The sequence below is a fragment of the Triticum aestivum genome, chromosome 3D (assembly GCF_018294505.1).
Source record: "Triticum aestivum cultivar Chinese Spring chromosome 3D, IWGSC CS RefSeq v2.1, whole genome shotgun sequence".
Classification (NCBI taxonomy): Eukaryota; Viridiplantae; Streptophyta; class Magnoliopsida; order Poales; family Poaceae; genus Triticum; species Triticum aestivum.
The window spans coordinates 598,010,375-598,082,463 of NC_057802.1; the positions used below are offsets into that span (position 1 = coordinate 598,010,375).

At 44.5% G+C, this 72,089-nt stretch overlaps 3 protein-coding genes and 1 long non-coding RNA gene across 4 annotated transcripts; 3 read left to right on the forward strand and 1 right to left on the reverse strand.

The window, feature by feature from the left end:
- The first annotated feature begins 25,980 nt into the window (after nt 1-25,980).
- On the forward strand, nt 25,981-27,021 carry LOC123075787 (protein BOBBER 1). Its single transcript, XM_044498306.1, has 2 exons — nt 25,981-26,403; nt 26,504-27,021. Exons 1-2 carry the CDS (start codon nt 26,101-26,103, stop codon nt 26,843-26,845), a joined length of 645 nt encoding a protein of 214 aa, XP_044354241.1. The 5' UTR covers nt 25,981-26,100; the 3' UTR covers nt 26,846-27,021.
- A 1,571-nt stretch (nt 27,022-28,592) lies between these two features.
- LOC123075789 (SKP1-like protein 1) lies at nt 28,593-29,342 on the reverse strand. The gene has a single exon (XM_044498310.1). The coding sequence runs from the start codon at nt 29,268-29,270 to the stop codon at nt 28,752-28,754; it is 519 nt and encodes a 172-aa protein (XP_044354245.1). The 5' UTR covers nt 29,271-29,342; the 3' UTR covers nt 28,593-28,751.
- Nucleotides 29,343-32,330: 2,988 nt separating this feature from the next.
- On the forward strand, nt 32,331-35,067 carry LOC123076635 (uncharacterized). Its single transcript, XM_044498782.1, has 4 exons — nt 32,331-32,360; nt 32,664-33,040; nt 33,711-34,056; nt 34,139-35,067. The coding sequence occupies exons 1-4, from the start codon at nt 32,331-32,333 to the stop codon at nt 34,604-34,606; spliced, it is 1,221 nt and encodes a 406-aa protein (XP_044354717.1). The 3' UTR covers nt 34,607-35,067.
- Nucleotides 35,068-65,156: 30,089 nt separating this feature from the next.
- LOC123075790 (uncharacterized) lies at nt 65,157-68,085 on the forward strand. Its single transcript, XR_006436204.1, has 5 exons — nt 65,157-65,500; nt 65,747-65,814; nt 66,421-66,500; nt 66,612-67,136; nt 67,248-68,085. It is a non-coding gene; the product is annotated as an uncharacterized lncRNA (long non-coding RNA).
- The last annotated feature ends 4,004 nt before the right edge of the window (nt 68,086-72,089 follow it).

Consider the following 72,089-nt stretch of genomic DNA (forward strand, 5'->3'; position numbering starts at 1 on the left):
TCATCCACATAGATTAGGTGCAAATCGGGATGCAATGTTCCATCTCCTGTAAAAGGATTAGCTAGCAGTTTCTCTACCATACCCGAAGGAATTTCAAAGTAACCATTTTCAGTAGGTTCAGTAGGCTGCGGGGTAGCTAATTGTGGTTCCGGACGAGGTGAAGATACCGCGAACAACCCCTCAAAGGATTGTTTTCCATAGTAACAAGTGACAGTAAATTTCAGCACATATATAAATTTTTCCTTACCGATTTCACTTACCAAAGGCGCTTCACTCCCCGGCAACGGCACCAGAAAAGAGTCTTGATGACCCACAAGTGTAGGGGATCTATCGTAGTCCTTTCGATAAGTAAGAGTGTCGAACCCAACGAGGAGCAGAAGGAAATGACAAGCGGTTTTCAGTAAGGTATTCTCTGCAAGCACTGAAATTATAGGTAACAGATAGTTTTGTGATAAGGTAATTTGTAACGGGTAACAAGTAACAAGTGTAAATAAAGTGCAGCAAGATGGCCCAATCCTTTTTGTAGCAAAGGACAAGCCTGGACAAACTCTTATATGAAGGAAAACGCTCCCGAGGACACATGGGAATTATCATCAAGCTAGTTTTCATCACGCTCATATGATTCGCGTTCGGTACTTTGATAATTTGATATGTGGGTGGACCGGTGCATGGGTGCTGTCCTTACTTGGACAAGCATCCCACTTATGATTAACTCCTATTGCAAGCATCCTCAACTACAAAAGAAGTATTAAGGTAAACCTAACCATAGCATGAAACATATGGATCCAAATCAGCCCCTTACGAAGCAACACATAAACTAGGGTTTAAGCTTCTGTCACTCTAGCAACCCATCATCTACTTATTACTTCCCAATGCCTTCATATAGGCCCAAACAATGGTGAAGTGTCATGTAGTCGAGGTTCACATGACACCACTAGAGGAGAGACAACATACATCTCATCAAAATATCGAATGAATACCAAATTCACATGACTACTTATATCAAGACTTCTCCCATGTCCTCAGGAACAAACGTAACTACTCACAAATCATATTCATGTTCATAATCAGAGGGGTATTAATATGCATAAAGGATCTGAACATATGATCTTCCACCAAGTAAACCAACTAGCATCAACTACAAGGAGTAATCAACACTACTAGCAACCTACAGGTACCAATCTGAGGTTTGGAGACAAAGATTGGATACAAGCGATGAACTAGGGTTTGAGAGGAGATGGTGCTGGTGAAGATGTTGATGGAGATTGACCCCCTCCCATGAGAGGATCGTTGGTGATGACGATGGTGATGATTTCCCCCTCCCGGAGGGAAGTTTCCCCAGAAGAAGAGCTCCGCCAGAGCCCTAGATTGGTTTCGCCATGGTTCCGCCTCGTGGCGGCGGTGTTTCGTCCGGAAAGCTTGCTTTTGATTTTTTTCCAGGGTAGAAGACACCATATAGCCAAAGATGGGCACCGGAGGCCTGCCAGAGGGCCCACGAGGCAGGGGGCGTGCCCAGGGGGTAGGGCACGCCCCCACCCTCATGGCCAGGGTGTGGGCCCCCTCTGGTATTTTCTTCACTCGGTATTTTTTATTAATTCCCAAAATGACTTCCATGGAGTTTTAGGACTTTTGGAGTTGTGCAGAATAGGTCTCTAATATTTACTCCTTTTCCATCCCAGAATTCTAGCTGCCGGCATTCTCCCCCTTCATGTGAACCTTGTAAAATAAGAGAGAATAGCATAAGTGTTGTGACATAATGTGTTATAACAGCCCATAATGCAATAAATATCGATATAAAAGCATGATGCAAAATGGACGTATCAATGCTGTGGAGAGTTATATGTTGTTCAATTTGAACTATGTATGTACTTTGGTTTTAATGTGATGATGAACTTCTATTAATTTGGTCACTTATCTATCCATGTGAATCTGTAATGGTTTTTGACACACATATTTATATACTAGTACATATGCCCGTGCGTTGCAACGGGCAAAAAATTGAGAAAATCTTCTTCACGAAAGAAATTTAAGGAAAATGAACAAATTTGATGGATATTTTAACAAACCGGAAAGTATTCGTTCATACTTGAATGTTTTTTATTAAACCCGGATGCTTTTCGTATAGAACGGCACAAACTAATTATATTTGGATATATTTGAACTAAACCGTACTCTAAACCTAGTCCAAATGACCGCCAACACACGTTCTTCCATTTCCGGCTGGCCATGAGCATTGGAACTGAAGCTCCGGCTATGTCTTCGTAGTCTCCGCCTCCACAACTTGCAAGCGGCTAATTGGCTTAGGAGGGAGCGAAATGGGCGGTGGTCTTCCTGGGGCCCGAGCACCGGCGAGCTCCCATGCTCTAGTCTTCTTCGCTGCCGGCAGCGCCTGTGGACGCGCCGGCTTCATGGTCGTGGCAGCGAGGCGCGAGCGTGGCAGAGTTGGGAATGTCGTCCTCGTCCTCGCTCTTGCCATAGACTTCGTTGGCCACCTCGTGGATCTCCTTGAAGGCCGCATCTATCTCCGTCTGACGCTGGCGGTACCGCCGACGATTGTGGTGGATTTCACAAGCGGTGCGATATGAGTCGACCAGCACCTCCTACTCCACCTGGTCCACGTTTGGCGCGATATAGCTGTGCCAGCGGTGAGTTGCTCCATTGCGTGTTGGTGCTTGTCGAGAAGGCGGAGGTTGTACTCCTGGTCGGCTTGCGCCTGTCAGAACAAGGCCTCCCGCTCGGCCAACACCATTTCGGTGTATTGAGCACGTGCCTAGCACATGGTGATGCTGACATGGACCGGCGAGGAGGGTGTCAGCGACTCATCATCAATTGCGTCTTCCTTTGGGACGTCCGCAGCTCCGACCTCCTTATGCTTGCCGGCAACAATAGTGGCATCTCCGTCTTCTGCTTGGACAAGACGTTGTGCCAAATGGATTTGGAACTCGAGGAGGCCATGAAGAATGTGGTGCGGCGAGGAGGAGGATGGATGCAGCTATAGCCGGGGATGGAGTTTAAATAGTCAATGAATGGCAGGAGAAGCGCCGAGGTGGTTAGTGGCAGAGTAGGTTCCTCGGCAACCGCGCATGTTTAACTTAGGGAGGCTGAATGACAGCCTGTCATTTGAACGCGGAAGAGTCACGTGCATTGGGAAACGATACGGGCGACGCTCACGACCGGCGCCGCTTCAATGCTAGAATGCCAGTGAGAGGTCGCGTCGGCATGAATATGGCACCGGTGCTCTGGAGCGGCGCTGGCCATTTCAGGTGGGATGGGGTATGGGCAAGGGAAGGGGTTTTTGGGTGGGCCATTGTTAGATAGAATCGAGCATGACAGCAGTCCGGACGCTCGCAAAACTCTCCAGGTTGTTTTCATATTGTTGGAAAAAGTAAGTTCAGACCGGTTGGCGGACCAATACAGTCAAAACACGTCCAGACCTTACGGCCTGGACGGTTGCAGACGTTGTTAAAAATGCCCTTGCATATTGTTTGAGACTTTAGTAATTCATTTAAAGTATTTTATAAAATACTCCCTTCGTTCCCAAATTTAAGTTTATTTAGAGATTACAACAAATGACTACATACGAAGCAAAATGAGTGAATCTACACATTAAAATATGTCTACATACATCTGTATGTTGTAGTCCATTTGAGATGTTTAGAAACATTTATATTTAGAAACGAAGGGTATGATAAGATTTGAATTCAAATGATTTTTGTTATGTAGTTTTTTTTAATTTGGAAGATATTTTGTTGTGCTGCGAGCCGGCTCTCCGGCAGATCTGGTCTCGTGCGTCCTCATGTCGGGTCAGAATTTTCTGAAATTCATGATTTGTTCATTTGTTCCCTTCCCTCCGGCCCCTGGCTCGCTCCACCTCCTCCCGTGTTGGGGACACAACATCCCGTATAGCATCGGTGCAACTCATCCCTTTTCTTAAAAACTCTCGAGGCGGCTTGCAGATTTAAAATCAATGATGTATATAAACTGGTTCATCAGGAGGTAAGGGGGCGAGCTGGGATTATTAAAGAAGCAGCCGTTCTCTATGAAATGTGCCTTCGATGCTACTGATTAGGGAGGTCGATCCGGCCCACTGGCAATTTGTTTTGGGCCGGCACCGCAGGACGGGTACGAGCCAGATTGTCCTATGGACGGCCAACTTTTTTTAGTACCACCTCGGATAAGCACGATACAAAATAAGTTTTTTTGTAAAGAAATATAAAAACTGAAAGCGTAAATTCACAGGAAGAAGCGTATTGTGACGGTGAACCTGACAAAGTCAATCCATGCTTTATTATTAGGCAAAGATAACGCACGCAGATGAACCGGCAATGGATGTACGGTGACAGACACACCTCCGAGTACATTAAGGGCCTGTATAATTTTGTCGAATGGCTGAGGCAAACAAGCAGAATGGTTTTATGTGTTGTCCATGCCCTAACCCTCTCAAGTTTTTAGCACATGCTATATGGGTGAAATGATGATACCATGCCAACTTTCAACCTTTTCAAAGTTCATTTCAAATGCTTTTGAATTTCAGGGTCCTATAGCTCAAAAAAATCAGTAAATGCATGAAAAATAACAAATAAAGTCAGAAAGGGTTGAAAATTGATGATGTGGCTTCGAATGGTGCATTTTGAACACACAAAAAGTCTGGAGTTCAAATAAGTTCAAAAAAATGAAATCCCTTTGTAACAGATGAGTTTCCGTATGAAACCCCGATACTTCGAAAGATATTGTCTGTGTTGTACACGAAGTGCATCTAGTTTTTGCTGTAACCCTCTCAACTTTTTAGCACATGCTATGTGGGTGAAATGATGATACCATGCCAACTTTCAACCTTTTCAGAGTTCATTTGAAAATGCTTTTGAATTTCAGGGTCTTATAGTCAAAAAAATCAGTAAATGCATGAAAAATAACAAATGAAGTCAGAAAGGGTTGAAAATTATTGATGTGTCTTTGAATGGTGCATTTTGAACACACAAAAAGTCCTGGAGTTCAAATAAGTTCAAAAAAATGAAATCCCTTTGTAACAGATGAGTTTCCGCATAAAACCCTCATACTTCAAAAGAGATTGTCCGTTTCGTACACGAAGTGCATCTAGTTTTTGCCGTAACCCTCTCAACTTTTTAGCACATGCTGTGTGGGTGAAATGATGATACCATGCCAACTTTCAACCTTTTCAGAGTTCATTTGAAATGCTTTTGAATTTCAGGGTCATATAGCTCAAAAAATCAGTAAATGCATGAAAAATAACAAATGAAGTCAGAAAGGGTTGAAAATTAATGATGTGGCTTTGAATGGTGCATTTTGAACACACAAAAAGTTTGGAGTTCAAATAAGTTCAAAAAAATGAAATCCCTTTGTCACATATGAGTTTCCGTATGAAACCCTGATACTTCGAAAGAGATTGTCCGTTTTGTACACGAAGTGCATCAAGTTTTTGCCGTAACCCTCTCAACTTTTTAGCACATGCTATGTGGGTGAAATGATAATACCATGCCAACTTTCAACCTTTTCAAAGTTCATTTGAAATGCTTTTGAATTTCAGGGTCTTATAGCTCAAAAAAATCAGTAAATGCATGAAAAATAACAAATGAAGTCAGAAAGGGTTGAAAATTGATGATGTGGCTTCGAATGGTGCATTTTGAACACACAAAAAGTCCTGGAGTTAAAATAAGTTCAAAAAAATGATATCCCTTTGTAACAGATGAGTTTCCGTATGAAACACTGATACTTCAAAAGATATTGTCCGTGTTGTACACGAAGTGTATCTAGTTTTTGCTGTGACCCTCTCAACTTTTTAGGGCATGCTATGTGGGTGAAATGATGATACCATGCCAACTTTCAACCTTTTCAGAGTTCATTTGAAATGCTTTTGAATTTCAGGGTCTTATAGCTCAAAAAAATCAGTAAATGCATGAAAAATAACAAATGAAGTCAGAAAGGGTTGAAAATTGATGATGTGGCTTTGAATGGTGCATTTTGAACACACAAAAAGTTTCAAGTTCAAATAACTTCAAAAAAATGAAATCCCTTTGTCACATATGAGTTTCCGTATGAAACCGTGATACTTCGAAAGAGATTGTCCGTTTTGTACACGAAGTGCATCAAGTTTTTGCCGTAACCCACTCAACTTTTTAGCACATGCTATGTGGGTGAAATGATAATAACATGCCAACTTTCAACCTTTTCAAAGTTCATTTGAAATGCTTTTGAATTTCAGGGTCTTATAGCTCAAAAAAATCAGTAAATGCATGAAAAATAACAAATGAAGTCAGAAAGGGTTGAAAATTGATGATGTGGCTTCGAATGGTGCATTTTGAACACACAAAAAGTCCTGGAGTTCAAATAAGTTCAAAAAATGATATCCCTTTGTAACAGATGAGTTTCCGTATGAAACACTGATACTTCGAAAGATATTGTCCGTGTTGTACACGAAGTGTATCTAGTTTTTGCTGTGACCCTCTCAACTTTTTAGGACATGCTATGTGGGTGAAATGATGATACCATGCCAACTTTCAACCTTTTCAGAGTTCATTTGAAATGCTTTTGAATTTAAGGGTCTTATAGCTCAAAAAAATCAGTAAATGCATGAAAAGTAACAAATGAAGTCAGAAAGGGTTGAAAATTGATGATGTGGCTTTGAATGGTGCATTTTGAACACACAAAAAGTTTCGAGTTCAAATAACTTCAAAAAAATGAAATCCCTTTGTCACATATGAGTTTCCGTATGAAACCGTGATACTTCGAAAGAGATTGTCCGTTTTGTACACAAAGTGCATCAAGTTTTTGCCGTAACCCTCTCAACATTTTAGCACATGCTATGTGGGTGAAATGATGATACCATGCCAACTTTCAACCTTTTCAAAGTTCATTTGAAATGCTTTTGAATTTCAGGGTCTTATAGCTCAAAAAATCAGTAAATGCCTAAAAAATAACAAATGAAGTCAGAAAGGGTTGAAAATTGATGATGTGGCTTCGAATGGTGCATTTTGAACACATAAAAAGTCTGGAGTTCAAATAAGTTCAAAAAAATAAAATCCCTTTGTAACAGATGATTTTCCGTATGAAACCCTGATACTTCGAAAGATATTGTCCGTGTATTACACGAAGTGCATCTAGTTTTTGCTATAACCCTCTCAACTTTTTAGGACATGCTATGTGGGTGGAATGATGATACCATGCCAACTTTCAACCTTTTCAGAGTTCATTTGAAATGCTTTTGAATTTCAGGGTCTAATAGCTCAAAAAATCAGTAAATGCATGAAAAATAACAAATGAAGTCAGAAAGGGTTTAAAATTGATGATCTGGCTTTGAATGGTGCATTTTGAACACACAAAAAGTCTGGAGTTCAAATAAGTTCAAAAAAATGAAATCCCTTTGTAACAGATGAGTTTTCGTCCGAAACCCTGATACTTCGAAAGAGATTGTCCATTTTGTACACGAAGTGCATCTAGTTTTTCCCGTAACCCTCTCAACTTTTTACCACATGCTATATGGGTGAAATAATGATACCATGCCAACTTTCAACCTTTTCAGAGTTCATTTGTAGTGCTTTTCAATTTCAGGGTCATTTAGCTCAAAGATGAACTAATATAAAACAGAATGAACTAATAGCAAAAAAAAGAAGTAATAGCTAAAAGAATGAATTAAAAATAATCAATTAAAATATTTTTTAAACTAAAATTAAAAAAGAAGTAATAGCAAAAGGAATCAACTAAAAAGCTTTTATAAACCTCTAGTATTTTTAAACTAAAATTATATAAAATTTATGCAACTAAAATTATCAAAGTATTTTCTGTTCAAAACAGTAAGAGGCAAAAAGAATTTTCATAAAATTGATAAAAAAGCAAAAAAGAAAATAAATAAGTAGACACAAAATAAACTTTAATGAAACTCTAATAGAAAAAAGAATGAACTAGAAAACTTTAATGAAACTCTAATAGCAAAAGGAATCAACTAAAAAGTTTTAAAAACCTCTAGTATTATTGAAACTAAAATTATATAAAATTTATGCAACTAAAATTATCAAAGTATTTTCTATTCGAAACATTATAAGCAAAAAGAAAAGAAATTAAATAAGTAGAAACAAAATAAAATAAATAATTAGAAAAATGAAATAAATAAGTAGAAACAAAATAGAGTAAATAAGTAGAAACAAAATAAAATAAGTAAGTAGAAACAAAATAAACTTTAATAAATCAGTAGAAACAAAATAAAATAAAATAGCAACAGTAAGTATTTTGTTGTAAGTAGAAACAAAATAAAATAAAGAAAGCAACAAAGAAAACAAAAAAGAAGTGCCATCTACTGGGCCACCACAGCCTGAATACGACTAGAAACCCAACCATGGGCCAGGATTCAGGCCCGCAACAGGCCCAGTAGGCCCACAGGCACATATTGACAGGTTAAGCCCGAAAGCCTGCAGTTGAGAGGAACTCGAGAGGGTGGGCGCAACAACGCTTATAAACCACCCTTGAGCTCTCTCAGCTAGCGAGGTGGGACTAAACTTTTGGCCGCGATGCGGGCAGCACAAGGCCTTTGGTCCCGATTGGTGGCACCAACCGGGACTAATGGGGTGCATTGGTACCGGTTCGTGGCACCAACCGGGACCAATGCCCCCCTTTAGTCCCGGTTGGTGCCACCAACCGGGACCAAAGGCCTCTGCTTCCCGCCCTTTGGCCTGCTGAAAAGAGGCATTTGGTCCTGGTTGGTGGCACCAACCTGGACTAAAGGGTGTCTTTGGTCCTGGTTGGTGCTATGAACCGGGACAAAAGGCCTGGGTATATAAGTAGCACTTAGGAAAATTTCACGAATTCATCGCCATTTGCCCCCCCCCCCCCGATGACGCCAAGCTCATCGACGCCGCCAGGCTGCCCCGATCGACGCCGTCCACCGCCCCGACGCTGCCCCGATCGACGCCGTCCACCGCCCCGACGCTGCCCAGATGCCGTCCGCGCGCCGCCCCGACGCTGTTCGCGCGCCCCCGTCGTCGCGCCCTGCCCCGTCACCGCCCGTGCCCCGACGCCGTCGCCGCGCGCCACCTGCGCCGTCGCCGTCACCTCCCCACGCCGCCCCGACGCCATCACCGCCCCGCGCCACCGCTGCCCTGACGCCGTCGCCGCGCCACCCCACGGTCCGGCGGCCTTTCGATGTTTTTTTCATATATGTGATGATGTTGATATGATGTTTTTTCATATCATGTTCTTATGATGTTTTTTGTGCATATGATGTTTTTTCATATGATGTTTTTTTCATATATGTATTAATTTTTCTATTTAGGTTGTTAATTAGTAGATAACGATTTTAGGTTAGTGCATTTCAGGTTAGTGTAGAGGAAAATGTAAAATAAGGAAAATGAAGAAAAGAGGAAGAAGGAAGAAGAAGAAGAAGAAAAAGAAGAAGAAGAAAAAGAAGGAGTGGAAAAAGGAAAATAAGAAGAGGAAGAAGGAGAAGAAGAGGAGAGGAGAAATAAATAAGAAGGGAAAAAAGAAGAAGAAAAGGAGAAGAAGAAAGAAATAGAGGAGAAGAAGAAAAAACAGAATTAGAATAATTCTGTTTTTTCTTCTTCTCCTCTATTCCTTTCTTGTTCTCCTCTTTTTTTTTCTTTTTTTTCTTCGATCTTCTCTATTCCTTTCTTCTTCTCCTCTTTTTTCTTCTTCGATCTTTTTTCCTCTTCTTACATGAGGAGGACAGGGGGTCGATATACCCCCTCCCCGATAACTTCGACATGAGGGGGGGGGTCGCCGAGGGTTCGAGGGGCGAGGGTCGAGAACTAGGGTAGAGGTTCGAGGGTCACCGAGGGTTCGAGGGTCGTCGAGGGGCCTAGGGTTCGCGGGTCGAGGAACGCCGAGGGGTCGAGGGTTCGAGGGTCGTCGAGGGGCCTAGGGTTCGAGGGTCGAGGAACGCCGAGGGGTCCAGGGTTCGAGGGTCGTCGAGGGGCCTAGGGTTCGAGGGTCGAGGAACGCCGAGGGGTCGAGGGCCGCCGAGGGTTCGAGGGTCGAGGGTCGAGGATCGCCGAGGGGTCGAGAGGTTGCCTAGCTAGTGTCAAAGTATTTAAGAAATCCATGACTTCATCATTAGCCGGAAGTAACCGGGGCATGATGGTACGAAGTTTTCCAAAGTTATTTTGGAAGGGAGTCCCGGATAGGATAATTCGTCTTTTTGTACGAATTTCAGCAAAGGCCTTCCAAGTAGCGATATTCGGAAGGCTCTTGCTGAACTGTGTACCAAAAAGCGAATTATCCTATCTGGGACTCCGTTCCAAAATAACTTTAGAGAGCTTCGTACCATCATGCGCCTGTTACTTTCGCCTAATGATGAAGACATGGTTTTGTTGAATCCCTTGACACTAGACAAACGTGACATGAGGGGGTCGAGGGTCGGGAAATAGGGTACATAGAGGGTCGTGGATCGCCGAGCGGTCGAGGGTCTGGCAATGTGCACAAGTTGATCCAAACCCTAGAAGCACTACCGAGGCCACCCAAATTTACCAAGTTAAAAGAGCATTGTCGTCGAGGCCGCCCCGAACCCTTGAAGCATTGCTGAGGCCACCCCAAACCCTAGAGAAGCGTCGAGGCCACTAATATGATTCCTTGTTATGATTAGGTAGCTAGGTCTACGTTTGCCACTAATATATCCACCTGCTGTCATGTTTGTATAATAATTGCCATGTTGTAATATTTGCAGAAACAATGGAGCATGGACGAGACGAGGCAACAGAAGAGGTGTTGGGGGACATAATCTTTGCCGGAGCTGATGTCTTGTCGTATCTTAACGACAATGATGGTTTGGAAGGACAGGGTGAAGAAGCAGGCTACGGTGATCGAACAATGGAGGAGGAAAGACATGATTATGATGGCTCCGGTGACCGAATGCCAGTGCAAGAAGGAGACCGTGATGACGGCTCCGGTGACCGAACAGAGTCCGGCCAGGTATATATATTAATTAAGCCTGTGCTGACTAGCTAATTGATGCATTCATTAGTTTGGTATGTACACATATTAATTAACTGTCGTCTTTCTTCTTTTTTCTAGCCCTCCGGATCGAGCACAACTTCAGTAAAGAAACGAGGCCCGAAGAAAAAGTTGCGCTCGGATGAAAGGTTTGAGATCACAGCAATCGCGCGCGATGGCCAACCGATTGAACCCATCCGGACCGAGGAAGCATTTTCTACTCAGTGCGGGGTTCTTGTTAGGGACAAGATCCCGATCAGCATCCACCAATGGTTTAAGCCTAAGAAGGAAGACCTTGAGGTGTCTTATGTCAACGATATGCAGAAAGATGATCTTTGGACCGCGCTGAAGGAAAATTTCACCCTACCACAAGAGGAGGATCCAGAGAAGCCAGGTAAAGAGCAATTGATCAAGTCTCATGCTCCTAAGAAGATGGGAGATCTATTCAGGAGGTGGAAGAATGAGCTGAAAACATCGTTTGCCGACCAAGAAAAGACACCAGAATTCACCGGCCGGTATGAGAAGATCAAAGATCACTGGCCCGCATTTGTGGCCCACAAGACATCGGACAAGAGTAAGAAGATGTCAGCGACAAACAAGAAAAATGCTACGAAGAAGCAGCTTCACCATCACACGGGGTCAGGTGGCTACCTCAAAGCCGGCCCGGCCATTGTGGGCCAAGGCTGAGAATGACCTGCTTCATAAAGGGGTTGAACCGGAGACATTGAACTGGCCAGACCGTTGCTAGACTTGGTTCTTCGGGGTTGGCAGAACCTTGGACCCTGTATCAGGGAAGTGCGTTTGGACGAACGACCAACTTAACATACCCGTCAAGAAGCTTCATCAATATAGTGATGCAGCACAGCAAGGGACGTTCGTTCCAGACAGAGAGAACGATGAGCTCACAATGGCCCTTGGGAATCCTGAGCACCCTGGACGTACACGAGGCACGCCAGGCTCCGTTCCGTGGAAGGCTGGGTTTCCGGACGTAGGTGGTTCCAAATGCCAGGGGAGGAGGAAGAAAGTGGAGCAGACCCAACTCCAGGCGCTGCACGCAAGGGTACAAGGGCTAGAGGAACGAGAAGTAGTTCGCAGCAAGCGACCTGCCGAAGCTACCCTCGAAGCTACCCCGCCATCTCAGCGGAGAAGCGGTGTGGCTTCCACCGAGCTACTTCAGCTGGAGCCTGTCTTCACGGCTCCTGCTAGCTACCCCGTGGATGCTATCACAGAGTCTCAACATTGCCACCTTATGACGCAGTGGCAGAACTTCAAAGTAAAGGCGGCTGTCGGCTCTGTTCGACCTCCTGAACCCGACGCAACTTTTCACTGCCATCCAATTCCAGAAGGATATGCTAGGGTGATGGTGGATGAAATAATGGAGGGATTTGAGGACCTCGAGCTTGACCACCCTACCAGTGGAGGGGAGACTCGGCTAGGTTCTTCTCTGAAGACTCCATGCCTATGGCGGAAGGAGCTCATCAACCTTCCGAACTAGACGCCTCCGCCTCCTCCTCCTCCTCCTCCGGCGAGTCAGGGCACTCTGCCTCCTCCTCCGCCTCCTCCTCCGGTGAGTGATCAGGGCACTCAGCCTCCTTCTCCGGCACGTGGCGGCACTCCGCCTCCTTCTCCGCCTGCGTCGGCGCGCCCGAGTAGCCAGCCTCCTCCTTCTCCGCCTCGTCAGCAAGGGCGGAAGAGACCCGCCGCCGCTCTGGCTGCTCCGGCGCGTCGTAGTCCTTCTCCTCCGCCTCCTAAGCAAGGAAAGAAGACAGCCGTAGCAGCTTCGTCTGCTCCGGCGTCTAGCAGTACAGCCAGAGGCGGGAGGCAATACAGATTCGGTCCATCTCTCAAGCCTCTAGAGAAGTTACCATACGAGAGGACCATGAAGGAAACCGCGAAGATCATGGAAGACGAAGTGACAAACTTCTTTCAAGCGGTGAAAGCAAAGAAACATCCACCTCCGGAGGAGAAGATAGATCCGGTGAAAGTAAAGCGCACAATCGATGCCCTGAAGAAATCACCACCGTCTCCGCCGCGATCCAACTATGAGCGCATAACAGAGCTGACATATAAGAAAGCAGAGCGGTCGGGAAGTACTCGCAGTCATCAAAGGTTAGCAGAACTGAGTGGGAAAAAATTGCCCAGCTCGGCGAACAAGCGAACCAATCGTGCCCCCCGCTCAAGGTGTCTAGCGATATCGTCGCTAATCATCCGGAGATTTTGCCCAATACCAATCTTGGAGATTACCTTCCCGACGATGTACATTATGATTTCTTGGAGGTGGACGAACACAAATATCATTACGGGAAGCTTCTCGTCAAAGATGAAAGATCTCTAACAACAATGATGCAAAGATTCCATGATTGGTACATGAAAACCTGCAGAGAGTCTGGGGGGAAGGATACTTTGACGCTGAGAGTTAAAGAGGAGCATGACCTCGTTGGAATTGAACTGTTGTCTATTCCATTCGAGGAGTTCTTCCAGTTTTTCAATCAAAAGGCCCTCGATAAATTAACGGTCACTTGGTACTGTCTGTAAGTACTACTTCTGTCATTAAGTCTCTATATATAGCTCGGCTCTTTCATTGCATGTATATATAATTATCCTCACTATATTATGCAGATTGAAGATCGCCGAATTGAAGAAAAGACAAATCGGTGATATTGGGTTCATTAACACAAGTCTCATAGATGCATATACGGTTGAATTTCATGCCAAAGATACCGAGGCCAACTTGCTACAATCGTTGGTAGTAAATCAAAACAAAGCTATAATACTCTTTCCTTACAACTTCAAGTGAGTGCCACTATCTTGTGCATATTCCGTTTCCTTTATTAGTCGAGGTTAGTAATTGATGAGTTATGCATGCGTGCGCAGGTTCCATTATATTCTCCTAGAGATTAAGCTTGAGCGGGGACTAGTAACCGTCTTAGACTCGAGACGAAAAGATCCACAGGAGTATGCGGACATGACTGAAATCCTCGAGAAGTAAGTTAAATCGATCATTATCGCACCATATCGGCAACTTTGTTCATTTCCTGATATCAAGTAATTGTTTTCTTTGTCTGGCAGGGTTTGGAAAAAATTCACCGCAAAAGCTCCGGGACTGCTGAGGAAGCTGCGATTTACACACCCGAAAGTAAGTACTACTAGCTAGTTCCGCGCATCTCCTAGTGATTCAAGCGCTAGTTTCATCAATACCATTTAGCATGCTTGCTTACCAGTTTGATTGACCTCTATTTCTTGTAAAGTGGTTGTGGCAGGAAGCCGGGAATAATTACTGTGGATACTACGGTTGCGAGTACATCCGCCACACGACCTGTGAGCGGTGCTACTCTAACAAACAATATGAAGTGCGTAAGCAATAATATTCACAATTTTATTTTATTACCATCATTTGTGTTGAGTTTCATTCATTCGTATATATGTATTGACCCCCTTCTTCAAATTAGATGTTTCGGATGCGGGATGAACTCCTAGCACCAGATCGCATGCGAGCAATTCAAGAGGAATTGGCGGGATTCTTTCTTGACCACGTGATCGATAAAGACGGAGAATACCATGTGGACCCTGAGTTCATATATAATTAGGGGATTATATTGTATATATGTAGCCAGTAGCGTTGGATAGATATACGAAAACTTGTTGTTCGACCAATCTGTCAGAGAAGGAGAGGTCGATATCACTTCTCTCTGTATGCATATGTTCATGACGATCTTCTGTACTTAATGGTTTCCTTAATTTGCTTACTAGCTAGCGTGTCGAGTCCTCTCTATACGTATAGTACGTAGCGTCGACCAAGCACGGAGATAAGAGAGGACACTTCTCTCTATTAATTAGCTAGCTAACACAATATATGAAACACCTAAATTAACCCTACAAAACCCCCCAACCCCCCCCCCCTTCAGAAAAAAAAACAAAAACCCCAGCCCCTGAACTGCTGACGCGTGGTAGCTTATTGGTCAACCGGGACCAAAGGCCCTCCTGCCTGGGCTCACCGCAGCGGCCACGTGGAGGCCCATCTGTCCCGGTTGGTATAAGAACCGGGACTAAAGGTATAGGGCTTTAGTACCGACCCTTTAGTCCCAGTTCCCCAACCGGGACAAATGGGCCTTACGAACCAGGACAAATGGCCCTTTTTCTACTAGTGTCGTATTCCACCAGAATTTTGTTGCATCCATATTGTCCAGCCAATAACAGAACGTTGAGGAGCATGAGCTTAGGCGATTGTAGCATCGTTGACGTAGGTGATTTCACTACAGCTAGCCATAACAACAAAAACCTCGACCATTTCTAATAATAGCAATAATTCCTCCACAACCCGAATCCTCATGGAAAGAAGCATCTACGTTGAGTTTAATAAACCCTTGTATCAATCTTACCCAACTATGCCTCCAAATACTTGTTGATTTCTTCTTCTTTGCCCTTACATAGTTTTACACCAGAGTTGAAATTGCTTGCGTTGTCTTGACTAGATGTTCTACATGTTCACCTCAGACCACATGCCGGCGCTCCAACCACAAATACCAGACCAAAGCTTCAAGCAGTTCCTCTCTAGATACATCGGGTAAAAGAGGGGCACTCACATTCATGTCCAACAAAAGATCAACCAGAACCGAACTACCTTCACGTTCAATAGCACATTCATCAGCGATGAATTTCTCTACACCTAAGAATTTCCAGACTTATTTTAGGCCGAAGCATTGAAAGAACTTCTGCATGATGCTCTCGTAATCATGCTGACACAACGGGCAATGTGAGATGTTCTGCATGTGGTGATTAGCAAGGACTCCCATATATGGGATCACACCCAAAAGGATCTGCCAACAATTTATTTTATTCTTTGCTAGAATTTGTAGTGACAACAGATTGCGCCACACTCGACAAACTAGAGCCAATATGTTGTTGTGTGCGGCGCAACTCGCCCACCCCCCACCCCGTGTTGGTGATCCCATTCCAACTGGTATGAAGATTTGATTGAAAAAAAACCTTCCAGTTAAAGTGCCTTGAAGTAAAACCTTCCAACATTCTTAAAGCTAATGGGTTTTTCAAAATCCTGTTTGCATCAATGAGCCAAAAAAAATCGCATTCAACTTTTCATCCCACCTGCTACATGCTATGTTGGTTGATCTATGAAACTTTAGTAAGAACAACATTACCTAGTCTAGTTGTGATCCTTCCCGATGGAATGCTAGGTATCCAATGGTCACCCCAAATATTTATTTTTGTACCATCACCAACCCTCCAAATGTAGCCTTTCTTGAAAGTTTGCAAACCTGCCCAAAGACTTTGCCAAGTAAAGGAGCTACCCTTCTCCATCTGACAATTGAGTAGGTAACCATCTGAAAAATTATCTTGCTCTTAAAATTTTAGCAAAGAGAGATACTGGTTTTTCTATAAGGTGCCAAATTTATTTTGACAACATGGCCAAGTTAAAACAGTGCAAATCACTGAAGCCCATTCCACCATGTTTCTTTGGGGTACACATCTTCCACCGTGCGAACAAGTGAATACTTTGAGAGATGAATGAGCAATTACAAAAATACTTTGGCCTAAAAACCATGTTTTAGATTACTTGCACTTTTGGCATGATCTAGTTTGTTACTGAGCAGAGTTTTTGGAGCCTTGACAAGGGAGTTACACTAATACTTTGTTTCTTCGACATTCCCCTCACATCCTAAGTAATGTTTTCGCTACAATTAAACTCAAATGAATAAGCTATTAAGTAAGAGTCCAAGTATTTATTTTAATGATAGACTAAGCTTTGATAAGGAGCATAGGAATTTTTGCTGAAGCTCTAGTGGTATAGTTATCAAAATATATTATATAACTGAGCATGTGCTGCCTTGTACATGCTATCTTGCTTATAGTTTGCAGAGAAAATAAGGATACATCTTTGGGCAGCGATCTTCATTGGTAAGCTAGATGTATAACTCCATAGGTTTGTCAACCTTTTTGCTCGAGGACGAGCAACATTTAAGTTTTGGGAGGTTGATGAGTGATTTTTTGCATCACTTTTAGAGTCTATCCATATCCATCTAGCAATGTTCACGCTCATAACGCATAGTTTCCTATCTTTACACATTTTACCAAGTTCGTTGCACAATTTTCGGTTTTTATTAGTTTTCTTTTGTTTTGTTGCCTTTGTAGGTGTATTGGCATGCTTATAGAATTACCGCATGAAAAAGGAGGAAGTTGGGACCAAATGGTAGAATTTCCAGGCATCAGATTCCGGTCATATGGACAGTTGGGACCAAATGGTAGAATTTCCAGGCATCAGATTCTGGTCATATGGATAGTTTGATATTACCATGGGTGTATCAGCTTTCCAAGAAGAATCCAATGAGGCCAAGAACGCCAATATCGGAGTTCATATGAAGAAACTACCACCAAAATACGAAACTGCACGTGTGGTGTCCAGATGAGAAGACGACATCTGGTACAACCACGCATGGCCGTACAAGCCTCCGGAGGCTGCAAAATCCGCCATAACTTTCACGATTCTTCACCGATTTGTTCTTATGCGATCCTTGGCGACAAAGGAGGTATCTAACAGTACCACTGAAGCTGAATATAAAGTTGTAGCCAATGTCACAGCGGAACTTATTTGGGTACAACCTTTACTTTGTGAGTTGGAGATCCAGCAGCTGCCTCTTTTTCTTTGATGTGAGAACAACAAATTGGTGCTACATAACTTTCGTGTATTCCGGCATTTCATGCACAAACAGAACACATCGAAGTGGATTACCATTTCGTCATGTTGCACAGATCAAGTTCATCTCTTCTAAAGATTAACTTTTGCGGACATCTTCATAAAGTCGTTGTCATTATCCTAGTTTGAGGTTTGGTGGCACAATCTCAACCTGACTCTACATGGTTAGGTCTTGTATTTTTACATATTTACACACTATAAATATACACGAGACGTCATCCCCTCATATATTATTTCTCTATAAACCCTACGTCTTACACGTGGCATGGAGCACTGGACGCTTGTGGACAGCGCTGGAGGCATGGCTGAGATGAGGTGCCACGGGCAGGAGGAGCAAGCTCGGATCAATGACAATCAGAGGAGTAATTGACAAAAAACTACCACATTTCACGTTAGCGTCCCACAGAACTACCACTTTTTGAAAACTGACCAAAAACTCCAGTTTAGCGCTGATTTCGTGACAAAAAACTACCACATCGCGTTGATGACCGTTTCAAGCGTTTTAAACGTCTTTCTGACAGATCCGGCCCACCTGTCAGGACGGAGGCCGTGCTAACGACTAACGGCGCTCGCCTGGCGCCCGTTAGCCGCGCGCGTTGGTCGGGCCCGGTCGGACCAGGACTAACCTGGCCGACCGGCTCGCTCGTCGTCCCACCACCTCACTCTCCCCCCGAGCTCACTAACCTAGCCGTCTTCATTCATGGCGGCGGCGGATCCAAACTCCGGCGCCGAATCGCTTGGAGGAGCGCCCCCCGACGTGCTGGGCGGCGGGGATGCCGTCTTCGTTGAGGTTGATAACTGGCTAGGCAGCAGTTTTCTCCTTGAAAACCAATCCCAGCCTCAACCTGAGCCATCCCAGACGATTGTGAGGCGGCGTGTAGCAGCGTCGAAGGGAAGAGGCGCAGGTCGAGGGCGGCGCAAGCTTCCTTGTCCTGCTGGCGGCGCGAGGTATGGCAAGCTTCCTTGTCCTGCTTCCTTGTCCTGCTGTCCGATCTGTAATTGTTTTTCTGAAATGATTTGTTTTGTTAGGAATCATGATATATAGGATAGTTGCATAGTTAGATTTACATTAGAACCATGTTTGAGCACAACAGGAATTGAAATCTGCTGGGAACATTAACAATTTGTTTTGCTGTGACTGAATCCAAAATGTCAGAAAATAGAAAATTTGAACTGTCAGACACTAAATATTGTGTAGACCATTTAATTATAAATTTTCCAATTTGTGGTGCAGTATTGATGACCCCAAGTGGGAAATTTGGTTCCATTTCTTAGCCAGAGAATCTGTGGTTAGAGGAATTTACTAGTCAGACATATCATTTTTGACTATGGTTTCTCTCATTCGGAGTGAGGGCTACTCAACTGATTATTATATGTACTATGTTGTCGATGAGGAGAAAGGAATAGAAGGTATAGAGCATCTTGGTTCTGAACATGATGTGCAGCAGATGTTGATTCACTTTGAGAAGGAGAAGAGTGTGAACATACGAGTTGTCAGAGCAGATGAGCCATGTAATGCAGATGAAAATAGAGATAGTTATTTTGCTGAACATTGCATTAACACTCGACAAAGTTGCACAAAGTTGGTGGATGCAGTCATTGACAGAAAGGATGAGCTTAAGAACAGTAGTCTACAGATGGAAGATGACTTTAACCATTTTGAAGGTGACACTGATGTGTCTGAATTTCTTTCTGATGATGTGCAGTCAGGTTCAGATGACAACAATGTGCAATCACATCCAGGTTCCCCCTCTGAAGAAGAAGCTCCAGAAGTAGATACATCAGTGGTCCAGAAACTTAAGCCAGTCAGAAACCCTGGTCCAACCATTAGATCCCACCAAGAGGTTCAAAAAGAGGTAAAACCAGAATGGTTTCCTGAAGTAGATGAATTTTGTTTTCCTGGTGATGTTGGCATTAGTGATGAAGAAGAAGAGCCTGAAGGAGCTTTCAAACTAGCAAGTGGCAGGAAGAGAGTGTTGAAGAAGTCAAAGGATAGGGTATGGTTGAATGAGAAGCTTCCAGATCCACATGAACAGTTTTGTAAGGGATTGTGCTTCACCACTGTTTATGAGTTCAGAGATGCACTTAGGGATTTTCACATCAGGACTCTGAGGAATTTCCAGTATCACAGAAATGCCCCTGATAGGATTATTGTTTGGTGCTCAGAGAGAGCCCATGGATGTGATTTTCATATCAGTGCATCTAAGATAGCTCATGAAAAAACTTTCTGCATCAAGAAGTGTGATATGCTGCATAGTTGTGGAGCATGTGCAGAGACCACAAAGGTTACTACAAAGTGGTTGTCCAAATCAGTACAACCAGCATTGAGAGAAGACATTAGATCTCCTGTGGATGCATTAGTAAAGAAGACTAAGACTAAATTCTCAGTTGATGTTTCAAGAAGTGTTGCCTATAGGGCAAGGAGGAAGGCTGTTGGTGTGGTGCAAGGTGACCACAGGCAGCAGTACTTGAGGCTGAGGGATTATCTTCAAGCTGTTCTTGATACAAACCCTGGGAGCAGGTGTATTATAACAACATTTGTTGACCCAGAAAACCCTGCACCCACTCCTAGATTCAAGTACATGTTCTACTGTTTGGCAGCTTCAAAGGAAGGGTTTCTTAATGGTTGTAGACCATTTATAGGTAAATATTTCCTGATTGTGTTGTACATATTTGTGTGTCAATTTTCTTCTGTAGCTAATGTGTGACTCCATCCAGGGCTTGATGGATGTTTCATCAAGTTAACCACTGGACAACAAATTCTTGCTGCCACAGGAAGGGATGGCAACAACAACATCTACCCTATAGCTTTTGGTGTGGTTGACAAGGAAGATGGAGACAGTTGGACTTGGTTTTTAACTCAGTTGAGATGCTGCATTGGTAGTGGCAACAAATTTGGAACATACACAATAATATCTGACAGACAAAAGGTTAGAAACTAAATCATTGATCATAGTTGCTATAGTAATTCAGTGAATTATTTGAGTGTGTTCATATGTAGATCTATTTTGTGAATGTACAGGGATTACTTAAGGCAATAAATGAAGTGTTCCCTGATTCACCTCAAAGATTCTGTCTTAGGCACATATATGCCAACTTCCAATCAGCTGGTTACAGAAGCAAAGAACTAAAGAAGTATGTTGACAAGGCTAGCTACTCTTATACTAGACATGGGCATGAATTAGGGATGGCAGAGCTGAAAGCACAGTGTGAGGATGCTTGGAAATGGCTTAAAATATAGAAGTCTCTGCTTGGGCTAGGTATGCTATGGACCATACTTGCAAAACAGATCTAGTTGTGAACAACCTTAGTGAAGTCTTCAACAAGATGATACTTGATGTTAGATCCAAACCAATAAGGACAATGTTTGAAGGGATCAGGACAAAGCAGATGATCAAGAGGCAACAGACTAGGCAGAAGTTACAGACTTGCAGGTGGACAATCACACCAAATTACTCAGAGATTCTAGAGGAGAATAAAAAATATGCCAAGTACTGCCAGGCTGACAGAGCTGGTGAAACAATTTGGCAAGTAAGAAGCAAAGAAAAGCAATACTGTGTGGACATGGCAACCTGCACATGTGACTGCAAGAGATGGAACATGACAGGTGTACCTTGCAGTCATGGCATATCTGCAATGACCAAGCAAAAGCTGCATCCTGAGGACTATGTGTCTGAATTCTTCAAGAAGCCATTGTACATGGAGACATACAAAGCAATTATTTACCCTGTCCCTGGTCCAGATTGCTGGCCTGATACAAACACTCAAGACATTCATCCTCCTGTGTTTAAAGAAAAGGCAGGCAAAAAGTAGACAGCAAGGAGGAAGGGAGAGTTTGAGGTTCCAGCTCCAAGAGACACAAGTAGGATGGGCACTATCACATGTGGAAACTGTGGTTTGGAAGGACACAGGTATACAACATGCAACAAGACTCTGAAGCCTAGTCTTCAGATGAGGAAAAACAAACACCAGGTAATTATCAAGCTTGGAAAAAATCTCAGACATTTCTGAATGAGTACACTTTTAGAAATAAAAGTTATGTTTGACATGCAGGAAAACAGGGCAGTTTACTCTGATATACCTGCTGCAAGAACCACATCAGTCCCTGTTGCAAGAGGTAGAAGAGGAGCACAAGCTTCATGTAGGCCTGCTACATCTCAACCAGGTCCTTTTACTTCTGCAAGAGGCCCTACACCAAGAGCTAAAAGAGGTAGGACTGCAGGTGGAGGGAGGACTCATGGATTCACTGCACCAAGAGCTGCAACCACTTCAGATACTCAAGTTGGGACCAAGAGGAAGAGGACTCCAAGCTCAAAATTGGCAGGCTACTTCTACTGCAGTGGTAACTACTGAAACCTATCATCTCAAAATTGGGAGGTTTTATGTGCACTTTCTGAATTTGTTTAGCACTTTCTGAATTTGTTGTGCACCTTTCTGAACCTGTCGTGCACTTTTCTAAACCTGTCGTGCACTTTTCTGAACTAGTTGTGCACTATCTGAACCTGTCGTGCACTTTCTGAAACTGTTGTGGACTTTGTGCATTTGTTTGAAAGCGTTTTGTTCACATAACTGTGGAAATGGGCCTCAGACTGGGCTCTCATATTGGACCACAGTCCACAAGCCTGCGTAGGTGTCTATAAAAAGACCCTAACCTGTCCTTTCCCGTACCACTAAAACCCTAGCCGCCAGCATCACTACAACCCTACCCTAGCCACAAAGATGGATCCAAGCATAGGAGAGGTTGTCGACGCCCAGGAAGAGAGTTCTAGAGCAGCAAGAAGGGCCGCAAGAGCAGAAAGGAGGGGTCGTCGGGCTCAGGCACGCGAGCAACGCCAGAGGCTGGCTGTAACGATTATGGCAGCCCGCAACTCCCTCGGCGTGATGCAGTTCAAGGAGGTGTTCCCAGATGGAACCATCATCACCGATGAATTGATCATTTGGTGGGCTAGAGATAGGGCAACCTTCCATCGCTACCAAGTCACAAGGGCTAGGGGGAGCAGAATCCTTGATTCTGCGTCTTGAAACAGTTCAAGGTTAAGTTCTTCAATGTTATCTGAATTCTCCAAGTCTCTGGTTCTATTATGTATGTGATGATGTGTCTAAAATTTCTCTAAATGTATGCGCACTTGTATGCGTGGATTTCTCTGAATTTCTCTGAATTTTCCGAATTTGTGCTCTGAATGTATGCGCACCTGTAGATTTTCTGAATTTTCTGAATTGTGCTCTGAATGTATGTCAATTTCTATGATTTTTCTCTAGAATCAGTACCTCAGTCACCACGAAATAACTATTGCACAACTTTCACCTAACATCACTTAACCAGCACAAGTTTCAGCACACAATAACTACTGCACAACTACCACCCTGTCAAATACTGCTGCACAAGTTTTACTTCTCCACTGCCTCACTCCACCTCTCTTTAACTACCCCCCCCCTCTTTCTTCAGCTACTCTACTCACATCACCACAACTTCACCTCGCTCAACACCACTGCACTCACCACTTCCTGCTCCAACCATGGCTGCTTCTTCCTCTTCTTCGGACCCATGGCTCAACCCATTCCCAACTGGCAAGGGATGGGTTTCCATTCTTTATGGTTCAGCGCGCGGCGACGACGACCTCTTCGTGGACTACATGAAGGTCGCCACAAGGTACACCAGCGTTCAAGAGCTGGTGGATGGAGCAGACGAAGTGAGAAAGAAGGCGACGAGTGAGGAGAAGCAACGCATGGACCAGCAATATGGAAACCGAGGTAAGGGGATCCTGCCCATAGATATACTGCTATGGGCAATGAAAGAGGCGGGCTCCGCCGATGCTGGGCAGAGGCAGCGGTGGGCAGACCACCACTACGTCGCTCCAGCACAATCTACGGCTGAAGCAAACGCAAACAAGCACCAAGACGAGGACGACGACATCCAGATCATCGCACCACCAGCACTGCAGGCTCGCCGCCGCCCTCCTCCCATCATCTTCATCGATGAAGAAGAACAGGAGGTGCAGATGCTGCCAAATCCTCCCACCGAAGTGAAGCAGGAGGTACGACGCTCAGGCCGTTTAGCAGGGCAGGCGCCTAACTGAAACTGAATGTGAAACTATTTAGTTTCACATTCAGTTTCGTCAGTCTTATTCAGTGTTGGCTAGTTTCAGTTATCCTCAGACTATTTGGTGCTATCTATCTATGTAATGCTATCTATGTTGCATCCTCAGACAATATGTGTTATCTATGCTACCTCCTATGTAATGCAAGTTTTCAGTTTCATTTTCATTTTCAGTTTCAGTGTTGTTTGGTGTTACTAGATTCAAGTGTAAGTATTAGCAACAACTACCTCGCAACAACAAATTGCAGATGTAGATATAACAACATCTGGATAATATGGTTCAGGGGGCATTACAAATAGGATTATCTTAGAGCATTACAGATCAGGGGCATTACAGCACCCAACAACACAACCAAAATGATCTGAAACCATAGGCAGTTAATAGGGAGTTCATATTAATACTAAGATGCATATCTGCATCAGATTCTAGTACTAGGCCAGTTATATATATATAGGCCTCATATTCACTTACCAACCCTAGGTACCACTTCACTCCTCCATGACAACTTCTTTGATCTTGTCTAGCTTTTCTTTGCACCCATGACCTGCCTTCAAGAGCTCAGCAATGATATGCTCCAGCTTCTTCTTCTCTTCTTTAAGGAGGTCTCTCTCAACTTGTATCTCCTTCATGGCTTTCCTGGTGTTTTGAATGATATCAGCTTGACTCTGCAGGATGCACCTCTGTTCTTTCTTGAGCTTAAGCTTCTCCATTTGAATCTCAATCTTTGCCTGCTCCTCAAGCTGATGCTTCTTCTCCTTAAGTTCATTGATTGCCTGGCTTGTGTAATCCATGTCATGGGATTTCTGCACATCCTGGTAATCAAACAGCTTGGATACATCATCCACAAGCTGACTGTACTGATTGCTAAGAGAATCCAGCTCCTTCTTCAGTTTCTCAACCTCTATCTCATGAGCCTCTTTGTCTTGGACTCTACCAAGGTTCTCTTCATGATACATATCCCAGAGCTTGGTTAAGCACCTTTGCAAAATTACAGGCCAAGGGGCATCTACCCACTCTAAAACACCACAGTTCACACCATCCTGAAAATTCAGTTAAATTTGAAGTGAGCTTTATTCTTCATTAACAAACATATTCACAATAACAAATCATAAACAGTACTCATATATGTAGCTACACTACACTAGGTTCCATTGCTCTTTGCTGCTATTTGCTATAAGTACATAATTTAGACAGAGCACTGCTCTTATAATTAAGCAAAAATGAGAAAAGCAGCAGCATTATTCAAAAAAGCACAAAATGAATCAATCACAGCCAACTTGGTTCATTACCTCAGTTGCACATCCTACGAATCTCCTGCCAGTGTCAGTGCCTTCAAATGCCACAAATTTGCCAGCCCTCTCCCTATGCAGGATGCACCTACAGTCAGATTCAGTCACAAACCCAGAAAAGCTTGGATCTATCACAGTGTCTGGAGTTTGCTGCAGCAGGAAACACATATATATCAACTACAGCTCGCATACATGAACTTAAATGGAGAAATCCCTATCCTTCTTCAAATCCTAACCCTAACCCTAGCCGAGGAGAGGAGAGGAGAGATTGAGCTGACTTACAAAATACTCCATCTGCATGCTACTGAACTCGCTCATGTACTCGTCATCGTCAGAGGTCTCGTTGCTGTAGGGCCATGACGGCATGGTCGCGGCGTCGCCGGAGTGCGAGAAGAAGAAGAGGAGCTAGCAGTGGAGAGCAGAGGAGCAGAGTGAGTGAGCGAGTGAGCTGGGGGGGAGGGGAGGGGGAGTGAGCTGGTGGGACGACGAGCGAGCCGGTCGGCCAGGTTAGTCCTGGTCCGACCGGGCCCGATCGACGCGCGCGGCTAACGGGCGCCAGGCGAGCGCCGTTAGCCGTTAGCGCGGCCTCCGTCCTGACAGGTGGGCCAGATCTGTCAGAAAGACGTTTGAAACGCTTGAAACGGTCATCAACGCGATGTGGTAGTTTTTTGTCACGAAATCAGCGCTAAATTGGAGTTTTTGGTCAGTTTTTAAAAAATGATAGTTTTGTGAGACGCTTACGTGAAATGTGGTAGTTTTTTGTCAATTACTCTAATCAGAGACAGAGACGGTCTACGAGAGTAACGAGACGCCGCGGAATTGGAGTAGACACGGACATAGTCGAAGCGGAATAAGAATCCGGTCCGGGCACCTCCGGAAATCTTAGCCGGGACGGCCTCGCGCGCAGAGGTCTTCAATATAAATAAACGGAAACCCGAAGCCCAAAGCCTCATCAACTCATCTGCGATCGAAACCCACCTCGACCAGAGATCTCGACGCGAGCGCTTCCCCAAGTCGACCGAAACCCTAGAGTAGAGACAGAGCGGCGGCCATGGCGATAATCTCCGAGGACATCATGCAGGAGGACGAGGTTTCGACGCAGCCGCAGCAGGCGGCGGCGGCCGTGAAAGACAACAGCACGCAGGTAGAGAAGAAGGAGAAGGAGGAGAGCGAGGGGAGACAACCAAACTCCGGCAACGGCCTCGACCTGGAGAAGTACTCGTGGGCGCAGCAGCTACCAGAGGTGAACATCTCCGTCCCCCTCCCGGAAGGAACGAAGGCGAGGTTCCTCGTCTGCGAGATCAAGAAGGACCACCTCAAGGTCGGACTCAAGGGCCAGCCTCCGATCATCGATGTAAGTAGCTTCAAACTATCACTATCAACTATGTGCACAACAGTTCATCTTGTTTCTGTCAAATCTCTTGCTGATGCGGTGTTAATTTGTCTCTTACCAGGGTGAGCTGCACAAACCAGTTAAGGTCGAGGACTGCTTCTGGAGCATCGAGGACGGGAGCTTGCTGTCCATACTGCTGACAAAGCGTAATCAGAGCGACTGGTGGAAATCCCTGATCAAAGGCGATCCGGAGATCGACACCCAGCGTGCTGAACCTGAGAGCAGCAAGCTCTCTGATCTGGACCCCGAGACGAGGCAGACCGTGGAGAAGATGATGTTCGACCAGCGCCAGAAGCAGATGGGCCTGCCCACCAGCGAGGAGATGCAGAACCAGGACATGCTCAAGAAACTCAAGTCCCAGTACCCTGACATGGACTTCTCCGGGATGAAGATGCCTTCTTAGATTGTCTCTTAGCTGGAGCCTGGAGGATCTGAGGCGATAATGCGGAAGATTTTTCGATGGAGGAAACGCTTCTACCTTAATTAGTATATCTATTTGGGTGTCTTAGTATTTTAAGTGTCTGTTTATGCGTCTACGTACCGTTTGTAGTTTGCTATTTGGATGACTTGTGGTTTATAGTGTCTTATGGACTTATGGTTGGATGGCAACAGTTTTTCCGATGCTTCGGAAATAAGTTAACTAGTACTATGTTTTAATAGTATTGTCGACGTTTTGAGTAGTCATTCTATGTGAAAATATGGCGCATATTAATTTTGTCTTAAGTCAGAATTCGATCAAGTTTACAGAGAAGTGGATCTTATGTTTGGCTCATGAGGTGCTCACACAGTAGCCAATCAGTGGACTTTGGGAAGTACAGTTTCAGAAGGCAAAAGGTTTCAGGCGCTGGGAGGCTAAGCAGCTAACAGAATACAAGTGCATAGTTTGGGCTACACAGAAAGTCTTCAGTAACAAGAACCTGGATGTTGCTATAGCATGGCTGCACCAATAATGATACGATATGCACGTATTTTTAGCAGAGCGCCAAAGAAACGTCATGATGTCTTTGAGCACAGCTCTATTGAGTCTGAATTTGAGGTGTTTTGCTCCTAAGCGTTCTTTGAATTAATATTGCTCTTTCTTTTAATACTAAATAAAAAAATTGAATTTTTTGGATTGCTCACCACATCTGTCATGTGGATCCAGACTAAATAATTGTTGCTGCTTCGATCATATGGCGCAATATTTCTAATGATATTATGATAACTTGAGTGGATGTTTTAGTTTTGGCCTTTGAAGTACATTTTTCTAATGAAACAAACGGGTGTATCTGTGGGTTTAATTTTTGTAGTGAAAACATGCACCGATATTCTCTTATCTTTTTAATTCGGTAATTTTACTGTCGCAGTTTTTCTTTACAGAGTTCATTGGCCGGTGCTTCACTTTTGTTTTGAGCAACCGATGGTTTTTACTGATTAGGCCCCGATTAGGCACAGTGTTAACCAATAAGCCTGTCAGGCAGCGCCGCCGGCGGCCGGAAGTGGAAGGTGGACACGGAGATGAGCTCGAAGTTTGGCTCCCTCAGCCGGCAGACTAACACTCCCGCCGACGCCGGTGAGGTGGCTTGCGTCGACTCGGGCGGCGTAAGTGCACTGTGCTTGCCACCAAGGTTGGGGGCTCGCAGCGGCGGCGGCGAAGGAGTGTTTTTTTTTACACCGTCGACCTGGGAGAAAACGGTGAGTGGAGGTGTGTTTTGAAAACAGGTCGGCGTCAAGACCAGGTGGGTCGGGAGCGGAGACCCGTAAGCCGAAAAAAAATAACTAAAGCACCTGCCACTCTACGCAACGGACAAAATGCTGCTGCTGCGCGTTGAGGTTCGTGACAATGATCGAACAGTCATAAAATTCGACCTGAAGCCAAATGAAAATTAGTCGACAGATTTTTAGCAAATCTGTAGATATAAAATCGCAAACAATATGGCTATTTCAACATAGCCGAAAATATCAACATTGTCTCTGGTTTTCAAATTTGCCTTCAACTTTTCAATATTATGCCTAGTTTGTTTCCAAATTTATGTCATCTTGTATCATTTTTCCTATCTCAAATCACACGGCAGCTAAGGATGATATTACCAAGCATATAACATCCACTTGACAAATAATAATTCAGTTTCATAGGTGGTGAGCACTGATCACGATAGGCTATTTCTATATAACTCAGAATATAACGATGTTTTGAATTCGGAATAATTACAGCGATTACGACGACATAGAAAAAAGAAGTGCTGAAACGTAGACATACAAAGTCTAAAAAAACAAGATTAATACTGCTAGCATTACTTCAACGAACATTGCCTCGATGCTACTATTTTCTACTCAAAAGCCCACTGGTTCTCCCTGCGGATCTCCGCCTCCTCCTCGGGTGTGAAGTCATTTTTGATGTTAAAAGTCTTGCGGATCTCCTCCGGGGTCTTGCCCTTGATCATGTCTGCAACAGTCTGACAAGTAAGGTCGAGCAATCCCTTGATGTTGAGGTAGTTGGCAGCCAGGATGAGGTCGAAGAGGGTGGCCTGGTCGACCTTGACGAACTCCGCGTCAAAGCTCTTGAGGTCCTCGGCGGCGGCGGCGGTAGAGGTGGAGGAGTTTGCGTCGGCAGCGCTAGAGTCAGCCGGATTGGGGCTGGCCTGGACGTGCTTCTTGCAGTACTCGATGACCTTGGCGAGGATCTTGGAGTCGACGTTGGGAAGCGGGATCCCGTTGTCGGCGCAGTCGTCCTCGATCATGTGGCGGATGGTCTGCGACTCTATGGCGACCGCCTCCTCGACCTGAAAACCCTCGCCATTCGAGCTCTTGAGCAGGATCATCTTCTTCACGCCTGCCTCGGCCGCCATCGATGGGAGGATTGGGAGGCGAAACGAAACGCGTACCAGCGAGAAGACGCGGCGGCGGAAGAGCGAGCGAACGTGTTGGATTGGACGGCTAGGGTGGGACCCGGCCGGGGGAATTTATTGGGCCGGTGAGGCACTCGATCGCGGTCGGTCCTACTCGTGTCGTAGTCATCTTCTTCGCCAGGGAGTAGTAGTGGTTTCCGTTTCCGTTTCCTTAATTTGTGGTGGAAACCGGCCGGTCCGATGGCGCGATAATGCACGTTTCACGCACGCACGTTGTTGCCAAGGCAGATTTTTTTTTGTTTGGCTCGTGCGAAGGCAGACGTTAAGCACGTAGAACGTCGTGCCGCTGCTTGTTCCTCGCAAGACTGGCTTTTTACCGCTTATTAAAGCAACATCCTGGTGCTCACATTTTTCTGGATTATTTCATGATTTCCGACGATACGTGTTTAATGAAATGAGACATTCCCGTTGACTACAAGGCTCCCATGGTGACTTTGTAAATTTCAAGATGATATGCCGGTTCAGTCTCTCGAAGGTGCTAATAGGGACTTGGGCAATGGACATTTTATGTGATCCCATGTTCACTGCAAAGGAACGAGCTAGATTATCATTGTAATGTGGTCGATCTGGAGTTCACGCAACAGATGGAAGCATGATGGTGAAAAATATGATCCGGCAAACTCAATCGGATTCACTCGAGAAGCACTAGCGCTACTGGATATCCCCAAGCAGCAGGCGATGATATTGCCTGGACATGGTTGGAGGTCGCCAGATGAGAATTTTGTTAAAATCAACACAGATACAACCGTCGTCTATGATGAGCAAAAAAGCGGGGCCGGTGGTGTCGCCCGCTCTCATTCTGCCCTGTTAGGTGCTTGGTGTAAACCTCGCCTAGGGGTAACGGATCTTATGATCATTGAAGGACCGGCACTTCATGATGGAGTTATCTTCGCAAATCTTCAAGGCTTTGCTGATGTGGTGATGGAGACAGATTGTCTGGAGATTGTAAATCTTTGGAACTCTTGCCGCAATGGTCACTCCGTTATGCCACATGTTTTATTTGAAATTGAAGAGCTAGCTCAGACTTTTAATTCTTTTGTAATTCAGCATGTAAAGAGGGCAGCTAATGGTCCAGCTCACTTATGTGCCAAGCGCGCTTGCACTATGACTGTTACCGAGAGCTGGCTCTCCGAAACTCCGAGTTTTCTGGTCAGCCGCTTGCTTGCTGATTGCCCAGCAAACACCTTCGTATAATAAAGCTCTCTTTCTGGAAAAAAAAAAAGTCTAAGGACCATGCGTGAGTGCACTCGTAGATTGCTTCACATCAGCGATTTGTGCGCTTTACCTAATCTTGCTAACAGAAGATGACAATGACATCTAAGCATGCATAGCACTAGCTATGATGTACCTGAGAAAATAATGAATGTCCTATGATTTTGCAAGAGAAATCTAACACATCTGGCATCATGTACACTGGCTCATAAACCAATCAACCGCAGAACAGACTTTTACTTTCTAAGAACACGGCAACACGTGACTAAGATCTCACAAATTAACGGATCACATGCATCATCGGCTCGATGAAAATTATGCTCTTTTCTGAAAGATACGATTTATGAGGTGAAATTTAATCTTTGTTTGATCAATTCCGAATCACAGATAATTGTTGTTTAATGCTTCTATTAATTAATTAAATATCAATGGGGATGTAGCTCAATTGGAGAACGCTTATAGAAGCTAGTAAGAGGCAGGGCGGTTGATACCTATTTGGCGCCGGTTTCCGTAGAGGATTTGAACCTGCAACCTCCTCCTCAACAGCTGGCTGGTGTAAACACGCTACCAACAAGCGAAGTCGTGGTAACCATCTAACCTATTCGTCCTTTATTCGATCCTTTTTCCTTTTTTTTCATTTTTTTCCTTTTTTGGTTTCTTTTTTTTCTTTATCTTATTTTTTCCTTGACCGATGAGTTGTCTGCAAATACGTGAACTTTTTCTCAAATCAATGAACTTTTTTTGTATTCCTTGAATATATTTTTCAAAATCCATGAATTATTTTTAAATTTTGATGAACTTTTTCCAAATTTCATGAAGTTTTTTCAAATTGGATGAATTTTTTTTTCAATTTCGATGAAATTTTTTGAAAAATTGATGAGCTTTTTCAATTTCGTTTCAGATTTGATGAACTTTTTCCAAAAAATCTATGAACCTTTTTTAAAGAGATGAGCTTTTTTTTAAGTTGATGAACTTTTTTTACATCTGTAAACATTTTTTTATTTCACATTTTAATTTCATAAGAAATAGGGAAACTGGGTAGTTTTTCAGAAAAAAAACTGGCTGCTTGGGAGCGGCCGTGCGAGCGGCGGATCCAGCTAAGCTAGCAATCGAACTCAGCGATGGTTTTCCCCGGGCGAGAGCGAGCGCGCTCGTGGGCTGGCCCATGCCAGCAACACTCGTTAACAGGCGCCTGCAGCGCTGACTAGGGGCTCCCTTTTTTTAGGATATTTTCTTAGGAGTAACTAGTTAACGAGCGCTCCTTCGGGAGCCTCACAACGATCAGTGCCACTTGGCGCTCTAAGCCACCCGCAGGAGCTCCCTCCGGATTATTATTTTTATTTTTTCGCGCGTGTTTTCGGCTTTTTAAACGGTTTTTTTGGTTTTTTTGACGTTTTCGTTTTCCACCGGTCTTCCTTAGCTTTAGGATAAAAAATTGAAAAAAAAATTCACAAAAAATGCGTTTTCTTTTTTTCCTTTCGCGACAGTCACGGTTTTGCTTTCTCGAGAGTCACGGGCGTGCCTATCGGAAATTAAAAAAACGTGTTTTCTGTTTTTTTGGAAAGGGAAAAAACCCGTGCTCCCGGTTCGGTTTTTTCGTCCGGTTTTTTCCATGAGAAAAAAGTTCGTCACCTATCAACATGAGATCTAGTTTTTGAAGATCTCGACGCGAGGAATCCAACAGTGAAAACGGTTTGAGATTTGGCGCATGGTTTAAGAGATAAAACATTTTGAATAAATGGATCTACGAAAAAAGAAAAAACTCACAGGTTACGACAAGTGGCGCACATGCAGCGCGACTTGTCACGGCCTCGGAAGGTGGGAGTGATCTTTGCAATGAGTACTCGTCAATTAGGCTAGTCCCAGTGCTCCAGCCTGGATCGGTGCTAAGCCTGCCAGCTGAGCAAAAAGCTGATGTGTCACGTTAATTAATGGGAGTGCCTAGAACTCATTTAGACGAGATATAATTTGGTCTCATTCATCTTGAAAACAAAAACAGATACAACCCATGTCAGCACACACGCATCTTATAGCATCACATCCAATGGCTATAAAAGATGAATGTGACCAAATTATATCTCATCTAGATGAGTTCTAGCAAAACTGTTAATTAATGAGGAGAGAGTCTCGTTCAGTAACCTCACGAGGAAACGGTGCCAGACGCAGATACCTAGGGAAAAGGTTGAGTTAATCGATCCCGTGCGGCTGGGTACCGAGCAGTCGCCTCCTTTTTTCTCGTTCCTCCCCAACTCCCCCACGCGCAACCCCTGGCGCCGCTTCTTCTTCCTCGCCCAGCGCCGTCGCCCCGATGCAGCCGCTCCATCCTCCACCAGCAGCCCCGCGCCGCCGCTGATCGTCGCCTACAGCGCCGCCATACCATCCTCAGTTTCAGCCGGCCGCATGGACCGTCGCCGGGAGAAGGTCGCAGTGGCACCACCGGCTCCGCCTCTGTTCGCAGCCGCCAACAGCTCCTCCGGTCAGTCAGCACCTGGTCTTTGGTAAGGAGCCTACATTGCAAAATTAATATGGATTCCATGTAAATCTGTAGCCGCCCGCAGCTCCTTCAGTCACTTCTCGTGCATGAACTGCATAATATGTAAGTCTGTAGTATCACTAACTGAAAAACTACTGCATATATATGTAAATCTGTAGCAATCTTTTTACATAATCAAACTGAGTTCAGTTTTCTCTGGAACCCATTCAATCCCAATGGATCTTAATCTCCTAAGAGTCTACTGATTGAAGCAAAGGATTGTGTGTGTACCTGGTACAAGCAAGGAGATTGAATCCCCATCATCCAATTAGTGAGGGCACTTCCGTTCCTGATCTAGGCAGCAATTGGAGGGCACCTCCCATTGTTTTCTTGCTGGTCTAGTAACCCTGTGGAGATGATCAAAGAATGGGGGTCTGCTGCTGATTCCATTGTTATACAGACTAGGTCCAGTCTAGTTCAGAATCAACAAGAAATTTCAAAGTTTTGCTATCTATTCATACAAATTGTCAGTTAAGCTTTGTCAAATAGTTACCTAGTTATACAAACTACAGTTTAGAATTGTCAAAAGTTGTTAGTACGAAAAGTGTGTTACTTAACCTCCATGACATTGTTCTCCTGTTCAGGAATCTAAACAAGTGATGTTGTCTTCTTTACTTTGTTGTTGCTTGTTTCAGGCCAATGTATACTCATCCACCTGATGGTTTTCTTAGTTTATCAGGCAGTCCACGAACCCCACCATTCCAGCCAATGCACTATCCATCTTATGTCCCGCCTCCTCAACAAGAGCAACAGGAGAGTCTCCATTTTGTCGGTGTCCCCTCACATGTTGCATTCTCAACGCCGCCGCCGCCGCAACCACCGCCACCAGTTCATAGTAAAAGGAAAAAAAAACATCCGAGTCTGCTTCAGGTAGAGGTTCTTTACAAAAAAAAAACCCATGTTGTAGAGCTTGAAGATGATCCAGAGCCTTCAAGGTGTGCGCAGCGTCTGAATTGGATACAACAGGAAGAGAAGAGATTGGTACGTGCTCTTGTCAGTGTGAAATATCGATTACTTCCATATAAATTTTGGTTGCATGTTAAATTATATGTTCCTTATGTAGGCAAGCGCTTGGTTGGAACTTTCAACTGATCCCATTGAAGGGAATGGCAACAAGAGAGATAAGTATTGGGATGACATAGCTGTTCAATATAACAGTCTCACCCCCGCAGATCGTCATAGAGATGTCGTGCAATTGAAGAGCCATTTTCAAAAGGTGAAGAGAAAGATCAACATTTTCCATGGTGCATATAATGCTATGTGTAAGCTATACACTAGTGGTTATGGTGAGGAGCAGCTACAGGCCTTCGCCTTGGAGAAATATGAAGCCAACCAACAATCAGCTTTCCAACATTTGACAATGTGGAGAGAACTTAAGGACAACGGAAAGTGGCTTGCAGCAATGAAAACAATGAATGGGGAGCAAGATAAAACAGATATAACATCTGGTGCTATTGATGTGGAAGATGAGGAGCGCCCTCCGGGTCGTGATACATCTAAGGATGAGCGTGATGGTAAACGCAAACCGTAGGAGTCGGTTACTTTGCTTGGAGAAAAACTTGGCACTTTTATTGAGACCCAGAAAAGGTCTAGGCTGGAGCGGCAGAAGGTTATAGATAGCCAACATCAACTCTCAAGTCAGCAGCTTGAAACCGCTAAACTTGCCAAGGAGACAAAATTGACTGAGCTCTACCAGAAGTTATTGTTTGCTGATACAAGTGCCATGGATGACGATGCGAAAGTTGAGCGTGCCAAGGCAATGGCAAGTCTGAGGTCTATACTATTTCCAAAAGAAATGTGAGGTTTATGCTATTTCCTTATTCATGTTAACTCTGTAGTGTGACAGAACTCATTGATCGAATCTATTAGATGAACTATATGCATGTGGTGTAAGCATGTCTCTACCTTGTGCTGGATATATCAAGTGAGATATAAACCTATGTTATTTCTATTTTCTCAAGGAAAGTAAGATCTATGCTATTTCCTCATTCCTGTGAACGGTTACCCTCATGAGAACAAGTTGACGTGTTTTGTGATATGTTCAGTACTTATTTTCCAGATTTCATTCAAATACATTTCTACGAATTTATTTGAGTGTGTCTTACAAAATATTACTTATTTGAGTACATGCCACAAATAGGCCACAAAGAGGCCATACTACTTCAGATCCTACAATGAATTAAATGAAGGAAGCTTAGCACCAAGAAGCTAAGCACCTATGCATTGGGAAGTTTAGTTGCTAAGCCATTTAATACACTTAGCACCTCATGTTAGCACCGATGCATTGGCAGCAGCCTTAGTGATTTCGTATTTTCTTTATACCGTGTTAGGACGCTGCATGGGCTGCTTCTTAGAGCTTTATTATTTGGCGGTAATACAAAGGCCCAGCCAAGAATGAGCCTAACCTAGTTTAGAGCGCAGCCCAGTTCAGCACTGAAGAAGAACTCCGTTAAACCTCTCAAAAGAGCCGATCTTTTTCTTTTCCTTCTTTGCGGGGGAAAAAAATCTTAAGAGAGCAGACCCGTTGATCTTAACCAAGTTCCACTTTGCATATTATATATGAGCATAAAGTCGTAGTGTGAGGAAAGTAAAGTCAAACTGAAGCCACCACGAGAGCCATCCAAGATCCAAAAAGACAAGTTCAGCTAGCTGTAGGGGCTGTTCGTCCGTCAAAATAAATGAATCATTTGTTCAGGTCAACTTGCATCTGTTTCTTTTCCAATATAAAAACCTACTACTTGACGGAGCAACACTTCTTTTGGAATTCATACCACAATCATTAGGCATTGGACACAAATATAATCCCTTTGTTGTTCTTTAATTTGCCTCGTTTGCCTTGTTTTCATGTGATTTCATGACACTATAGCAAAGACAATATGAACTAACGGCACTATTTTTTCCCCTTAGAGTTGTACTCCCTCCGTCGGATAATGTAGGACGTTTATTGACACTAGTGCAGTGTCAAAAAGCGTCTTACATTATGGGACGGAGGGAGTATAGCTTTTTTTTTTGCGAAATCATTATTATGTATAACTGCTGACTGCTGAGACATCACAAATTGACCCATCACACGCATCATAGGCATGATGATAAATGATGTTCCCTTTTTGGGAGCATATGAGATAATCATGACGATCCATCATGTTGGTGTGAGGTTCACGTAAGCCCATGCAGATCGATGGATGGACGACGTTTTATCCCCGTGATTATTGTTTTCCTTTGCCCGTGATGATTAGTCTTAGTTTGATCAATCATTGATTTCTTGTCACGCACTCATCCGTACAACACTTGGAGTTAGATTACGTGACACTTGCATTAATATGTTTCATGTATGGGTACAAACGGACAAACCTGGAGCCGGTCAGTCTCCTAATTGGGCCAAAAGAGTTGGGGTCAGTATGATTAAAAAGGGAAAGGACAGCACCTAACCGGGACAGCGAGCAAGATTTGTGTGCCATGCATGCATCTGTCACTACATTGTGACAGTTGCATCGCCCTCAACTACCAAAACCCTAAGAGCAACTTCAATAGGGCGACCCATTTCGTCCGACCGCGTCCGTTTGGGTCGGCGCGGACAAAAAAGACTGCCCCAATGCAGAGACCCATTTTCATTTTGCGTCCGCTTTGTGTCCGCGCGGATCCATTTCCGTCTCAAATTTGGGTTGCATTTGGGTCGGCGGCGGCGGACACAAAGCGGACATTTTCTCTGCTCTCCTCGTGCCCGCTGCATGTGGCGCGTGGCCCACATGTCATCCAACCACCCATCCCATCTCTCTCCTCCTTTCCACTCTGTCTTCTCCCACCCACCCACCCACCCCGCTGCAGACCACCAACCATGCCGCGGGACAGCGCCAGAGAAGGGCCGGAGCCGGGGCAGCGTCGAGGAAGCGCCGGAGCCGGGGCAACGCCGGCAACGCCGGCACCGGTGAGCGCCGCGGCCTGCTCCTTGGCGAGCTCCTCGTCAATGTGTGGTCTCCTCTTTGGCTGCAGCTCGCCGTGAACAGAGCTCCCGCATGCCATACGTGCGTGTACATGCCCAAGTAGAGCTACCCCCAAGGCTCGTCCGTTCTCCGTTCTGGTCTAGCTAGCCACGCGTGCACGTACATGTGTGCGTGTACGCGCACATGCCCTCCGGCTACGCACGCATATGCGGCGACCTGCGGTTGCGGTGTGGCGCGGAAGCTCGCAACGGCGGGGCGGCGAGCGGGCGCGGCCAGCTGCGGCATGGCGCGGAAGCTCGCGACTGCGGGGCGGCGAGCAGGCGCAGCCAGCTACGGCACGGGCGCCGCGAGCGGGGGTGGCGAGCTCTAGGCGGGCGCAGCGAGCTGCGGCTGCAGCGTGGCGCGGGAGCTCGCGACTGCGGGGCGTCGAGCGGGCGCGGCAAGGTCCAGCGCCGCGAGCGGGGCGACGAGCTGCAGGGCGGTGAGCAGGCGGGGGGAGTTGCGGCACTGGCGCGGCGAGCTCGGGGCGGCGAGCTATGGCATGGGGCGAGCGCTGGGGCGGCAAGCGGGCGCGGGGGCGGGGCGAGCTGCCGGGCGGCGAGGACGCGAGTGAGCGGAGGCGGGGCGAGCTACGGGGCGAGGCGGCATGGGAGCTCTGAGCTCGCCCACCAGGTGTTCGACAGAATGCCGACGCGGACATGTCTAAAATGCGTCTGCCCCCGTTGGGCGCACATGCTGACCCATTCGAAAAAGCGGACACGGACAGGCGGACGGGCGACCCAAACGGACAAAAAGCGGACAAAATCGATGTTCATTCGGGTCAGCCCGTTGGAGTTGCTCTAAAATGCACAGGAGAAGGTAGGAAATGGTCACTGCAAAGAAAAGAAAATTCGTATTTCTGAGTTCTAAATTTGTGATTCAAAGTTTAAATAAGGAGACGGGTTTTTTCCGGAAAAAAAAGGAGACGGGTTCAATTGATTTGTTATAGTACTTGCTTTTAGAATAACACATGCGCATTGGGTTAAGTAAAAAGATTTGATTTTGTTTGCAGGGAAAATAATGCAAATTGGTCAAGTTGTAATTAGTCAGCGTGGCCAGATCCATGCCATCGCCCTTGTCCTCATTTTTTTCAGGTTAATTAAACCATTGAGTTTTAAAAAGTAATCGGGAGATCGAGAGACTAATTTAACCAATGAAGATTTGGACAACTAACAACACATTTTGTTGTTGCTTATTTATCGGATGGACACAGCTAGGCTCTCCGGCCAACTGGTGTCAGATTCAGCTCACCTTCAAGAGAAAGCAATTGATGGAAATCCTACTCTGATGACTTGATATTAGATTCGAATTATTTACCGTTCATCCGTGCACTTCCTGTAGTCCCTTGAAGTGGGATGTTCAGCTATTATAAGTTGGGTGGTATTGCACCTAATTAACATTGCCCGGTTAAGACAACCTAGCTACGTGTATATACATGCACTTAACAGTCGATCGAGTAGAATCATTCCTTTCGGAAAAAAAAAATATCCGGGTCATTCCTTAACCAAGCCAAGTGAATGAAGTGAACTATTGTCGGCCCTATAAATCAAGTGAACTAGCAAATGCATTTTTTGTTACCTTTTTAATGTGTTCATTATGGTTTTTTTTTTGGAAAAACCTTCCAATCCAGATAATAGAAAGAACACAAGAAATTAAAACATATCCAGGTCCGTAAACCACCTAAGGATGACTGCAAGCACTAGAGTGAGATAAAGGCGTGCCGCCATCATCACCCCTCGATCATTGGAGCCGTGCAAACCTTTTTGTAGTAAACAGCCGGAAAGACATCGTGCGAAGGTCCAGAGGACCAGCGCACCAGAACAGCAACCATCGTCGATGAAAAAAAGTGTAGATCGGAAGGATCCAACCTGTAGACACATGACCATAGAAAAACGAAGACCGGATCCACAGAAGACAAACACCGACCGAATCACGCGAGATTTGCTAGACAAACCTCCAAACACGCTCTGATGGCGCTAGAAGCACCACCGGGATGGAGGCTAGACAGGGAGAACCTTATTCCATTTTGGCGACATGGCACTCACGCGGTGTGCTACTGTGGGCTGCTCCGCCAACAGGTACGCCCGCTCGCTAACTTCGCTCGTTCTCTAATTTGCTCGGGCGAGACACTGACTGGTTCACCGTTGACTTTGGGGACAAAATATGGATCTAAAAAATCATAAACCTAAAAAGGAAATGAACATTGACTGTTGACCTTTGCAAAAAAGTTCATGAGTTTGAAAAAGTTCACAAAAACTGAAAAAAGTTCACAAATTTGAAAAAAAAAGTTTTATGTTCTATGGATTTTAAAAATAGTTCACAAAATCGAAAACGTTCACAAGTTCCAAAAAATTCTGCGGATTTGAAAAGGTTCACGAACTCGAACAATTTAACGAGTTCAAAAAAATGTTCTGAATTGGAAAATAGTTCTCGTGTTTCGCGGATTTGAAAAAAGTTCACAATGTTGAGGACAAAGGTTCAAAATTTTGGAAAAAAATGTTCATGGATTTGTAAAAAATTGAAGTATTTAGGTGAAAAAAGTTCACGAATTGAAGGAAAAACATTCACAAAAAGTTTGACCAATTTGACAACAATTCACGAATTTGAAAAAAGTTCACGCATTCAAAACAATATTCATGGATTTGAAAAAAAATCACAAAATTGAAAAAAATACATTTAAAGAAAATTCACAAAATGACAAAATAAATAAATTGAAAAACATCCCGTCCTCCTGGAGGTGCCACCCCTGACACGAGCATACTCCCTCCTTTCCGGTTTATAGGGCTTATCTTAAAATTTTAGTTTTTCCATTTTATGAGGCTCAATTTGGTTGTTCCCCATCACATCTTCACATTCCAATGTGCATTAAATCATTGCATGCAAGTATTAAGAGAAAATTGACCAATGCATGTACTTTATGCATGCATGCATTGCAATTAATGCATTGATAAATATAATTTTTTAAGGAAAACAAGAGCATTAATTAGGTGCTTTTGCAAACTACAAAAAAAATATTACACCATTCACCATCTACCTTGGTTGGTGAGATTTTTGAATTGATCCCCTATAAACCGGAAAGGAGAGAGTAGTTTAGAGAGCAGGCCATTTCGCCTATGAAAAATAATTCAATTGTCTGCAGAGTTTCTTTTGCCAGCTGACTTGTGTGGTTGTATCTCTTAATTATGCCTTAAACACATTCTACTTTGCATATAATATTTACTTGAATGCAACGTCAAAACGAAGCCACCACGAGCCATCAAGAAAGACAAGAAGTTCAGGTAGCTATAGCCATAGGCTGTTTGTAAAGAAAAATGGAAACATTTGGACAGGTCAACTTACATTCATTTGTTTTCCAATATCCACCCACACGTTGGTGTATGGTGGCACTCGTTGACTGGCGCCCGGCCATATTCTTTAGTGAGATCAACTTACATTTGCACCATATAAAAACCCTTCCTTTAGCTTATTAAAAATCTTCGGAAAGTGCTGCTAGGCAAATTGGGCTGGTAGTTTCTTAGTTATGCAGTATTGCTACGCTGCCCTTTTGTCCATAGATCGGTGACGTGAAGCTAACAAACACCGATCACCGGTCCTACCTCATCTGATCATGTTAACAGGAGAAAGAGATGTTGACAGAAAGAAAGTCTTGTCAACTCAAGGCCGATGGCAATGGTACTTAAGCATAGGCCATGGCACTACCTCTGCGATGCCCACAAATACATGCCTACGCGTACTCGTTTGGCGCTGTTATTTTCATGTAGAGCATATCATTATGCACAATTATCGACCAGCATGATGATAATGATGAAGCATATGATGATAATGATGGCAACCCATCTGTTGGAGTGAGGTTCACGTAACCATGCAGATAGATGGACGACGTTTTTTCCCGTGATTAAGACAAAAAAAACGTCTTATAATTTAATTATTTATTGTTTGCTTCTATCTTGTTACGCACTCCTTCATATGGGACTTGGAGTTAGATTACGTGACACTTGCATTAGATTATATACACAATTACTACACATGATCGCGGCGCACAACCGGAAAAGCCAGCCAGCCAGCCAGCCGGTGTCCTAATTAAGCCAAATGAGTTCTGGTCAGTGTGATTATAAATGGGAAAGATAACAAACTAACAAAGGGTTGGTGGCCGAACCGGGACACGGAGCAAGACTTGTATTACATGCTTGCATCTGTCACTTTCTTTTTTTCTTTTTCTTTTTTGAGGGAATCTGTCACTTCCTTTCAACAGGCAGGTCCCCCTCATATACTTAAAAAAAACTAAAAGATGTACCTAAAAAGCCTAAAACATGTAAGATAAAGCAGCAAATGCTCTACGGGAAATTGCATTTTTGAAGTGTTGAAAATTTATGAAAAGCCATGCACGTAGGTATTGTGTCAAAGCTTACCATTATAATTGTTTCATAAAATGCTACACATGACCATTTTTGCGAATATCATGGAACGGTTGCATTCTTTGATTTATTGGTGTTCGCCTTGCTGAAATGGTCGGAAAATAAGTAATTCCTCCATCTGAGCAACAACTAATTCCGGACGGAGGAAGTATATGTTATGAAATTCATCTGATGCAACCAATGGAAATAAAAAAAGGCTACAAGTTACTATTTTTGTATTCTTTGTATTTCAACTCAGATCTCCAAAAGGATCTAGCCTTGAAAAGTTCGCAAGGAAAAATGAGATCGTTTTGGATGGCTCAGGCTCACGTACGGCCGGGCAGCGACCAAAAAGCAGAGAGCACCAGCGCGGCACCGGCCGCTGTCACAAAAGACTGCCGCCTCGATGGATCTAGCTAGCCAGTTCATAGTTTCACACATCGCAATTCACAGCGACAGGACAGGCCCCGGTTGGACCGTGATGCCCCTCCTCAAGCGTGTACGTGTTGCACACCGATTAACAAGTCGATTTCAATCAGCTACTCCCTCCGTTTAAAAATATAATCCTACGATTCAAAATAAGTGTCGTGGTTCAGTTAAATTTTGAACTAAAACCACGACACACTTATTTTAAGAAGGAGTAATTTTTGTTAAATTGAATGTATATAGACATGTTTTAATGTGTTTGTTCACTCGTTTCGGTCCGTATGTAGTTTATTTTGGAATATCTAAAGCATCTTATATTTGTAAACACAGGAAATACTATTTAATACTCTCTCCGTCCCATAATGTAAGAGTGTTTAATACACTATACTAGACGTAGGGAGTATTTTAAGTTCAATAAGTAGATGGATTCTATCGAGTGATTAATTTTACTGTGCTTATTTTAGAATAACACACACGTTTGGTTAAGTCGGTCGGCGTGGTCAAATCCATGACGATAAACGTCTTTGCCCTATCCTGTTTATTATTATACATAGAAATAATTGGGCGGGAATGTATTTTAATGAATGAAAAGATTAGACAACTACGAAACCTTTTTCTATTTTGTCAATGTCTTCCAGCTGTTCTTGTGGATAGACAGCTAGCTAGTTACTCTCTCCGGCGAAATGGTGTCGGGTTCAGCTCACGGCCAAAGATATAGAAAGCGATCGATGGAGATTCTCTTTTATGCTAGCTGATGACGATGAGGACGCGTCAAGTCTTGCTAATCCGAGTCACCTGCTGTTCATATGTGCTTTTCATGTTTCTTTTTAGGGGAGATATGTGCTTTCCATGTTTGTTAAAATCTTGTAGACCTTGACGTAGGATGTCTGTCTATTAATTTACACCTAGCTAGTTAGCATTGTGTACTTTCTATGAACAATTATAATAGATCTAAATCCTTTTTCGACATCCTATCTAAGTACATAGCCTTATGATTTCCACCGGAAGCAAGGCCGATCGCGAAGAGGGAAGACGATTAGGCCGTTTGATTCGCCACCAACATATAAGTGCTCAGGAGTGTCCTTCTTGAAAAATGAATTTGAACTCGTAAAATGGAGAGACTGGATTTTCTACTCTCGGGTGTACTACACCCGAGTTAGCAAAAAAGTTGAAAAAAGTTCATCAAACGAAATCTAAAAAATCTGAAATTTTGCTACGTCAAACTTTATCATATGTTTGAGGTTCTTGCCAAGCTTCATCGAAAAATAACATCCGAGGAGCTCTCACCGAAAAAAACAAAACCGCTGCTGAAAGTTTTGTGCACTGGTTGAGCAGTGATTTTGTTATTTTTGGTGAGAGCTCCTCAGATGTTATTTTTAGGTGAAATTTTGCAAGAACCTCACACATCTGATAATGTTTCATGTCCCAAAATTTCAGATTTTTTGGACAATGTTTGATCACATTTTTTCAATATTTCGCTAGCTCGGGTGTAGTACACCCGAGAGTAGCCACTACTTTCCGAAAATAAATTCACATGTTAACGAATCAAGTATGTTCCGGATTTTAATTCTTGTGAAAATCCTAATTCATTTGCAAGTTGTGCAACAAGAACAAACTCAAACAGTTTGTCAAAAGATTGTTTCCTATTTTAGCTGCTTGTTTTATTTACTTTTGACCAAACCGCAAATGAATGGTTTCCTGGCCCCATCCAAACCGTAACTAAACATTTCTTTTTTAGAAAGAGTTGCTGGCAAATGATTTACTCTAATATCCACTCACTGTACTTTTTATTTTATTTTTAAAAACTTGTGAACTCAATTTTATTTTCTAAAATAAGAAAAGGAGCACTAAAAAATGCATCTGTTCCCAAAGCACAAATTCCACACTCCTAAGAGCATCTCCAGCCGCGCCCCCAACAAGGCCTCCCAGGAGACTTTTCGGCCGCCGGCGCCAAAAAATCGGCCCAGACGTGCCCCCAAGGGCCGAAATTTCGCCGGCTCGGGCCGAAATTGGCGCCGGCGGACCCAACCCGAACCCGGCGTGCCGGGGGGCGCTCGGGGGCGCCGGGCGAATCGTTTTTGGCGCGAAAGAGCCGCGGGCCCTCCTTGCCAGCGACTCGTCTCGCTTCTCGCCGCTTCGTCGTCCTCATCGCCTCGTTTCCCGCGGCGAATCAATGCCAAAGCTGCTGCGCGCTGCCGCGCCGCTCAGCCTCCGCCATTGATGCCTCACGGGCGGCGCAGTGAAGGCGTGACGACGCGCGTCCCCGCGCATGCCACGCGTAGACGCGGCGGCCACGCGTGCTTGCGGCGCCTCCGCCTATATAAGCCGACCCCAGCGCGCCGGTGGCACGCACAGAGTCTCCACCGCCGACGCGCCCTCTCTCCCCTTCCTCCCTCTCCCCTTGCCGTCCCAGTTCAAAGAAATGGTCGAACGATTCCCAGGCGACGGCGCGGCGGCGAACGGCTTCGGCCGCCGCCACCTTCACGAGGACGAAGCTCGGCTCCTCTTCAAGGCCGAGTACCCGGTCCCGCTGGACATGCGGGTGCCCGGGGCGTGGAGAATCAGCGCCGGCGGGGTCCCGGTGCCACCACCACCCACTGGGGCGGCACGCCGTGCGGAGATCGCGCGTATCCGCGCCTCCCTGCCGCGGGCGGCGAGGGAGGGTCCGCGCTACGTCCCCGACAGCCCGCTCTGGGAGCCGTACTTTCGCCGCCGTCACGCCGAGCAGCTCGAGGCCACCAATGGCGTCGTGCCCTCCTGCAGGCTCAACTCCGAGGGGCGGCGCCGATGGTGGGGCGTGCCCGGCCGCACGCTGGAGGCCGTCCTCGAGTACATCGAGGGCGGCAACACGCGAGGCTGGAGTACCCCGAGCCCCCGTCCTTCTCTCGCCGCCGTGGGAGCTCGTGGACGCCGAGGCGCATGGACCCCGGGGCGTCCTCCTCCTCGTCCGGTCGGTCGACTGGCTCTCCCTGCCTCCGCCCCGTCAAGCCGGAGCCCCAGAACATGCCTGTCAGCCGGCGCACCCGCAGCTCCGGTGTCCGCATCGCCGACTCCACCCCCGCGTCTGGCTGCCTCGTCCTCGTCGCGCCCAAACCGGAGCCCAGCCTCCCCCCGGAGTACGAGGAGCTAGCCCGGCGCGGCTTCTCCGACGAGGACGCCCTATGGTGGGCGCGCGACGACTACCTCCGCGACGAGATGGTCCGGCAGCGCCGGGCCCTGGAGGAGATTGCCGCCCGCAAGCGTGGGCGCGAGCACGAGCACGGCGTCGTGATCCTCGACAGCGACGACGACGAGAACGCCGCCGGACCGTCCAACCCGCCGCGCCAACCGGGAGAGGGTTGCAGCAGGGACGGCGGTCGCGGCGGAGGCGACGACGACTACACGCGGTTCTACAGCCTCCTCGGCATGTAGAACGGCGACGAGCGGTGAGGCGACGGAGACGGCGGGCCTAGTAGTGTGTTTTTTTCTTTTTTGTAAAATATTTTAAATATGTATGAACTCTCGCCGTGTTTGGTTGAATTTGGTTTGAACTTGCCGAAATATGTATGAACTCGCCGAAAATGTTTGAATTTGCGCCATGTTTGTGCCGCACTTTAATTTTCACAAAAATCCGTGGGCGCCGCGACTGGGTGGCATCACGCCCCAACGCGCGTTTTGCGCCGGTGCGCCCCCAGGGGCGATTTTTAGCGCCTCCTGGGGGCCAACGGCTGGAGATGCTCTAACGGACAAAACTGCATAGGCATGCACGTCGGCATATAGAAGATATTGGCTCTCATCCATGAAAAAAAAAAGAGTAACGCACAGCTTTCTAGCATCGACCACCACAAATCCGATTTGGAGTGATGCATTTGGAAGCGAATAAGATCGTGACCGTCCGTAGAAGTTCAGAACATCGGCCCGTGTTGTGTTCAACTCGCCACCATCTTCAAGAGAAAGTGACGGAGAAAGATTCTCTCAGGACCTGAGATAACGACGTACCTATGGGTCAAGTCTTTGCATCGGCTAATTCGCGCTAGTAGAAAAAGGGCCTTTCGTTTAGGCCTGACCAGCCCATTAGTCCCGGTTTTATATGAACCGGGACTAACGGGTGCATTCGTCCCGGTTTGTGAGCCCAGGTGGCCGGCCGGGGCCTCGCGGGCTTTGGTCCCGATTCGTCTGGACCCATTTGTCTCGGTTCTAGGAACGAACCGGGACCAATGGGCCTCGCTCCTGGCCCATAACCATTGGTCCCGGTTCCAGCCATGAACCGGGACAAATGATTTGCCTATATATAGCCCATCGCCAGCGAGCAGAGCACTCCACCGTGCTCTGTTTTTTGCTGGCCGACAAGGGGAGGGCATTTGGGTGCTCTAGCTCACCTCCTATGCACATGAGGTGTTCGATGAAATGTCCGAGCCACACTAGTTAATATTTCTTCTCTCGAAACTCGACCTCCGAGCTCCATTTTCCCCGAGATTTTTCTAGGTTTAGCGGTCCGTCACGTCCCGTCCCCGTCTTCACCGCCGTCGATCGCCCGCACCGATCTCGTCGTCGGCACCACCGTGGTGAGCCTCTTGTTCTTATCTTCTTTCTGAAAGAAAAAAATTCTTACTTGAGATGGATACTTGTCTAATTTTCTTACTTTTATTATTCCTTGTTATTATATAGTGCGATGGTTCTGGTATCCGCCCCCGTCGGCCCCCGTCCTGTCTATGATTCGGATGTGGTATATATTATCTTTTTATAACTATTTGGTTCATTTATTGTTTATGACAATTATGCCGACCAACATGACATAGATTTTTTTATGTAGGAGGTGGTTGAACCGGAAATTCCAATCGACCCAATTGTCGAGAGGTTAAATTTAGTCGAAGAAGAAAACAATTACTTGAAGGAAAAAATAAAAAAATTGAGGAGGAGAAGATGATATTGGAGTTGCATGTTGCGGATGTCGTCGATGATCACAAGATCAAGATGGATGCAATGCGGTTGAAAATTAGAAAGATTAGAAAATATGCCATTCATACCGAGGCTTGGTATCATTATGCGGTTGGATCAATTGTTACCTTAGTTGTGATTATGATCGCATTTGTTGTTGCATTGGAAGGTTTTACATAGTTTCAATGTATGGTTTAACTAGATGCTCTGGAGAGCTATATGTTGTTCAATTTGAACTATGTATGTACTTTGGTTTTAATGTGATGATGAACTAGTATTAATTTGTTCACTTATCTCTATCCAGCTGAAAAAAATCAGTAAATGCATGGAAAATAACAAATGAAGTCAGAAAGGGTTGAAAATTGATGATGTGGCTTTGAATGGTGCATTTTGAACACAGAAAAACTATGGAGTTCAAATAAGTTCAAAAAAATGAAATCCCTTTGTAACAGACGAGTTTCCATATGAAACCCTGATACTTCGAAAGAGATTGTCCGTTTTGTACACGAAGTGCATCCAGTTTTTGCCGTAAGCCTCTCTACTTTCTTGCACATGCTATGTGGGTGAAATGATGATACCATGCCAACTTTCAACCTTTTCAGAGTTCATTTGTAGTGCTTTTCAATTTGAGGGTCTTATAGCTGAAAAAAATCAGTAAATGCATGAAAATAACAAATGAAGTCAGATAGGGTTGAAAATTGATGATGTGGCTTTGAATGATGCATTTTGAACACAGAAAAACTATGGAGTTCAAATAAGTTCAAAAAAATGAAATCCCTTTGTCACTAGTAGAAAAAGGGTCAAATGTGAGACACATTAGTGCCGGTTTCCATTTGAGCGGGCAATAATGTGTCCATTAGTGTCGGTTCAAACGGCTAGGCGGGAGGAGACCTTTAGTACCGGTTCATGCCACGAACCGGTACTAAAGAGAATGGGGCCCAGCCAGCACCTTTAGTACCGGTTCGTGGCACGAACCGGTAGTAAAGAGGTTGTGGCAGGCTGTTTTTAGTCCCACCTCGCTCCCCTAGCAAGATTTTTACCACCTTAAATATGTTACTTCTCAAACTATCACAAGCACTTGGTCTTCATTGAACTGTATGTGTAGAATTTGTGGTCGCAATATTAGTCTTCACCGGTTTCTAAACCGTTGAGGCTCATATTGACAATTCAGATTGTACACAAAAATATCATTGATAATCAATGTATTTTTTATGATAATCAATGTTTTTTAAACTTATTTGAACTCCAGCCTATTTTTGCGTTCAGTATGCATCATTCAAAGCGACATCATCAATTTCCAACACGTTCTGACATCATTTGTTGTTTTTCAGTCATTTGCGAGCTAAATGACGGTGAAATTGAAAATCACTACAAAATGAACTCTGAAAATGTTGGAACTTGGCATGGTATCATCATTTCACCCGCATAGCATGTGCAAAAGAGTAGAGAGGGTCACGGCGAAAACTGGACGCACCTCGTGTACACACTGGACAATCTCTTTCGGAGTATCAGGGTTTCGGACGAGAACTCATCTGTTACACGGGCACTTCAATGTTTTTTAAACTTATTTGAACTCCAGCCTATTTTTGCGTTCAGTATGCATCATAATAAAACAGAAAATAAATAAAACAGAAAAGACAAAAACTATATAAAAAATTTACTCAAAAATAAATAGCAGAAAATAAATAATGCAGGAAAGAAAAAAACTATATAAAAACTTGTTATATTCACAAAGAAACTAAATACAAAAAAAACTACTCAGAAAAAAATAGAAAAAAATTATATAAAAAATTGTTGGGGCGCTGCCCAGTGGGCCTGCCAGACCTAGGGTTTGCAAATACAGGCCCAGAAAGGCCAGCAGGCTCACAGGACAGCGCGCCGAAGTTAGGCCCAGAAGCCTGCTATATAGAGAAGTTCGAAGGAGCAGCCGCGGCTGGGTTTATAAACCAGTGCGGCTGCCCTTCGCTCGGCGAGGTGGGACTAAACATTGTTCACCGCTGGTGGCAGCGCACAACCATTAGTACCGGTTGGTGGCTCCAACCGGTACTAATGCGTGGGCCTTTAGTACCGGTTCAAGCCACGAATCGGTACTAAAGGGGGCCGTTTCCCGCCGCTTGACCTGACGAAAATTAGCCTTTAGTACCGGTTGGTGGCTCCAACCGGTACTAAAGGCTCTCCTATATATGTGGCACCTACGAAAAAACCAGTTTCATCGACCCACTTCTTCTCCAACTTCTTCGCGCGACATCGCCGCCGCCGCCGCGTCGTCGCCGTCGCGCGCCACCCTCGCCGGCCCCGCCGCCCCCGCCGAGCGCCGTCACCCCCGCCGCCCGTCGTCGCCGTCACCGCCGTCGCCCCCGCCACCCGTCATACGCCGTCACCGCCATCGCCCCCGCCGCCCGTCGCCGCCGCCCCATACTACGTCGCCGTCTCGATCGCGCCGTCGCCCCCGGCCCGCCACCCGTCGTCGCGCCGTCCCCGTCGCATCGCCGTCTCGCGCCACCGCCCGTACGCCGCCGCCCCCCGCTCGTACACACTCACACACATACACACACACATATTTTTTTTACTTATTTTCTGTTTTCTGTTGTTTAGATTAATGTTAGATGAATTACGTAGATAAGAATGTTAGAATGTTAATGTTAGATGAATTATATGGAAAAGATGTTAAATATTAATGTCAATTTTGGATGAATTAGCTAGATATTAATTAGGTATATATATATGAGATTTGAACTAGTTGAATTAATATAACTAGTTTATTTTTAGTATGAAAATTAATAAAACAAGTTTATTTTTAGTAAGAAAATTTAGGTATATGAGATTATTTGAACTAGTTGAATTAATATAACTAGTTTATTTTTAGTAAATTCTTAGTTGAACTAGTGGAATTAATATAACTAGTTTATTTTTAGTATGAAAATTAATAGAACAAGTTTATTTTTAGTAAGAAAATTTAGGTATATGAGATTATTTGAACTAGTTGAATTAATATAACTAGTTTATTTTTTGTAAGTGCTTAGTTGAACTAGTTGAATTAGTAGAACTAGTTTATTTTTAGTAAGAAAATTTAGGTATATGAGATTTGATGATCTAATTAAAATATTACTATATATAGCTACTTTATATATATATTTTAGTAAGAAAATTAATAGAACTAGTTTATTTTTATAAATTCTTAGTTGAATTAGTTGAATTAATAGAACTAGTTTATTTTTAGTAAGAAATTTAGATATCTAAGATTTGATGATCTAATTAAAATATTACTATATAGAATTAGCTACTTTATTTTAGTAAGAAAATTAATAGAACAAGTTTATTTTTATTAAATGCTTAGTTGAATTAGTTGAATTAATAGAACTAGTTGAACTAATAGAAGTAGTTGAATTAGTTGAATTAATAGAACTAGTAAGTGTTTAATGTTTCACCTATATGAACATAGGAAATGTCGTCTGACGACGAAAATGATTTCATTAAGTGCGAATACTGTGAAGACCAGCGCTGCCTGTGTGACAGAAATTTCCTTGATGATAGGCGCTTCAGCATCAAGCTGGATGAGACCTTCGAAGTGGATACAGTAAGTCACAACGAAAAGTCTTTTTCGTAATTAAGCATGACTTATATATGCTTCATTTGCTTCAACTTATAATTTTAAATTTTCACTATTCTACTAGCGCATCCCCTGCCATGCAAGAATTTTTGTCTTGGATAAGATAGGCTTCAGTGCTATGGAAACTATGGAGGTAAAGAGAGTTTACCTGAAGACCGAGCATGGTTATACTTTCAACGTCAAATTATACAATGCAGACACGTACACCTATTTTGAATGCAAAACTTGGCAACCACTATGCAAGGCTTATGCATTTGAGCCTGATATGGTTATCACCTTTGATATTCGTCCAGAAGATGATATTGAAGGTAATAGAGACATCTGGGTCGATGTGCAGACGCCTCCAGTTCTACCATTATGTGAGTTTCTCAACCATATTTATGTCTTTGATATTGTTTATTCAAAAATAGTTGACAACTAATTTCTATTGACAGCTTATTTCCATTCAAGCAAACATGTCCGGCGCTTGGTAGACAGGACCTACTACTGTCCCGGAGCTGAACTAAACTGCGAGGAGATAAGTCATTATGTTTCATGGCTTGAGGATCTTCATACTGTTAAGACAAATTTTCTTCCTGCACTTAGAAATGTTAGTACTCAAAACGTGCGACCAATAGTGATCGTATTGAACTACGGTCACATCTATTTACGAAAGATGGTAAGATTTTTACTATTTATCCTCAGTGCATCTTTTGCATACATTATTTTTTTGCTAAACTTTCATTGCTAAGTATATTAATTACTATACGATGTTCTTCAACAGGGACTCCCGATGACAGTTGTGCCTCAGTGGATCGAGCCTAAAGGTCACATGTCAATGGTTAGCTTACGGCCAAGATATCCTACATTGCACATGAGTGCATTCAGGATTTCTAAAAGCGATGAATGCTTAATAGTGAAAGATTGGAGCAAAATTGTTAACGATCCCAGAGAAGTACTAGGGGGCAGCAATGAGAAGCGCAGCCCACGATTAGGAGACAGGTTCATCTGCATGCTCCAGTATGATGAATCAGGAGAACTATACATGTTCTATGCTATTTTACCTGAGAGAGAGCAGCAGGAGTGATTTAGCTAGTTCATGCTCTTAGTACTTTTGTCCTCTCATGTCCGTGTTCTTCGTCCTGAACTTAATCTCAAAGGGTGATTTGCTTTTGTGGTGTTATGAACGCTTATAATATGATGACCATGTTGAACTCGATGATATCTTTGCTTCTGCTACAAGTGAATGTTTTTTATTTAAGCTAGTGTTGGTGCTGATTAGATAGCGGTAATGACTATGATGATTAAACAGTGGTAATGACGACTATGATGATTTTTAGCTAGCTAATTTACTGTTGTTGATGATATGATGCAAGAGTTTTTATATTAATATGATGATGATGATGATGAGTTATTATATCATTTATAAAAGAAACCGCAGATTAGTTTCAGCTGGATGGATCCTATCTAAGTGATCAAGTATATGCCATATCCATATTATACTTGATCACTTAATTATAGGTGATCAAGTATAATATGGATATGGCATATACTTGATCACTTAGCTAGGATCCACATGCATCCAGTCGAAACTAATCTGCGGTACTTTCACCTAATGATTTAACAACTAAAATAATCACTAAATTAAATTGAAAACACAAAATTAAAGGAAAAATAAAAAATAATACCAAAACACCCCCAAACATTTAGTACCGGTTGGTGTTACCAACCGGTACTAATGTCATGCACGCACCCGGGCCTGGCTCGTGCCACGTGGTGGCACTTTAGCGCCGGTTCGTGATGAACCGGTACTAAAGGGGGGACCTTTAGTCCCCACTCTTTAGTGCCGGTTGTGGAACCGGCACTAAAGGCCCTTACGAACCGGCGCTAAAGCCCGGTTCTGCACTAGTGTGTAACAGACGAGTTTCCGTATGAAACCCTAATACTTCGAAAGAGATTGTCCGTTTTGTACACGAAGTGCATCCAGTTTTTGCCGTAAGCCTCTCTACTTTCTTGCACATTCTATGTGGGTGAAATGATGATACCATGCCAACTTTCAACCTTTTCAGAGTTCATTTGTAGTGCTTTTCAATTTCAGGGTCTTATAGCTGAAAAAAAATCAGTAAATGCATGAAAAATAACAAATGAAGTCAGAAAGAGTTGAAAATTGATGATGTGGCTTTGAATGGTGCATTTTGAACACAGAAAAATTATGGAGTTCAAATAAGTTCAAAAAAATGAAATCCCTTTGTAACAGACGAGTTTCCGTATGAAACCCTGATACTTCGAAAGAGATTGTCCGTTTTGTACACGAAGTGCATCCAGTTTTTGCCGTAAGCCTCTCTACTTTCTTGCACATGCTATGTGGGTGAAATGATGATACCATGCCAACTTTCAACCTTTTCAGAGTTCATTTGAAATGTTTTTCAATTTTAGGGTCTTATAGCTCAAAATAATCAGTAAATGCATGAAAAATAACAAATAAAATAAATAAGTAATTAGAAACAAATTAATATAAACTTTAATAAAATATATAAGTAGAAACAAAATAAAATAAACTTTAATAACATTTATGAAACTAAAATTAACAAAGTATTTTCTGTTCAAAACATTATAAGCAACCTCTAGTATTATTGAAACTAAAATTATATAAAATTGATGCAACTAAAATTATCGAAGTATTTTCTGTTCAAAATCGTGAAAAGCAAAAAGAATTTTCATAAAGAACTTTTTTTGTTAGAAACTTTAATACCAAAAAGAATTATCATAAAATAAAATAAATAAGTAATTAGAAACAAAATAAAATAAAATAAAATAAATAAGTTTTTTGTATATGTAGAAACAGAACAAAATAAATAAAGCAAAAAAGAAAACAAAAAAACTGTCAAAAAAATATGCCACCTACTGTGCCGCCACGGCCTGAATACGACTAGAAACCCATCGATGGGCCAGGATTCAGGCCCGCAGAAGGCCCAGTAGGCCCATCAGGCATAGCAGTGACATTTAGGCCCGTAAGCCTGCAATGGAGAGGAGCTCGAGAGGGGTGCGGCAGCCCCTCTCAACTAGCGAGATGGGACTAAACTTTCGACGCGGGCGCAGCAGCACAGGACCTTTGGTCCCGATTGGTAGCACCAACCGGGACTAAAGGGGTGCATTGGTACCGGTTCGTGGCACCAACCGGTACCAATGCCCCCCCTTTAGTCCCGGTTGGTGCCACCAACCGGGACCAAAGGCCGCCGCTTCCCGCCCTTTGGCCTGCCGAAAACTGACCTTTGGTCACGGTTGGTGGCACCAACCGGGACTAAAGGGGTGCATTGGTCCCGGTTGGTGCCACGAACCGGGACCAATGCTCTTGGTATATAAGCAGGACTTGTGAAAATTTCACTTCTCATCTCGCAGTTGCCGCCCCGACGACGCCAACGACATCGACGCCGCCAGGCTGCTGCCCCTGCCCCGGCCTCGCCGCACCCTGCCCCGACCTCGTCACCGTCGCCCTTGCCCCGGCCTCGCCGCACCCTGCCCCGACCTCGTCGCCGTCGCCCCTGCCCCGACCTCGTCGTCGTCGCCCCTGCCCCGACCTCGCCGCCGCTCGCCTGCAGTTTGAGCCTCACCGCGTCGTTCCCCCTTCCTCCCCGCGCCCGAACGCCGCCGCCGCCTGCCCCGACGCCGACGACGAAGCAGGCCCCCTGTTCATATGCAAAAGTTAGGATTTTTGTGATATTATTGTAGAATATGATGATCATATTGTAGAATATGCAAATGTTTGTATGTTCATATGCAAAGAATTTTTATTTTGTTCATAGAATTTTTATTTTTATTTTGTTCATAGAATTTTAATTGTAATTTTGTTCATAGGATTTTTTATTGTAATTTTGTTCATAGGATTTTTTGGTCAGGTAATTTTGTTCATAGAATTTTTAATGTTTTTCTGTTTTAATTTTGTTCATAAAGTTTTAGGATGAAAAAAATAAGACGAAGAAATATAAAGGGAGGATGAGAAGTTTCGTTTAGTTTTAGGATTATTTTAGTTTATGTTTAGTTTAGGAAGAAGGAAAAGAAAAAGATGAAGAAGAGGAGAAATAAATAAGAAGAGGAAAAAAAGGAAAAAAAGAGGAGAGGAAGAAGGAATAGAGGAGAAGAAGAAAAAATAGGCCCGCAATTTTTTTTCTTCTTCTCCTCTTTTTTTTTCTTTTTTTCCTCTTCTTATTTATATCTCCTCTTCTTCATCTTTTTCTTTTCCTTCTTCCTAAACTAAACATAAACTAAAATATTCTATTTTTTCTTCTTCTCCTCTATTCCTTTCTTCTTCTCCTCTTTTTTTTCCTCTTTTTTTCTTCTTCTTCCTTTTCTTATTTTTTATCGGGTAGGTCGTTGTCGATATAACCCCCTCTCGACCGTGATAACTTATACCACGGGAGCACCCCGGGCCCTCTCGCTCGACTAAAATTCTCGAGGACACCCAAACCCTAGAAAAAAAGATGTCGGTCTCCTACCCCCTCCCGCCGCGCCCCTACCAGACAAACTCTCTCGAGGCCACCCAAATTTACCAAGTTAAAAGAGCGTTGTCGTCGAGGCCACCCCAAACCCTTGAAGCGTTGTTGAGGCCACCCCAAACCCTTGAAGCGTTGTCGAGGCCACCCCAAACCCTAGAGAAGCGTCGAGGCCAGGCCACTAATATGATTCCTTATTGTGCTGCTAGCTAGTTCTACGTTTTCCACTAATATATCCATCTGTCATGTTTGAATAATAATTGCCATGTTGTAAATATTTGCAAAAACTATGGATCCGCACCCCCGAGACGAAGCAAAAGAATCAGTGTTGGGGGAGATAATCGCACACGGAAGTGATGCCGTCTTGTCATTTATCAACGACACATGCATCGATGGTCTGGAAAGACAGCTGGATGAAGAAGCGGGCTACGACGATGATCAAACAATGGAGGAGGAAGGACACCGTGATGACGGCTCCGGTGACCGAATGGAGGGGGAAGGACACCGTGATGACGGCTCCGGTGACCGAACGGAGTCCGGCCAGGTATATATATTAATTAATTAAGCATGTGCTGACTATATAGCTAATTGATGTGCATTAATTGTTTTTGGTATGTACGCATATTAACTCTCTTCTTTTTCTTCTTTTCTAGCCCCCCGGATCGAGCAGCACTTCGGTAACGAGACGAGGCCCGAAGAGAAAGTTGCGCACGGATGAAAGGTACACGATCATCGAAATTGATCGCGCTGGCCAACCGATTGAACCCCTCCGGACCAAGCAAAAATTTAATGCTCAGTGTGGGGTTCTAGTGAGGGACATGATCCTGATCAGCATCGAGCAATGGTTGAAGCCTAAGGACAAAGACTCTCAGGTGTCTTATGTCAGCGATAGGCAGAAAGCTGATCTTTGGACCGCGCTGCAGGAAAATTTCACCTTCCCGCCAGAGGAGGATCCGGAGAATCCAGTTAAAAAGCCAATGATCAGGGCTTATGCTCTTAAGAAGATGGCTAAGCTATTCAGGAGGTGGAAGAATGAGCTGAAATCATCGTTTGTCGACCAAGACAAGACTCCTGAATTCATCGGCCGATTTGAGAAGATCAAAGATCAGTGGCCCGAATTTGTCACCAAAAAGAAATCTGAGAGAGCAGCGAAGATGTCAGCGACAAACAAGAAAAATGCTGCAAAGAAGAAGCATCACCATCGCACGGGGTCAGGTGGCTACCTGAAAGCCCGGCCGTTGTGGGACAAGGCTGAGAATGACCTCATTGATAAAGGGATCGAACCAGAGACGCGACGCTGGCCAGACCGTTGCAGGACTTGGTTCTTCGGGGTTGGGGGAAAATTGGACCCTGTAACAGGGAAGTGCGTTTGGACCGACGAGCAGCTGAACACACCCATCGTGAAGCTTCAGGAGTATATCGGAAAGGCGCAGCAAGAGACGTTCATTCCAGACAGAGAGAACGACGAGCTCACAGAGGCCCTCGGGAATCCTGAGCACCCCGGACGGACACGAGGCACGCCAGGCTCTCTTTCGTGGAAGGCTGGATTTCCCGACGCAGGCGGGTACAAACGTCGGGAAAGGAAGAAGAAAAAGGAGTTGACCCAACTACAGGCGCTGCACGCAAGGGTACAAGCGCAAGAGGAACGAGAGGCAGTTCGCAGCACGCGACCTGCCGAACCTACACCCGAAGCTACCCCGCCATCTCAGCGGAGAAGCAGCGTGGCTTCCAGGGAGCTTCTTCAGGAGCCTGTCTTCACGGCTCCTGCTAGCTACCCCGTAGATGCTATCACGGAGTCTCAGCATTGCCACCTTATGACGCAGTGGATGGAATTGAAAGTCAAGGCGGTTGTTGGCTCTGTTGCACCTCCTGAACCTGGCGCAACTTTTCACTGCCGGCCAATTCCAGAAGGATATGCTAGGGTGATGGTGGATGAAATCACAGAAGGATTTGAGGACCTCCAGCTTGACCACCCTACGGGTGAAGGGAGACTCGGCTGGGTTCTTGTCTGAATACTCCATGCCTATGGCGGAAGGAGCTCATCAACCTTCCGAACTGGATGCCTCCGCCTCCTCCTCCTCCGACGAGTCAGGGCACTCCGCCTCCTCCACCGCCTCCTCCTCCGGCGAGCGACGATCAGGGCACTCAGCCTCCTTCTCCGGCGTGTGGCGGCACTCCGTCTCCTTCTCCGCCTGCGCCGGCGCGCCCAAGCAGCCACCAGCCTCCTCCTTCTCCGCCTCGCCAGCAAGGGCGGAAGAGACCCGCCGCCGCCCCGGCTGCTCCGGCGCGCCGTAGTCCTTCTCCTCCGCCTCGTAAGCAAGCACGAAAGAAGACAGCCGCAGCCGCTCCGTCTGCTCCGGCGTCTAGCAGTACAGCCAGAGGCGGGAGGCAATACAGATACGGTCCACCTCTCAAGCCTCTAGAGAAGTTACCGTACGAGATGACCGCGGAAGAAAACAAGAAGATCGTGGAAAAAGAAGTGAAGGACTTCTTTGAAGGGGTGAAAGCAAAGAGACATCCACCTCCGGAGGACAAGGTAGATCCGGTGAAAGAAAAGCGCACTATCGATGCCCTGAGGAAACCACCAAAGTCTCCGCCAAAAACCAACTATGAGCGCATTACTTTAAAGACATATATCGAAGCGGAGCGGTCGGGAAGTACTGTCAGTGATCAAAGGTTAAAAGAACGACGAGCAGCTGGGAAAAAAATTGCCCAACACGGCGAACAAGCAAACCAATCGTTCCCCCCGCTCAATGTGTCTAGCGACATCGTCGCTAATGCTCCGGGGATGGTGCCCGGTTATAGCAATCTTGGAGATTACCTGCCCGACAATGTACATTATGATTTCTTGGAGGTGGACGAACACAGATACGAGTATGGGAAGCCTCTCGTCAAAGATGAAAAATCTCTAACAACGATGATGCGAAGATTCCATAATTGATACATGAAAACCTGTAGAGAGTCTGGGGGCGAATACTTTGTATCTGAGAATTAAAGAGGAGCACGACCTCGTTGGAACTGATCTGTTGCATGTTCCATTTGAGGAGTTCTTCCAGTTCTTCAATCAAAAGGCCCTCGATAAATTAACGGTCACTTGCTACTGTCTGTAAGTACTACTTCTGTCATTAAGTCTCTATATATAGCTCAGCTCTTTCATTGCATGCATTTATAATTATCCTCACTATATTATGCAGATTGAAGATCGTCGAGTGCAGAAAAGCAGAAATGTATGATATTGGGTTCATTAACACAAATCTCATAGATGAATTTCAGGTTACAAAGAACGCTGAAGAGGCCGAGGCCAACTTGCTCAAATCATTGTTAATAAATCAAAACAAAGATTTAATACTCTTTCCTTACAACTTCAAATGAGTGTTACTGTCGTGTGCATATTCGGTTTCCCTTATTACTCGAGCGAGGTTATAGTAATGTAATTGATGAGTTATACATGCGTGCGCAGCTTCCACTATATTCTCCTGGAGATTAAGCTTGACCGGGGACTAGTAACCGTCTTAGACTCGAGATGAAAAGAACCCAAAACCTATGCGGACATGACTAAAATTCTCAACAAGTAAGTTCAATCGATCATTATCGCACCATATCGGCAACTTTTTGTTCATTTCCTGATATCTCAAGTAATAATTATTTTCTTTGTCTTGCAGGGTTTGGAAACAGTTCACCGCAAAAGCTCCGGGACTGCCGAAGGAGCTGCGATATACATACCCGAAAGTAAGTACTACTAGCTAGCTAGTTGCGCGCATCTCCCGTTGATTCTAGCTACTTTCATCAATGCCATTTATAATGCTTCATTATCAGTTTGATTGACCTTTATTTCTCGTAAAGTGCGCACTTTACGAGAAATAGAGGTCAATCATTTCCTTGTTCCTGCCACAAGCATGGTTGTGGCAGGAACAAGGGAATGATTACTGTGGATACTACGTGCGCGAGTTCATCTACAACGCGACTTTGAAAAATAAGCGGGGCTACTCTAAAAGACAATATGAAGTGCGTAAGCAATAATATTCACAATTTCATTTTATTACACCATCATTTATGTTGAGTTTCATTCATATATATGTATTGAAAGATCGTGGATGTCGCCTAGAGGGGGGGTGAATAGGCGCTTTAAAATAATTACGGTTTAGGCTTGAACAAATGCGGAATAAACCTAGCGGTTAATTTGACAAGCACAAAACCTACAACAACTAGGCTCACCTATGTGCACCAACAACTTATGCTAAGCAAGATAAACAACTAAGTGATAGCAAGATATATGACAAGAAACAATATGGCTATCACAAAGTAAAGTGCGTAAGTAAAGGGTTCGGTTAAGAGATAACCGAGGCACGCGGAGATGACGATGTATCCCGAAGTTCACACCCTTGCGGATGCTAATCTCCGTTTGGAGCGGTGTGGAGGCACAATGCTCCCCAAGAAGCCACTAGGGCCACCGTAATCTCCTCACGCCCTCGCACAATGCAAGATGCCGTGATTCCACTAAGGGACCCTTGAGGGCAGTCACCGAACCCGTACAAATGGCAACCCTTGGGGGCGGTCACCGAACCAGTACACTTTGGCAACCCTTGGGGGCGGTCACCGGTACCCGTCAAATTGCTCGGGGCGATCTCCACAACCTAATTGGAGACCCCGACGCTTGCCCGGAGCTTTACACCACAATGATTGAGCTCCGAACACCACCAACCGTCTAGGGCGCCCAAGCACCCAAGAGGAACAAGCTCAAGGGCACCAAGCACCCAAGAGTAATAAGCTTCTCAACTTGTAACTTCCATGTATCACCGTGGAGAACTCAAACCGATGCACCAAATGCAATGGCAAGGGCACACGGAGTGCCCAAGTCCTTCTCTCTCAAATCCCACCGAAGCAACTAATGCTAGGGAGGAAAATGAGAGGAAGAACAAGAAGGAGAACACCAAGAACTCCAAGATCTAGATCCAATGGGTTCCCCTCACATAGAGGAGAAAGTGATTGGTGGAAATGTGGATCTAGATCTCCTCTCTCTTTTCCCTCAAAAACTAGCAAGAATCCATGGAGGGATTGAGAGTTAGCAAGCTCGAAGAAGGTCAACAATGGGGGAAGAACACGAGCTCAAGAGATAAGGTTCATTAGGGAAGAAGACCTCCTTATATAGTGGGGGGAACAATCCAACCGTTACCCCCACTCCAGCCCCGCAGAGAGCGGTACTACCGCTTGGCCAACGGTACTACCGCTTGCCACTATAAGCGGTACTACCGCTCCCCCTCGCGGCACTGCCGCTGGGCCCAGAGCGGTACTACCGCGGTGGCAGGGCGGTACTACCGCAAACGAGCGGTACTACGGCCCCCACTGCCGTGGTTAGTACCGTAAAACCCGACACGAAAAAAGACCCCTCGAATCGAGGCGGTACTAGCACGAGACCGCGGCGGTACTACGGCCGGGGGCTACCGCTCAGGAGCGGTACTACCGCTCTAGAGCGGTACTACCGCTTGTAGCACCCAAGCGGTACTACCGCTCCGGCCCGCGGTACTACCGCTAGGAAACCAAAACTGCCATAACTTCTGCATATGAGCTCCGAATTGAGCAAACTCAAGCTTGTTGGATAGAGGAAGACGAGTAGCATCAAAACAGCATAGAAGATGGGAGTGAACTCCGTTTTCGATGAACTCGAGCTTGTCATCAAGATGACCATAAGCTCCAAAACTCACAAAGAGAAGAACCAAACAAGAACCAATAAAGATGATGCAAGGATGCAATGGTTTGAGCTCTCTATGAACGATACGATCAAGCTACTCATCGAGAGCCCCCCTTGATAGTACGGCAATCGATCCTATAACCCGGTCTCCCACCTACCATCATGAGACCGGTAAAATAGAAAACCTATCAAGAGCAAACCTTTGCCTTGCACATGGTCCACTTGAGCTAGATGATGACGATCTTGACTCCCTCAAGTTGGACCACCTTTCTTGGTTGCGTTGGCTCGATGAGGACTAGTTGATTGCTCCCCCATGCTCCACTATGGGTGAGCCACTCTTCCGCACATCTTCACAAGTCCATTGTCACCACAGTGGACGGCAAGCTTCAAGCATTTGATCTCTTCATGATGCTTCACTTGAACTTGCACACCGCAACCTAACCCCACAAAGAACTCTCACGAAGATCATGGGTTAGTACACAAAGCGTAATTGACAATGCTCACCACACCATGTGATCGCTTGATCCCTCTCGGTACATCTTGTGCGCTTTGTGTGTTGATCAACTTGATTCACTCTTGACTTAGTATTGATCAACCTTGACTCTTTCCAACTCTTTTCATTTGGATGATGTCTTGAAGGTAAACATGAATGATCACACAATCTTCTTCTTCAAGACATGCTTGCAATAAGCTCAACTCTCACATGACCAATCTTTGGATAATTCCTTAATAACACCTTGGTCACCACATAAACTCCTTGAAACCAACACATGGACTTCAAGAAATGCCTATGGACAAATCCTTTAAATATAACTCAAGGCAACCATTAGTCCATAGAGATTGTCATCAATTACCAAAACCAAACATGGGGGCACCACATGTTCTTTCATGTATTAACCCCCTTCTTCAAACTAGACGTGGCAGATGCGGAATGAACTCCTACCACAAGATCGCATGAAAGCAATTCAAGAGGAATTGGCGGGATTCTTTCTTGACCACGTCATCAATAAAGCCGGAGAATACCATGTGGAAGTTGAGTTCAAGAGATCTTACATATTGTATATGTATGTAGCCAGTAGCGTCGGATAGATAATACGAAAACTTGTTGTTCGACCAATCTCTCGGAGAAGGAAAGGTCGATCACTTCTCTCGGTATGCATGACGAACTTCTGTACTTAATGGTTTCCTTCATTTTCTTACTAGCTAGCGTGTCGAGGGCCTCTCTATGTATAGTACGTAGACCAAGCACGGAGATAAGAGAGGACACTTCTCTCTATTAATTAATTAGCTACCTAACACAATATATGAAAAACACCTTAATTAACCATACAAAACCCCCAAATCCACCCCCCTTTCAGAAAAAAAAACAAAAACCCTAGCCCCTGAACAGCTGACGCGTGTATGCCTATTGGTCCCGGTTGGTGCCACCAACCGGGACTAAAGGGCCTCCTGCCTGGGCTCGCAGCACCGGCCACGTGGAGGCCCATCTGTCCCGGTTAGTATAAGAACCGGGACTAAAGGCCTAGGCATTAGTAACGACCCTTTAGTCCCGGTTCCCCAACCGGGACAGATGGGCCTTATGAACCGGGACAAATGGGCCTTTTTCTACTAGTGTCGGTATTTTTTCATGAATCAATTAATCCTCTTGCTCCAAACTAACATATTCTTTACTGTTCATCGGTGTTTTTCATCATGTCAGTAGGATGACTAGGATCTACTCCCTTTGTTTCTAAATATAAGTCTTTGGAGAGATTGCACTATGGACCACATACGGAGCAAAATGAGTGAATCTATACTCTAAAATGCATCTAGATTCATTTGTATGTGGTCCATAATGAAATCTCTGCAAAGACTTATATTTAGGAACAGAGGAAGTAACATGATGTATCATATACGTGTGTATGTCCTGAGCAGAAAGTGAGGTTCCTAGTCAGCTAACCTGATCGAGTTCTTTAACTAGTGTTGATTAGGATGTTTTGATGTTGATTAATGAAGATCTCCTAGTCCTTTGACGTGGGATGCCTGGTTAGAATTAACTGGGTACTACACCCATTTAGTTGACAGTGCACGACTAAGACGGCCTAGCTAGTTTTTTCTTCCTTGATTGATGAGAGGAACCTAGCTAAGCTAGATGCATGCATAGCCCTCAAGTCGATCGATTGACGGCAGCCTGGAGCACAAAGAAGGTAGGAGCAAAGTGCTCAACTTTCCACCACAAAATCTACTCTGGGTGACGCGTCTGGAGAGGCCGAGAAGATTTAATTACCATATCCATATGGGGTAGGGTAGAGCGGGAGAAGGTTGGCCGGTCGGTGATGGTAGCTGTTGACGTGTTGCTCGTGCTCGCTTCTCGCTTTCGTTGGACGGACGACGCTTCCGTTTGGCTCCCGAGCAAAAAGGAGCTCGCACGGTTCATATTTCAACCGTTCGTGTGTGTGACTGTGTGTACATTTTGGGTAACGACGCGCTTGTTCGGAAGAGAGAGGGGAAAATGGATCTTGTTTTACCGTCTGGTAACACGAGTTGAGAGGATGGATGGGTGAAGGCGTGATTCTCACTCACTCTTTGAACATTGGTTTCGGTTCTTCCATTCCATCGTATGCTTAATTTGGTCGTGAAACCTTGCTGGGTGTCTGCGGCCCGGACCCGTGCGGTGCGGATCTCGTCGGGACGATGCTTTGCTGAGTGCGCTGGTCGTGACGTCATGCTGGCGAGGCATTCGCCCTCCGGAGAGGAGGTTTTTTTGTTGTTGTTGAGCAGATCATCAGCCGGAGATGAATTAAGAAGTGTTTACAAATTTATTCCAGTAGCTGGGTCATCAGCCGACTTGAGTCATGACTATGCTCCATCCAAACACGTCCTGTTCTACTCTGCACATTCTGTCGCCACCAACACAAGTCGTACTGTACCCCCAAGAACGAAAAAGTCAAAATGATGGAACCTCAGCTTAGCTAGCCATTAGTTGTTGGTCAAAATAAAATGAATCTTTAGGCCAGGTCAACTTCCATTTATTTGTTTTACAATGTCCATCAACTAAATATTAACAGAGTATAATAAGGGCAGCGGTGATTAGGCATCAACTAAATATGCACACAAATATAATCTCCGCGTTTTTCATTTTTCTCTCATTTGCCATGTTTCCGCAAGGTACGGATGACTTTATAGCAAAAACTACGAACTAATGGCACTTTCTATCCACATAATATTATTTTATTACGTATAACTACGCCAACATCACAGATTAATCCATCACACACATCATCGATATCATGATAATCATGTTCTCATTTTGCAGAATAAATGAGATAACGATCATGATCCGTCATCTGTTGGAGTGAGGTTCACGTAAGCATGTGGATCGATGGACGACGGTTTTGTCCCTGCGACTAACCCAAAAAGAGGCGTCTTAATTTGATCGTTGATTGCTTTTTATCTTGTCACGTACTACTCCGTACAGGACCTGGAGTTAGATTACGTGACACTTGCAGTTGATTATAATACACAATTATTACACATGATCACGGCGCACAACCGGACAAGCGCCAGCCGGACAACCGGTCTCCTGATTAAGCCAAATGAGTCGTGGTCAGTGTGATTATAATTGGGAAAGATAACAAATGGTTAGATCACCTAACCTAACCGGGACAGCGAGCAAGATTTGCATGCGGTGCATGCATCTGTCACTTCATTCTGAAGAGCTCGAGGTCACATATGTTTGGTGTTTCCCGCAAAAAAAAAAAGCATATGTTTGGTGTTAGAATATGTGTTGTAACATGTATACGGTATTTGCATCAACCGTATACGGTATTTGTCTTATCATTTAGGAAAATAACTGTACAGTGTTTCTGAAACAATAAATATCTATTCGTTACGAAATTCATTTGACGTGCAACCAACGATCAAAATCCTACTCCCACAAATAACCATTTTGTTTTCCTGGTGTTTCAACTCAGATCTCCAAGAGGACCCTAAGCATTTTCCATGGCCTTGAAAAGTTCGCAAGAAAAGTGAGATTAGAATTTTCGGTACGTACCCCTCTCCGGCCAACGACTGGTGTGTACCTTCATATCAAGAGAAGGTGACCGACGGAGATTAACGTCGCGCCATCGTGTTGGATCTACAGTATAGGCTCACGTAAGTAAATTAGTTGCATCAGAGATAGAGCACAAAAAGTGCACATATTCGCCGGAAGTCTACGCAAATATGCCCTCCCAGATCCCAGTGTGGTGCAAAACTGGGCCAGAGTCTCGAAAACAAAATATGCACTTCATTTCTATAATTGATTTTGGAAAAAACATGTTTTTGGTTAAATTTGTCGCAGTGTGGTCGGATGCATACCGTCATTGACCTTGTCTAATATTTCGCAAGTTAACTAAGTGTTCTGGTGTAATCACTACAACAAAATAGCCATGTAGAGATGTTTTCAATTCGACGCTTTTGTGTACGTCTCATTACTAAAATCCACTTGGTGCATATGGACGTTTTTTGAGACGCACAACACATCGTCCCTTGATATTCCGATTAAAAAAATCTGGGTGGTTCCGTATATTTTGTTCAACCACCATTGCCCACTAAAAATAACCCACCATCGGCCATACATCGTGCGATATGGGCTAAGAAGATAACTACCGTGAAAAAAGAGATCGATCTCTCACCTCTAAACCTAGCGCCGCCATGCCATGCCGCCTCCTTTGCCAAGCTCCTCTCCTTCCTACACCGGACTCGCCATCGTAGGTCCACCGCCATGCGCTCGCCGGCCGCCAGCAGCAGCCCCGGGGACGCTGTCCTCCTGGTGGCGGCCCAGCCCCAGTACGCCCGTCCTGCAGGCGGCGGCCCAGCCTCAGGAACACGGTGATTTGGAGGCCATGAGGGATCCTGCGATCGAGCGCACAAGGCCTGGTCACTGGATCTTTAGCAACAGCTTGGCCAGTTCATCGTAGGTGAGTCGATCTACTTTTTCTTTTCAGCTGTTCTATCAATTCATTCAAAGTAAAAAATTGGAGCCTCTCCCTTCATGCGTAATTAATTGTGGAGGAGAATCTGACACTGCACGTACTTCAGATTATCTATATTAAGATTAGGACAACACTACTTTGTCTTTTTCCGAACTCATTTTTTACTAATTATACCACTGGTTCAATTTAATGTCGATCTTACACATAGCTTTCTTCATTGTTTTCTCCCAGATTACGGACACTCACGTATGCAGGTGTTTGACAAACAACCTCTGAGAATACCCTGATAATACAAGATGGTCAGTGTTCTTTACGAACCTTTCTTTTTCATGCGGTTAATAATTAAAGCTCGTGTATCAACTATCAAAGCACCTCATTCCCACCATAAATGAAAATGAGAATTTTGCGCCCATGTTCTAATATTTTCTGGAATAAGCATGCCTTCTACTATCATACATGTAGTTTCTCATCTGCAGAAACTTTTCTCATGTTATCTGATAAAGAGCGCTCCCTGGATGGATATATTATCATGTTTGGTAAGATTTAATCATATATGCTTATGTGAAACGTCTGGGTCACGTGCCTTGCACTATGTCTGGAGCAGCTAAATGGTGTGATGCTCACTTATGTAGATTTTGTATTAGACTGAAGATTATTAAGGTGAACTACCATGAGAATTTAGTCTTTTAATGGTAAACTATCATCCTATGTAGAGCTAGTATTAAGGCTTAGATATTATTGGTGTCAACAACCATGAGAACTCAGTCCCTGTATGTTAAACTGCTGTTATTTCTGTACATATACTTCTTTGTAAATTGTTGTTATTTTTTCTTACAAATATACTTCATGCATTCTCACCTTAGCGAATCCATCAATTACATCAAGATTTATCTCTCTTTTTACAGTATGTCTCTACACTTCATATGGTTACATGACATCTACCAAACTAGATTGAACTTCTGCAGTGCATGTTTACCTCGATGTGGTATGTAAATATCGCTCTTCTCTATTCTTATGGTTGTCTATTCAGTGAAGTAAAAATTACTAGTAGAAGTTCCAATGAATTTATTTATATCTCATTTGCCTTTCTTTGCAGAAAAAACATCTATGTACGAATTTTAAAGGCAGCAACCACAAGGATAAACTAGAGAGGCAGAGAAAACAAGGATCTATTGTTCCACTATCAACATGTAGATACTACAAGTCATATATGTATCAACTAGTTTGTGAGACATGTAATTCTTTTATAGACGATGTGTACAATTGACTTTGTAAACTACTACTGGCTCCCTCTCTCAGTTATGCTGTAATACAACATTATTATTTTGTGCTAGTATCATCCTATGTAGAGCTAGTATTAAGGCTTAGATATTATTGGTGTCAACAACCATGAGAACTCAGTCCCTGTATGTTAAACTGCTGTTATTTCTGTACATATACTTCTTTGTAAATTGTTGTTATTTTTTCTTACAAATATACTTCATGCATTCTCACCTTAGCGAATCCATCAATTACATCAAGATTTATCTCTCTTTTTACAGTATGTCTCTACACTTCATATGGTTACATGACATCTACCAAACTAGATTGAACTTCTGCAGTGCATGTTTACCTCGATGTGGTATGTAAATATCGCTCTTCTCTATTCTTATGGTTGTCTATTCAGTGAAGTAAAAATTACTAGTAGAAGTTCCAATGAATTTATTTATATCTCATTTGCCTTTCTTTGCAGAAAAAACATCTATGTACGAATTTTAAAGGCAGCAACCACAAGGATAAACTAGAGAGGCAGAGAAAACAAGGATCTATTGTTCCACTATCAACATGTAGATACTACAAGTCATATATGTATCAACTAGTTTGTGAGACATGTAATTCTTTTATAGACGATGTGTACAATTGACTTTGTAAACTACTACTGGCTCCCTCTCTCAGTTATGCTGTAATACAACATTATTATTTTGTGCTAGTATCATCCTATGTAGAGCTAGTATTAAGGCTTAGATATTATTGGTGTCAACAACCATGAGAACTCAGTCCCTGTATGTTAAACTGCTGTTATTTCTGTACATATACTTCTTTGTAAATTGTTGTTATTTTTTCTTACAAATATACTTCATGCATTCTCACCTTAGCGAATCCATCAATTACATCAAGATTTATCTCTCTTTTTACAGTATGTCTCTACACTTCATATGGTTACATGACATCTACCAAACTAGATTGAACTTCTGCAGTGCATGTTTACCTCGATGTGGTATGTAAATATCGCTCTTCTCTATTCTTATGGTTGTCTATTCAGTGAAGTAAAAATTACTAGTAGAAGTTCCAATGAATTTATTTATATCTCATTTGCCTTTCTTTGCAGAAAAAACATCTATGTACGAATTTTAAAGGCAACAACCACAAGGATAAACTAGAGAGGCAGAGAAAACAAGGATCTATTGTTCCACTATCAACATGTAGATACTACAAGTCATATATGTATCAACTAGTTTGTGAGACATGTAATTCTTTTATAGACGATGTGTACAATTGACTTTGTAAACTACTACTGGCTCCCTCTCTCAGTTATGCTGTAATACAACATTATTATTTTGTGCAATGACATACAATTTTTTAATATATTCTGATATGTAGATGAGAGTCAAATTATTTGGTATTAGCAAGTAATTTCATTAACCGCAATTGAACAATAATTTTTTATACAATATAAATAGGATATATCATATACGCAGTTGCATCTAGTATGAATTTTTCAATGCCCCTAGGGGCATAAGGATGCTCTCTAAACGTCTCATACCATGTAGACACGCTTTGTAAGGACGCTCTGAAAATGCCTCATTTCCATGTAGACGCGCTTCCTATGCGCCTCAACTGTCTTTGAGACAGTGCGTGAGGAGACGCTCATGGGACGCTTCAGTGAGCGACTCTAAAATCTGCTAGAGATGATTTAATGCGCCTTTAGCACCTACATTGAGTGTCTCTACATGGCATTTTTGTTGTAGTGAATGGAAAGTAGGTGACAGCGTAATTTAAACAACAAAGGATTAATTAGAGACCTACGACCTTTTTTCATTTTCTTATTTTTTTATATAAATGCAAATTGGATATGATATATAGTCAGCTACCATCTCCGGCCAACTGGTGTGTGTCGTGAACAGAAAGTGAGGCCATCTCTCTCTCTCTTTCTCTGTCTCTCATGACTTGAGATAATGACGCCGACAACGACGCGTCAAGTCTCCTCGTCAAGTCTCCTCGACAACTAGATTTGACTGAAGTGATTAGTTAAGAAAAGTCTTTCCTCCTCCTCAAGAAATATCTCCTTCCTCCTTCTGTCGTCGCCGATCTGCCCCACCTCCGATGGCCTTTGAGCCGTGGAGATGCGGAGGAACCCCCCAGCCGGCGGGAGGGACCCCGCTCTTATTTTTGTTACGTTTAACGTCTTGGTGGGGCCTATGTGGCAGTGCCTATGTCCCTCAGTAGAAAATACTGTCTCCCACGTCTGACCCCATCCCGACGGTGCGAATACCGCCGGAGGAGGACGTGTGGAGGTGTGTCTCTGTCGAATCTATTTGGACTCATTTTTGTTTGTCTTCGTTCGTGTGGTTACAGATTTGATCTTTCCAATTTACAACTCTCTTCATCGGCGATGGTTGTTGTTTAAGGCCTTAGCACGACGACTTCCCGACTGTATACTACAACAAAGTTTGTTCATCTCCAGTGAGGAAGGGGCGATGTTGGCGGCGTGCCTTCGGCTCATTCCAGTACTTGTAATCGTCGTTAGGTGGTTCATGGAGCTTGATGAATAGATTAGAAATTTCTCTAAAAAAGGTTTCACTGGGTGCTACACCTAATTGACTAAGACAGCCTAGCAAGTTTTTTCTTCTTTGATTTGATTGATGAGAAGAACCTAGCTAGCTAGCTAGATGCATGCATAGCCTCAAATCGGTTGACGGCAGCCTGGGGCACAAAGAAGGTAGGAGCAAAGTGCTCAACTTTCCACCACAAAATCTACTCTGGGTGACGCGTCTGGAGAGGACGGGAAGATTTACCATATCCATATGCGGGAGGGTAGAGCAGGAGAAGGTTGGCCGGTCGGGCGGTCGGCGATGGTAGCTGTTAACGCGTTGCTCGTCCTCGCTTCTCGCTATCGTTGGACGAACGACGCTTCCGTTTGGCTCCCGAGCAAAAAGGAGCTCGCACGGTTCATTTTTCAACTGTCGTGTGTGTGACTGTGTGTACATTTTGGGTAACGACGCGCTTGTTCGAAAGAGAGAGGGAAAAATGGATCTTGTTTTACCGTCTGGATCTTGTTTTTTTTTTTTTTTTTTTTGAGGGGGTTGAACATCGGTTTTGGTTCTTCCATTCCATGGTCGTGAAACCTTGCTGGGTGTCTGCGTCCCGGACCCACGCGGATCTCGTCTTGCTGAGTGCGTTGGTCGTCACGTCATGCTCGCGAGGCATTCGCCCTCCGGAGAGGAGTTTTTTTTAGTTGGTCATCAGCCGACTTGAGTCATAACTATGCTCCATCCAAACACGTTCTACTCTGCATATTCTATCGCCACCCAAGAAAAACAACACAAGTCGTACTGTACTACCAAGAACGCAAAAGTCAAAATGAAGGAACCTCAGCTTAGCTAGCCATTGGTTGTTGGTCAAAATAAAATGAATCTTTAGGCCAGGTCAACTTCCATTTATTTGTTTTACAATATCCACGTTCAAGTTGATATATAGTACTACTACTTGTTGGCTGGCCCGGCATGGTCTTAGCTCAGGTCAACTTACATGGAGTACTAGTTACATTTGCATTGTGTAAAACCCTTTCGAAAAGCACTACGAAATACAGGCATTGTGTATATATATGCCGTCAATCTCCTAGCTAGGGCCAGATCGAGAGTTCATTAATTTTGTTCATAAGATCGGTGCTAAAAAAAACATCACCGGTCTACGTTGTCGTCTAATCCTATTAACAGGAGATTATGTCAAACAAATTGTTAGCAGATTATAATAATGCCAGTGATGATTAAGCATGTTAGCTAAATTGCACACAAATATAATCCTCACGTTTTTCATTTTTTTCTCCAGTTTGCCGTGTTTCCGCAAGGTTCGTATGACACTTATATAGCAAAAACAACGAGCTAATCGCACTTTTTATCTATAGAATTTATCTTTATTATGTATAAGTACGGCAACATCACAGATTAATCCATCACACGCATCATCGATATCATGATAATGATGTTCTCTTTTTTCTCTGTAGGAGTGAGGTTCACGTAAGCATGCAGATCGATGGACGACGTTTTTGTCCCTGCGACTAAAACCCAAAAAAGGCGTCTTAAGGGCATGTCCAATGCGGCGCTTAAACACAGGCGCTAGGGTCTAAATCCCGGCCAATTAGCAGTTGCTTTCTTTAATCCTGGTGTCAGGTAAAGCGTCGACGCAAAAGTGTGCATCGAGCGCCAGACACTTTTCTTTCCTGCTGTAAGCGCCAAGGCTGTTTGATTAGTCCATGTAATTAGCATCTGCCGTTGTAAGCCCGGGCGCTTAGATGTGTTTTTTATTTTTTTCATCTTTATTTTTTCCTTCATTAGCATCTATACAAGCGGCTCCCATTGGAGATGCCCTAATCTGACCATTGATTGCTTTTTGTCTTGTCACGTGCTCCTCCGTACAGGATCTGAAGTTAGATTACATGACACTTGCATTAGATTAGAGCAACTCCAATGGGGCGACCCATTTCGTCCGCCCGCATCCGTTCGGCGCGGACAAAAATGAAGGCCCAATGCGCCGACCCAAACTCAAATCGTGTCCGCCTGGCGTCCGCGCCGACCCATTTTCGGCCCAAAATTGCGCCTGGAATGCGTCGGCGCGGACGTGAAGCGGACGCGCCGCGCGTCCCCTCGCTGTCCGCCACGTCCCCACCTGGCGGCCACCCAACCGCCACCGGTCGTCTTATTTATGACGACCACCGACAGCGGGCCCACGCGTCAGCCAGTGGAAGCATCCTTTTTTAACCACGCGTGCGGCGGGGTCGGCCTCATCCACTTCTCCCGTCCACATCTGCCCCCCCCCCCACCACCACTCCCTTTGCTTCCTCGCCGGCGACCGCAAACCCTAGCCATGGGCCTCTTCGGCAGCAGCAATGGCAAGGGCAAGGGCACCCCCGGCGCCTCGTCCTCCCGTGCTCCCCTTCCCCCTCCTCCTCCTCCTCCGGCGGCGACACGTTTCCGCCCTGGTCGCCGGCGCCTACACATCCCGGTGCACCAAGCGCGGTGGCACTGGGAGTACAGGCAGCCATTGTCGTACCCCGATGTCACGTTGCCGCATCGTTGGCATCTGGATCCGCAGCGGATCCCGGTGCCGGCGGTTCCTCGTACCCAACGGGCACACGACGAGGAGGTGCGCAGGCGCCGCGCGCAGCTCACGCCGGACCAGCGTCGGCTGCCAGAGTACGCCGCCGACTCCCCCAACTGGGAGGCGTGGTTCGCCCTCGAACACGAGGAGCAACGGTGCTCGGGTGTCGACGCCGTCCCGCCGCCGTTCCCACCGCCGCCCCCGCAGGTAGAGCCGG

What these genes read in the sequence shown, in the direction of transcription:
- LOC123076635 (XM_044498782.1), top strand. Translation starts at nt 32,331, where the DNA reads ATGCAGCGCGACTTGTCACGGCCTCGGAAG. An exon ending in ACTTGTCACGGCCTCGGAAG is followed by an intron (nt 32,361 to 32,663) that starts GTGGGAGTGATC and finishes ATTAATGAGGAG; the next exon opens with AGAGTCTCGTTCAGTAACCT. An exon ending in CAGTCAGCACCTGGTCTTTG is followed by an intron (nt 33,041 to 33,710) that starts GTAAGGAGCCTA and finishes TGCTTGTTTCAG; the next exon opens with GCCAATGTATACTCATCCAC.
- LOC123075787 (XM_044498306.1), top strand. Translation starts at nt 26,101, where the DNA reads ATGGCGATAATCTCCGAGGACATCATGCAGGAGGACGAGGTTTCGACG. An exon ending in GCCAGCCTCCGATCATCGAT is followed by an intron (nt 26,404 to 26,503) that starts GTAAGTAGCTTC and finishes GTCTCTTACCAG; the next exon opens with GGTGAGCTGCACAAACCAGT.
- LOC123075789 (XM_044498310.1), bottom strand. Translation starts at nt 29,270, where the DNA reads ATGGCGGCCGAGGCAGGCGTGAAGAAGATGATCCTGCTCAAGAGCTCG.